The sequence below is a fragment of the Sceloporus occidentalis genome, unplaced genomic scaffold, assembly GCF_023333645.1.
Source record: "Sceloporus occidentalis isolate IW3139 unplaced genomic scaffold, rSceOcc1.0.p SCAF_8, whole genome shotgun sequence".
NCBI classification, from domain to species: Eukaryota; Metazoa; Chordata; class Lepidosauria; order Squamata; family Phrynosomatidae; genus Sceloporus; species Sceloporus occidentalis.
The window spans coordinates 32,919,562-32,983,930 of NW_028316988.1; the positions used below are offsets into that span (position 1 = coordinate 32,919,562).

The 64,369-nt window shown below is 54.3% G+C and overlaps 3 protein-coding genes across 6 annotated transcripts; all 3 read left to right on the top strand.

The window, feature by feature from the left end:
* Positions 1-754: 754 nt before the first annotated feature.
* Positions 755-18,133, top strand: LOC149308598 (glycine receptor subunit alpha-4). Of its 4 annotated transcripts, none has more exons than XM_089536088.1 (10): positions 755-813; positions 7,656-7,789; positions 8,398-8,465; positions 9,085-9,308; positions 9,607-9,689; positions 9,875-10,015; positions 10,455-10,669; positions 11,488-11,637; positions 13,781-13,891; positions 15,001-18,133. In XM_089536088.1, exons 2-10 carry the CDS (start codon positions 7,711-7,713, stop codon positions 15,301-15,303), a joined length of 1,374 nt encoding a protein of 457 aa, XP_089392214.1. In that variant the 5' UTR covers positions 755-813; positions 7,656-7,710; the 3' UTR covers positions 15,304-18,133. The 4 variants fall into 4 exon arrangements, with proteins under 4 accessions (XP_089392214.1, XP_089392216.1, XP_089392213.1 ...); XM_089536090.1 differs by lacking the exon at positions 755-813 and adding an exon at positions 3,453-3,825; XM_089536087.1 differs by lacking the exons at positions 755-813; positions 13,781-13,891 and adding an exon at positions 3,738-3,825.
* Positions 18,134-22,392: 4,259 nt separating this feature from the next.
* Positions 22,393-28,279, top strand: LOC149308599 (uncharacterized). The gene is made up of 9 exons (XM_089537122.1): positions 22,393-22,420; positions 23,338-23,583; positions 24,307-24,423; positions 24,515-24,616; positions 25,523-25,645; positions 26,997-27,089; positions 27,395-27,487; positions 27,667-27,731; positions 28,060-28,279. Exons 1-9 carry the CDS (start codon positions 22,393-22,395, stop codon positions 28,135-28,137), a joined length of 945 nt encoding a protein of 314 aa, XP_089393248.1. The 3' UTR covers positions 28,138-28,279.
* Positions 28,280-29,409: 1,130 nt separating this feature from the next.
* LOC149308600 (uncharacterized) lies at positions 29,410-37,624 on the top strand. Its single transcript, XM_089536092.1, has 3 exons — positions 29,410-29,977; positions 35,549-35,600; positions 36,298-37,624. The coding sequence occupies exons 1-3, from the start codon at positions 29,490-29,492 to the stop codon at positions 36,616-36,618; spliced, it is 861 nt and encodes a 286-aa protein (XP_089392218.1). The 5' UTR covers positions 29,410-29,489; the 3' UTR covers positions 36,619-37,624.
* Positions 37,625-64,369: the final 26,745 nt, after the last annotated feature.

Here is a 64,369-nt window from a genome sequence, read left to right on the forward strand (position 1 = left end):
GAAGGCAAATTTCCCTGTGAATCTCTCAAAGCATGTTTGCTAATGCCACTTATCCGTTGGTAAAAGGCTTTAATCAACTCCCTCCAGGGCTTTTGTGTCCCATTTACATTTGGAGATGGCAGGATCATGCAAATGGATGGCAGGCGGGCTCCTCAGGCGGCCATTGCCCCGACACATATTTGTAGCAGCCTGGCTTCCAAAGCGACACCAAAGAGCACTGCATGATGCTCTCGTGGCTGCATCCACACTGGAGAAATAACCCGGTTTGGCACCGTCTTAACTGTCCTGGCTCTAGGCTATGGAATTCTGGGAGTTGGAGTTTGTTGTGGGCCCAGAGGAAGAGCACTGGCTTTGCTCCCGCGTCGTCCTAGGCCTCAACTAGAGGAGGGCATTTCTGATTTAGAGCAAAAGGCTAAGGTTGGGGCCATTGTGCCTGGAAGCCTCAAAATGAGGACCCCTCTCCCAACTGTGGCTCTTAGGTGCCACTCATGGGCCCCCCATCAGCAAGGGCTCAGCCTCTGCAGGAAGAGGCTTTGGCTCGGATCCAGCTTCAGTGCTCTTCCTCCCTTCTTCATGTTAGGTTACCCTTCAGGGAAAGTCACAGCCTTCCTGCTCCTCATGGTAGGTCTTAGTCAAACAATTGATTCATTAAGTGCAAACATTTCTCCTGCACTTTACCCAGCGATCTTTGGGGAGGGGGGCCTTGTTCCTCAGAACTGGGAAGCCATTTCCAGCAGCAAACAGGCAGGGAGTCCATGGAAAGGCATCTTCCAGAAGGAGACAGAATCAGGCCAAGGTCTCAGCCTGCAATTGGTATGGGGGGGATTTTGATGGGGAAGGGGCTCTCCTTGGGGCGGAGAGGGTCCCTGGGTGTTGGCGACAGAGTCCAACATCTTGGATGTTGCAGGGAAGGAGGCCCCACTGGTTCCTGTATGTCCTGCTGGGCTCCAGGTGAGGTTCTCTGGGCAACACTGGTCCATACTGGGAGAGCACCCGGCCTCAGAGGGCTAGTCCATAGGAGCACTGGGCCAATGGCTCTGGCTGCCACTTTGTGAGCCCTTGGCAGCCTTGAGACACAGCAGTGGGGATGCTGGGTGCGAATGCATGCCAGGGGTTCTGGGTGACTCTGGCTGCATCCACACTGGAGAGATAACCCGGTTTGGCACTGCTTAAACTGCGATGGCCCAAGGACAGAGAGCTGTCAGATTAAGAGAGGTCCTTTGTGGCTGGAGGAAGCCCTCCTTCTCCCCTTGGTCCAGGCTCCCCAGAAGCACTCTCCCAAAGAAGGAGGGGAGCAGCCCAATCCTGGGGGGGGGTTCCCTCTGTGCTTTTGGGGGGGGGGCGAAAGGAGGGCCAAGGCCTGCCTGACTCTGGGCCTCCCTGGCCTCGGCTCTCCCTCCTTCCTTCCCATTAGAGGAGATCAGACCTTCCATCTGTTTTCTAGGGAGCGAGCGGCGTTTCTGGGCCCAATTAGCGGCCCTGGAGCTCCGCGGGGGCGAAGTCCGCAGCCCCGGCGCCGAGGGATTTGGGGAGGGAGGGGGCTTCAAAGGCGGATCCACGAGCCCCCCCCCCTCTGCCAGCCCCGTGTGCTGCAAGACCCTGAAGCGATTTCGCCGCCGGTTCCTGCAGAGAAAAAGGCTCGCCCCCAGTGTCTCCGCTGCCAAGGGCCAGCGGTGATGGGTTTTATGGGTTCTTCCAGGTGAAGAGAGACACCTGGAGACCCCCGGCCCACCCTCTTAGGGGCTCCAGGCCTTTCCTCGGTGAAACATCTGCCTCCAGCCTCCGGCGGAGAAGGATCTTGCCCCGGAGCTGTCACCGGATCGGAGTATCCATGGCAGCCTCCTTTGCTCTCCCCCGCTTTCATCCCGCATTAAATATTCACACTTTCCCCAGGAGTCAGGAAGACAGTAATGGGCAGAGCATCTCAAGACCCTCCCCAAAGCCCTAAAGACCCCTCAAGACCCTCACCAAAGCCCTAAAGCCCTAAAGCCTCCCAAGATGTTTAACTGCCTCCCTGGCTCAAGGCTATGGAATTCTGGGAGTTGGAGTATGTGGTGGGGCCTTCCTTCCTTAAGCTCTGCTCCGCTCTGGGCCCACAACAAACTCCAGCTCCCAGAATTCCATAGCCTTGAGCCAGGGAGGCAGTTAAAGCGGAACCAAACCGGGTTATTCCTCCCAACGGCGGGAGATGCCCCCCAGTCCTGAGAGAGATCCCTCGGAGATGGGGAGGCCAAGGCCCAGAGGCGCCACCTGAGTGTGTGTTGTGGGTGCCTTTCCGGCTGTGTGTCTTCCTTGCTCCGTTTCTCCGCGTGAAATGACGTGGAAGGAAGAAAGACACACAGTGATTTGGAATTGCGTTGAGCTCTGGACGGGTCTATATTTAAACCAAGCTGATAAATTTTGCATTAAATTTTGCAGTTTAAGGGGAATGAACAATTCATCTCCGGGAAAGATGGCAGCCTGAGGAGGAGGAGGAGGAGGAGGACTAGGCGGGTCTGGGGCTGTCTAAAAGTCAGAGCCCCCGTTAACGTCCAGGACCCTCCTGCCCCTTGATCCGTGTCACCAAGGTCCGTGGGAGTGGGCCTTTCCCGGGCCAGGGGCAGCCGTGGGTCGCAGCTGGGGAGTGTCACCTAAGGAGACCGAGAGAGCTGCTCTTCTCGCCCCGAGTCTCTTGGCCCCCTCTGCCTCCGGCCAATGCCCACCCCCCCGGATGACCCATGGAGCCAGTGGGAGGGCAGGCACAGAGGGCTTGCCTTCAGTCCCTGGACAGCGCCGCCCGGGAGGCCAACGCGCATGCGCAGTAGGGATTGAGCGGCAGAGGCGCGCGGTGTTCGGGGGGGGGGCTCTGGCACGAGGAGGGTCTTCTTGGTCGGACCCTTGAAAAAGGGAAGGAAAGGGTTCTGCCCTTCCCGCCCTTCAAAAGAAAGGAGGGGGGATGAGAAAAAGTCCCAAATGGGTGTGGGTGGGTGGCCATAAGCCAAGCCCTCCGCCTTGGGACCACCGCTAGGCGCCCCTCTGCCCTCCGCCCCTTGCTCTTGCTTGTCATCTTCGGGTTGGGGGGGCGTCTTTGCCCTTTGTTCCTCGCCCGGCAGTGGGGCTGCCAGGCGAGCGGGGTTTCCGCTGCTCTTTGGGGGCTGAACTTTCCCAGGAGGGCGAGGGGGGTGAGGGGAGAGACTGAGACAGAAGGGGGTCCCACTTCGGGGTCTCTTCGAGGGACAGACCCGCCCCCCACCCTCGGCGGAGGCAGTGTCCCTTCCGGCTCTGCGACCCACTCGCGAGGCCGCCCCCGAGGATCAGGCGGAGGGAAGGCGGGCGGGCGGGCGGGCGGGCGGGCGGGCGGAGGGGGCAGAGCCGTCGGGGCTTGACGTCGCCCCCTCCCCTCCCCTCCCTTCCCCTCCCTTCCTCTGCCCTCCCCTCCTCCGGTGCGCTGGAAGGCGGGCTCAAACCGGCGCCAGAAGGCGCCTCTCTCTCTGTGTGTCTCTGTCCCGGTCGGAGGGAAGGGAGGCAGGAGAGTTGCCGTGGGCTGAGCAGCGTCCAGAGGCGAGGGTCATCGGCGGGCGAGGTCTGGGCCGTGGCTGGCCGTCGGGCGGCTCCATGCGGTGGGGCTGCCGGAGGGCGAGGCGGCGAAGCAGCAGCAGCCGGAGCGGGAGCGGGACATGCCCAGGCGCCTCCCGGGGCCGGGGCTCCGACGCCTCCCGCCTCACCCCCCTCCTCCTCCTCCCGGCTCCTCTTCCTCCTCTTCCTCTTCCTCTTCCTCGCCGGCGGAGGGATGCGAGGGCCGCTCCCGCTCCTCCTGTTCCCCGTCTTTCTCGGAGCCCTTCTCAGGTGAGCCTCCGGAGGCGACAGAGATAGGGGAATGGGGCGGGGGGCATCGGCCTGGTCACGCCCCGCCCGGACAGGGGGGCAGGGGCTTCCCGGGGAGCTCTGCACGCGCTCAGAGGCACGCGGGGCGTTTGCGGGGGCGGAGGGTGGGGCGCGGGGCCGCATGTCCCCCTCCCTCCCTTCCTTCTCGCCTCTAGTGACTTGGAGGAGGCGGGTGTCCTGGGAAGGAGGGTCCTTCCAGGCCAGATGGAGAGGGGTCCTGCGGACAAAGAGGGGTGGGGATGGGGGCACTTGCTCCCAATCCTCCCAACACCCCTTTCAGCTTTTCTCTTGCCCTTTGCTCATGGCGCCTGAGATGGGGCTCTGGGCTGCCTTTGGGGGCCCCTGCCACTGGTCCTTCCCAAATGGGCTTCAGGGGTCCATCTCCAGGGCGGAGCTCTGGATCTTCTTCCCCCCTCCCCGCCGCCCCCCAACCCAAGTCCCCTTCCTTCAATGGAGCCACAGAGTCCCTTAGATGGTAAAGGCATGGAGGGACTTCGTTCCCTCTTATGAATGCCCCCCTCTCCCTCAGGGCGGCTTCCTAAGGAAGGAAGGAGGACTATTGCGCACCGGGAGCATGGAAGGAGCAGCTGATGTGGCTGATGCGTGGCAAGAGGGAGCGAGGGCCTTTGGGCAGAGGAATGGCCTCCTTCCCTTGGCAGGAGAGCCCAAGGCCAGGAGGCTGGAGCGGCGAGGCAGAGGAGGCTTTCCTCTCTATTGAGAATCGTGTCTCTGGAAGGGACCCAAGGACCATCTGGTCCAGTGCTCCAGTGGGGAGAAGGGGGCAGCCACGAGTACGGGAAGGGATTTTCTTCGTGGAAGCCTTCTTTCCACCTGCCCCATCCTTTGAGATGCTTGGTGGGCTTTTGCCTAGCTTTCCCCCTTGGTCCCCATGGATCCTGTAGCCTTCTGAGGACCTTCGAGGATGGCTGCTCCCATCCCATGCTTTGCTATGCAAATGCACAGCTGAACTCTCCAAGGTGCTGAACTCTCTGCCTGGAGTGGATTTCTCTGCCCCCAGTGCTCCCCACATACTGGACTGGAGGGAATGCCTTGCATCATATTGATGTTACGGGTGGACAGGATCACCCCAAATCTCAGGGATGGCTGGTCCAAGCCCCCTGATCAATGGGTGATGAGATGGTAACAAGTGGCTTTCCCGACTTTGTCTGGGTTTGTCTGAGCACAGGGGTGGGGTGGGGGTGGGGGCTGGAGGACAAAGTACCAGGTCTCTACAGATCCTTCCACCATCTCCATCCCTTCCTGGTCTTCTGCCTCCTTCTCACTGGTAGAAAGTGCAGAGCAAGAGTGGTCCCTTGCAGGCAGTTGAGTGGGCCTCTGCCCATCATTGCCATCCCCAGACTAGAAGGAGGTGGTGGTTTCCTGAAGACCCTATAAGAGGCTCCCCCCAAAATCCCAAAGGAACACCCAACTGTGTGCTGCAGGCAGAGTGACCTCTGAAGCCACCCATCGGCTGCCATGGCCTCTGCATCATGTGCCTTTCTCTTTGGGCTCAGCCACTTGGGTGTACAGTGCAAACCTTCAGGTTGCAGAGGATGCATTGCCCTTCTGTGAGCAAAGGGAGGTAATGATCCTGGCTATGGGGCAGTGTGGGGGGACCTCACAGCCTCTCCTTGCACAGGCACTCAAAGATCCCTTCTCTGCATTCATTCTCCACCCCACTCCTGCCGCCCACCGCCTCCTCCTCCTCCATCAGCCTCCTTTTCTAGAAGAAGCCACTTACATTCCCCTGGGATGCATTGCTATGCCAGACTGTTCATACAGCAGGAGAAATCATACTGGGCAAGAAACAACACTTTTAAGGGCTCCTTGCGTTGCCCAAACAGTGGTCAAAAGAACTGGGCAAGGCAGGCTGCAAAGTTTGGCCCCCTCTTTCCTTCCTGGTGACTTGTTGGATGGACTTGGGCAGACAGCGTCATCTGTGACCTGCACAGATCATCCTCTTTCCATCTGAGAGTTGCTCCTACAAGCAAAACCAAGGTGCATCTGGCTCATAGGAAGTTGCTCTTTGCATTTGTTCAGATGCTATGTGATCCAGACTCATCTAGACAAGGCCCCATTTTACACACTGCCATTTTTTCAAGGCTGGCAGCTAGATTGGCTTGTAAATTACACCAGGTTTTTGACGGAGGAGGAACAAGCGGCTGCAGCCCTCTGTAGAAATGGCAGGCTCCTGGAGGGCATGCTCCTCTCTGGTCCCCTGCCCAGGCAAAAGTGAGGAACACAGCAAAATTATGACCAGAGGTGGGGAGTGTAAGTGCAGATCACCTCTTGCCTTGCCTTGGCTTGTAAAGGAGCTGCTATGATTGCAAAGAGCACTTGGGCTCCTGGGATTTGCAAAAAACATCACTTCACAGGGCAAGGACCAAGATCTTGCAATGTGCTTTTCATCCAGCAGATTGCTTTCCTGCAAGGTTACTTTATTTCTGAGAGCAAGATTTTTCACTTGGGAGATCAATGATAAATCCTTTCACAGCTTTGGAGAAAAAAGAGGCATTCACAGCAAAATATGGGAACTGCGTGGCAAAATGTTGTGTGGGTGGATGGCCTGGGAGGTTGGTTTGAGTCAGTCTCCTCTGAGCTGGTTCGCCTGCATGAGGAAGAAGACACGAATAGTGGCCATTTGTAGGTCTCCAGATAGCAGTCGCACAGAGGAAAGACTCCCTTGCCTGCCCCCAGTGTCCTGGTATGGGGCAGAGGCTGGGGCTATGGAGGTGCTGCCTCTCTCAAGTGTCGCTCCATGGGGTCTACATGTGGGACCTCCACCAGGCCCAGCGCAGGATACTGAAGGCACAAAGGCTGCAGCAGCAGCCTCTTCTTGCCTGGGGAAGGGAAGAGCGGAGGCAGCAGAGAAGAGTGGAGAGGACAGGGCACGTCCCCCGGAGTTGTTCTGTAGGAAGAAAAGACTCCCTTGGGGTGCAGGAAGGCCTACTTTTGCGGTGGCAGCTTTTCCAAAGGCCTGAAGGACTGCAGGGGGAGGGAGGGGGAAGAGGAGGACAGCAGCCCCCTGAAGCTCCATGGCCAGCGGTCAAAGGAGATGGATACTTCGCCTGCCAGGCTCCTGGAGTGTGGACTTATTGCATCTGCCTATTGATGGCTTATTTGTTTGGAGCAGCTCTGCATGAACCGTGATGTACTCTGGGGAAAGTTTCCCTTTTGGGGGGCCCTGGCAGCACCAAACCCTTCCAGGTGAGGAACAAGCTAGGCCCAAACTGGCAGCAGGAGCAGAAGGGGAAAACAAAACCCTCCTGTGCCCCTGGCTCCGGGGAGGTCCAGCCTTCAGGCCCAGCATCTTCTCTCTTCTCTGCTCCTTCCTCCAACTCCTTTCCAACTGCTCCCCAGGGAAACAACTGGGTTTTTCTGGCTCATTGAGAGGTCCACTCTGGAGGAAACGTGCTGCTGCACATGGGCATCCACATTGGCAAGACTGGGCCTCCATGGGCTCTCCTCAAGTGGGAGGACAGAACAGGCCTTTCAAAGAGGGCTTTCAGCAGGGGTAAAAACCCTGGGGCCCTGGGGTCCAATACAGCCTCCCATCCATGCATCCACTTCCTATGATGGCATTGTCATCTGGAGGCCAAACACTTCAGGCTGGCAGGCACTGACAGAAAAATCCCCAAGGGATGCTCTTTCATGTAGACCGGGAGTGACAGGTCAGTTTTGTTTCCAGCAGTGAAGTGTGTGCTTGTGTGTGTACATCTGGGGAAATGTGCCCATCTGAATCTTGCTTTCCTATCTCTCTCCATCCTCACCCCTTCTCCCACATCCTCTAGACTGGTGTCAGGGAAAGGAGAAGCCAAATCCGCCCCACGGAGCGTGCCCCAGCCCATGTCTCCCTCTGATTTCCTGGACAAGCTTATGGGCCGGACCTCAGGGTATGATGCCCGCATCAGACCCAATTTCAAAGGTATTTGCACTTTGTTTTGTGTGTGTGTGGCTTTCTCAGGGGCTGCTGCCAGTTGGTGCCCATATCCCATGAGACTTCTGGAAATGGAATGGCCTGAAGTTCCCTAGAAAAGGAGGGGTTTGGGAGCACAAAAAGAAAGGCATTCTCTTGTGGGAAGGCAGGAGAACAAAGGAGAAAGCTGAACCTTGACAAAGATACTGGGGGAGGGAGGATACAGGGAGTGAGAGCCTGCCCCATGGAGGCAGAGGGACCCCTTTGCTTGCAGAAGGAGGGGGCTCAGTCCCATAGGAAGAGCCTCTGGAAACCTGCCACAGGCCAACAGCCAAAGCCTGATGGGCACTGTTGTGGAGACAACCCCCTTTCGTAGCCTTGGTTGAAATGGGAATGTTGCCCTCCAGATATTTTGCACCCACAGCTCTCATTATTCCTGCTATCTAGGATAGCCAATGGTCAGAAGTGATGGGATTTACAGTCTAAAGCTCCCAGAGTAAAAGAGTAGACTATTGATCTCATTTTGTCGGAGGAAGCTGCTTCATACTGAACGCAGGCACGCACACGCAGGCTGCCATCACTTGTCAACTCACATGCCTTTTCTCATTGACTTCCAGGCCCTCCTGTCAACGTGACATGCAACATCTTCATCAACAGTTTTGGTTCAGTCACAGAAACGACCATGGTAAGGTTCAGCAGCCCTCCCACCGTCCTCCGCTCCCTTCTCTGCTCCTGACCACAGCAGCATCTTCCTCCCAGATCTTGGAAATAACGTGTTATGGAAAAGCAGCACCGTTCCTATTACCCTTTTCTTCTCCAAGTGACAAGGGGAACCCATGTTCCTCTTTAACAGAAATTTAGTAGACCTTACCTCACAAATGTGCTCTTCCAATAAACATAACCAATTGGTCCTTGTTACTCCTAGCCTTTATCTTAGTTATGTAAGGTGGTTGTGAAGGAGGGGGGTGTTTATTTATGGGACTCACACCCTGCCTTTCTCCCAAAATGGATTCAAGGCAGCTGATGAAGAACCACTGTTTTAGGAGTTCCAGGAACACATGCAGAACTAAAACCAGCCCCACTGAGATGGACGCTGTCAGTGTCCTCCGATGGGACCCCTCCTCAACCAGCCCCAGCCCAGTATTTCCCTTTGCTGCTGCCTTTCTCCCACACACACGCCTTGCCCCTGCCATCAGGACACTGAGCCTGCTGTGCCCATGGCTGGGCACCTAGGAGGGGGTCTGTCCTGAGGGGCCACTTGTCCCTGGCCCTGCAGATGGTGGTGACTTCCTTTGGCTCCCTAGGATTACCGGGTCAATGTCTTCCTGAGGCAACAGTGGAACGACCCCCGCCTGGCCTACCGGGAATATCCAGACGACTCCCTGGACCTTGACCCCTCCATGCTGGACTCGATCTGGAAGCCAGACTTGTTCTTTGCCAACGAGAAAGGGGCCAACTTCCACGAAGTCACCACCGACAACAAGCTCCTGCGCATCTTCAAGAATGGGAACGTGCTTTACAGCATCAGGTCAGGAGAAACACATGCTAGGGGGGTCTAGACCCTAGTAAAGTTACATTGGGGGATTACAATTCCTAGAATCCCCACAGTCTGCACTGCCAGGCTGCACCATCAGTTCTGGGATTTGTCCCTCCCCCCCTTTAATGTTGCTTTTCCTTGCTTTTGGGTTGAAATGGTCCAGTGAGGAGTATTGGGCATGGTATTGCACAAGAAGGACTGAGTGTGCTTCTCAGTGCCCACATGTGCACCCCCCCACACACACCTTTCCCCTGTGATGCTGACCCATCTGCATCCCCCTTCCCCTCAGGCTGACACTCATCCTCTCCTGCCCCATGGATCTCAAGAACTTCCCCATGGATATCCAGACATGCACCATGCAGCTTGAGAGTTGTAAGTAACTATCACTGAATGTTGTGTGCCAAGTGGGTTGGCAAAATGCCAGCCTGGGGCCCCCTGTGGTCGGATTTGTGGCCGTCAGCCTGTTAGATTCCCCAGACTGGGATCTTCCCCAACATGCCTCCCTCTGCCCACCCCATTCCCTCCCTCACCCGCACATGCCTCCCTTTGCTTTGCAGTCGGCTACACTATGAACGACTTGATCTTTGAGTGGGTGAAGGGCCAGGACGCTGTGCAGGTGGCAGAGGGCCTGACGCTGCCCCAGTTCATTCTGCGGGACGAGAAGGATCTGGGGCATTGCACCAAATCCTACAACACAGGTAAGTGCCCCTTGGCCCGGATGGAGAGCAAGCTGATTTAAGGGACCCTAAGTCCCCTCCATCATGCCAGCAGAGGGAAGAAGCCGCTGGAAGGCAGGCTTGCTCCAGAAGACATGGCAGCCACCCAATTGCCACCTGCCTGGGTTGCTGTTGCTGTTGGATTACATTCCTTGCTTGCTGCTTTTCCTTTTGAAACCTTTTGAAATGGGGAAGGGTGGACTGAGGTGCACAGTGCTTGTGTGTCCTGAACACGTTGCCAGGTGGAAGTCATGGTCGCAGGTTTCAAAACCTCTGCAAATGTTTGCCTCCCTCTGTCTCTCTCTCTCTCTCTCTGTCTCTCTCTCTCGCTCCTTCCTTCCTTCCTTCCTTCCTTCCTTCCTTCCTTCCTTCCTTCCTTCATTTTCTTCTCTCTTTTTCTTTCTCTCTTTTTCCCTCCCAGGGAAGTTCACCTGCATTGAGGTGAAGTTCCACCTGGAACGGCAGATGGGATACTACCTCATCCAGATGTACATCCCCAGCTTGCTGATTGTCATCCTCTCCTGGGTCTCCTTTTGGATCAATATGGACGCTGCACCTGCCCGGGTGGGGCTGGGCATCACCACCGTCCTGACCATGACCACTCAGAGCGCTGGCTCTCGGGCATCTCTGCCAAAGGTCAGTACCAGGGGATGGGGTAGGGAGGGACAGCAGGGGTCTCTGGAGCATGAGCTACTCTGCAGCTGCCCTCTTCCGGCCCAGGGTTCAAGGGGTCCCATCTGCAAAGCCATTTGCCTTGGGAGAGAAGTCCAGGTCCCTCCCACCAACCTCTCTGCCTGGGATGCTGCTGTACCATTCCTGCTGTTGCCATAACAACCCAGGCAGCAAAGGTGCATTTCCGGGCTCAGCACGCCCCCCAACTTCAGAAAGCTTAATGGAAGGTGGAGAAGGAAGCCTCTTGGGGATCTGCAGGAAGCCTCCAGATTGGTCTGGAACAATCTGCAGGAAGGTGGGGCTGCTAAGTTGGAGGAGCTGTGATCATCATCATCATCATCATCATCATCATCATCATCATCAAGCCATTCCTAATCCGCCTTCCCTCCACAACTGCATCCCAAAACAGCTCACAAAAATTAAAATACATATAAAAACACATACAAAGATATAAGAGACAACTTAGTAAAAAGTGATGGTCTGGTGGCATTTGCATTGTTCATAGAATTAAAACCTTGCCTCAACTCCATTAAAAAGCGAGCAGATAAATGCCTGTTTTTTTTTAAAAAAACATGCACCCTTAAAAGCCCCTGCTCTCAATTCCTAACCAGATCCCCCCCCCAATCCCATGGGAAGTGAAGGGGGAGAGGAATGATGGGGCAAGCTCCTTTTGGGGGGCCTGGGAGTCCTGCAGGGTCTTGTCAGGAACGGCCCCGGAAGACCACTGCTCTTTCTCTCTCTCTATCCCACACACACATACACACCCCTGAAATCTCTTGCAGGTCTCCTATGTAAAAGCCATTGATATCTGGATGGCTGTCTGCCTCCTCTTTGTCTTCGCTGCCTTGCTGGAGTACGCTGCGGTCAACTTTGTCTCCCGCCAACACAAGGAGTTCATGCGCCTCCGTCGAAGGCAGCGGCGGCAGCGGATGGTGAGTGGACAGATCTTCACACAGATACAGACACACACACGCACCACGCTTCTTCCCCTCCTCTAGACTGGCTTCTTGTGGGGCGGGAGAGACCGAATCGCCACGGTTTAGGGGCAGGCCTTGCTCCTTATGTGGCAATGGCAGGACTGCTCTCTGTGTGGCATTACCTCCGTGAAAAGGATCAGTGCCTATTTGTATAGCCTTTTTCCTGCAAAGGAAGCCTGCCATTCCTTGGGCTTTCTAGCCTGGCCCTTTTGTCTTGTCTGTTGGGCAAGTTTCAGCTTCTGGGTGGGCAAAAGCTCTGGGAGGTAAAGAGCTGCCTCTTTGCCTATGGAAAACTTTACTTATTTGACTGAATGATAGATACCTCCACCTTGTTCCAAAGAACTAAAGCAAAACAGCTCAACAATGAAAGTAATAAAAATGCTAGAAAATTAAATCACAATGCAAACACCAGTCAAAACAAAATGCAGCTGGTCCTGCCCAAGTGGAAAGGGCCATTTCCTGCAGGCAGAAATAGCAGAGAGGACATGGAGCCAGTGCGAAGGCTAATCCTGGAGGTCTTTCTGCATCACATTTTGTGCAGGCTTCAGTTTTGCTAAGCCTAAGCCCCACTGGGTCTCTGCAGCAGAGTCAGGTTTCAAATCTAGCTAGTAAGAGAGGACAGAACTCTTGCAGAGGGCATTGCAAAGGCAAGGCAGGCTGTGTGTGTATGATTCTGAGGTTTTGCCTTAGGCCCCAGAGCAGGAGAGGGTCGCAGCCCCATAGGGCTCAGCTGCAGAGTCCTGGGCAGAGCAAGATGTGTGTGCAAGACTTGGCTCAGAAGCCAAGGCTCCCTGGCTGCTTGCCCCAGGCTCTGGCCAGAGCCTACATGCCAGACTCAGTGGGAGAAGCATCTGCCCACTTCCCGGCCTGGCTGGCCAAGACATGGGGCCAACCCACAGACTACCTCCCCATGACCAGCCTCATCCTGTCCAGCAAGGATGGGCTGCATTGGGAGTCCTTTGGGAGCCCTCTGGCTGCAGACACAGAGTGATCAGATCTCATAAATTGCAAAGGAGGACAAGGCACCACAAAATGTAGGAGGTGTGCAGAGTGGCCTATTTGGCTGTAGTGAAGCCCTGCCAGTCTAGAATTGAGGGGGAAATGGGGAACACTTCCTGGTCCTGGCTGTTACTCAACCCTGCAGGATAAGTTGGGGGGATATGCTGCTGGTCCTTCATCCTCCATGCCCTCCATGCCCCCCATCACCTCCTCCTGCTTGTGGGAGCCCTAGTCCTGCCTTCCCCCGCAGTCACTTCCTCCTCCTACATTCTCCCACTGTTTCCACCTCATCGGTAGAGCAACCCTAAGGTGAACCCATCACAGGGCTTTCTTGGCAAGGTTTGTTCAGAGGGGATTTGCCTTTGCCTTCCTCTGAGGCTTAGAGAGGGACTTGTCTAGGTGGCTTTTCCTGGCGAAGTGGGGATCTGAGCCCTGTTCTCCAGAACTGTAGTCCAGCCCTCAAACAACTGCACCTCACTGGTTCTACACAGTTGCAACATTTTGATCCCATGTTAACTGCTGTGGCTATGTCCTATGGAGTCTTGTCATCTGTAGTTTGGAGAGACACTAGAGCTGTCTGGCCGGGAATTGTATGTCCTTCCATCAAACCACAAATCCCAGGATTCCTCAGGATAAAGCCACAGCAGTTAAAGTGGGATCAAAGGGCTATAATCACGTTGTGTGAATGAGACCACTGTTTCAGAAACCTCTGGTGGGGGTCTGTTTCTCCACTGAAGAGCTTCCACCATCAGGGAACTCTTCCTTTTCTTGTCCTGTGCACCCCATTGATCCATGCCATTGCTCCCTCCTTCCCTCCCATTTCATGCTGCCTGCAGTGTGTGTGTGTGTGTGTGTGTGTGTGTGTGTGTGTGTGTGTAGGGGTGCTGCAGATCCAGGATCCCTATGCAGGGGGGAGGGTGGTCCTCTTAGTGCAGGCCTCCTGTCGAGGGCCCAGTACCCCAAAGCGCCTTGCCCCACAACTGCGGCGTTTAGCCCAGAGCTGCCACTGCTGCTCTTGCGCCGGCCGAGCCAAGCCAAGCCCCATGGTCACCCGGTCTCCTGTTTCTGTTTGATCCACACTCCCTGCTGGACACCAAAGGGTCTGGCCAGCCGGACGCCCAGCCTGGAGTCCCTGCAGCAGCTGGAGGACCTGCCCAGCAGCGAGTCCACCTACGAGACCCTCTCTCAGTTCAGCAGCACCGACTCCAGGGTAAAAAGACAAAAGCAATACGCTGACCCACCACCACCCCTTCCTCACCCCCCACCCACCCCCACGTTCCCCACCCCCCACGCTTCCTCCATGGGTCATGCCATTCCCAGCCTGTTCTGCGTGTGGACCCTTCCCACCCCAAATCTCTCACAGCTCCCCCCCCCCGTGCACCCCTGTCTCCCCATTCATGTGTGAGGAGCCTGCCCTGCAAAGCAGCCCACAAGGGCACCATTCTGGGGGGAGGGACAGGTAGGATGGGTGGGGTCCTCCAGCAAAGGGCCATCAAAAGCCACATGGGTGCGGGGCAGAGGGATGGGGCAACGGGAAGTCAGCTGGACCAAGACTGTTGTACATACTGAGAATTAACTTAGTTTGAACCCACACTCTCTGCTATTGCTGCATCCTGCAGAACCCTGGGATTTGTGGTTTAGGGAGACCATTAGGTTCCTCTGCTCAGGAACTGTAGACCACTCCCCTGAGCTACTCTGGCAGTGGATTCTAAGTCCCATTCCAAACTCCAAACCCAGGATTTCTTAGGATGGAGCCACAGCAGTTTAAGTGTAATCAGACTCGGGACTTTGCAGTGCAGATGCATTGCAGAACAGAGCTGATAGGCAGGAAGAGAGAAAGAGAGTGGGAAGAGGGCAAATGGCAGCTTTTGCTGGCCAAACAAACAGGCTGCTGACACAAGAATGGGAATGTCCTGGAGGTTCAGAAATAAGCGCTCAGGCCTCAAGGCTAAGCAGCCGCTGGTGATGGTGGATTGCTGCTGCCACCGTCTTTTCCCCACTTGACCAGTAGCCCCACTGAAAGGACAAGACGGAGCTGCTGGGCGGCGGTAGCACCCCACCTTCACCATTGGCAGCTGATGGATGGCAGAGTGGGATGGCCAGGGGGTCTTGGGATGGACAGGAGCAAGCGTCCCACCAGGTGTTCACCCTCCAAAATGTCCCCTGGTGCGCTCCGCATCTCCTGCACTCCAGTGGTGACACTCCTGGGGAATGGGTCTGTTGCTTTGGATGTAGGGCCCAGGTGCTCCATTCCTGCTGCCCCTTCCCAGGGAATGGCCACCTGAGCTACTTCCCTGCTGCTGTCCCCTTTCGCTCCAGGAGGAGGAGATCATCCGTGAGAGTCGCTTCTACTTCAGGGGCTACGGCCTGGGCCACTGTTTGCAGCACATGAAGGATGGTGGAGGGGGTCCCGCAGAGAGCCCCCACCTCTACAGCCCGCCTCCCCCGACCTCGCTCCTGCGGGAAGGAGAGCTCCTCCGACGGCGCTATCTGGACAGGGCCAAACGGATCGACACCATTTCCCGGGCCGTCTTCCCCTTCACCTTCCTGGTTTTCAATATCTTCTACTGGCTGGTCTACAAAGTCCTGCGCTCTGAGGATGTCCACCCGGCGGCACCCTGAGGGTAAAGAGCGACCGGGGACCAAGCCGACTGGGCAGGGCTGCTTGTGACCTTCCTCCTGGCATTTGCACGATGAAACACTGGGACTGTGTTTCCTCACCCCATCACCCCCTTTTTGTACTGAGAGTCCCTGGGGCCTCTGCATGGTGGCAGAAGAAGGCCCTGCCCTGGCTGCCTATGCCTGCTTCTGGTGGCACCGGCAGTGACTGTCCATCTCCAGGTGCTCCTACCTGAGCCAAGAGGACTTGGCCTCTCTGACTTGGCCTCTCTGCCCTGGGCCTGTCCTTAGCCCCAGCCAGGAGTCTGGAGTAAGCCAGGCCCTCCGAAATCCAGACCCAGTGCATCAGCCTCAGTGTAGCATAGTGTGCAGCTGCCCTCCAGCCCAGAAGCCACAACAGTCAGCATGACAACGAAGAGGCTGTTGGCACAGAGGGACGCAGCATGGTGGGCTCTTTCCCAGCAGCCCAGCCTAGTGCTAGAGGTTCCACTTGCGCATGTGTCTTGCATTTGTAGTTTGGGGGGCGGCCCAGAAACTGTCTCACCCCACCCCAGAAGCCCCCCCTGCATCCCAGGAACCCAGGAAGAGCAAGCGTAGTGGAGGCACCAACCATGGGTGTCTTGGTGTTGCATCTCCCTGATGCTAAGCATCCTTAATGAAAAGATGCATTTTTGTCAGGGACCACTGATCTGGAATAGCAACCCAGACAGTAATGGGGGACAACTGGCCCACAAGGGATGCAATTCCACCCCATAGGATGGGGAAGGGGCTGGATACATAAGTGGCTGATGGTGGGCAACCAGGGAAAGGATCGTGGCAGGGTTCAGTTCTACGATACTAAACATAAATTCAGGCTGGGCATTTGAGAAGCCGGCAGTCTTGCACTTTGAGTCCCATGGGTTTGCCTTGAGATGTGTACTGCAGGGGAGAGAGGCCAGGGTTAGGGTGCCCACCGCAAGCAGAGACGTGGCAGCTGGCTTTGGATAAACCCAAGAGTAATTGGGGTTGCTGGGTGCTGCTACCTCTTTCTGAGTCCTTTGGGTGGGCTTCTCCTTGTCCTGGGGAGAATCACCCTTGGTGCTTTCATGCACCATTTTACTGCAGGCACCAAACCTTCTCCTCAGTGCATTTCTTTGCAAAGCTATACCCCAATTTCTTAGAGCTGGGGTTCAGTGAAGGAAGGAGAGCAGGAATATGACCCTCTGTTCTGAGAAGGGCTTGTGCGCCACCCAAGCAAACCCCATTTCAGGAGCATCACATAGCGTCAGCTTAGCTCCCATGCTCTTGCCTGCTTCTGGATTTGCCCCTTGGGACACACTCTTCTGCTGGTCACTGGAAGCAGGACTCAAACCGAGTCCACACATTGCCCTCCTTTCCCCCTCAGCATGCCCTCCTCTGTGGGCCAGATGCTCCCGTGTGGGGACTCTCAGCGGTCCCTTTGGCAAGTAGCTTGCCTTTGTTGCCATGGCCATCACATTCCGTTTTAATTTTTATGATTGCAGTGGTAAGATTGCACTAAGGAACATCCCTTCTGGCGGCAAAAGGGAGAGTGCCATAACAATGCCAGCCTCACTTTCCTCAGGGAACCGGAACTGACTGAGGGCCTGCAGAGGCCTGAGCTTCGGCTGAACAGGGAGAAACTCAGGGGTTGCTTTGCAAAGAAAGTACTCAGGACAAAACTCCTCCATTGAGGCTGGAAGAACTCTGGCATACTTCAGGAGCCCTTTGCTTCTCTGAATCAGTCCGCTGTGTAGTTGCATTTTTGTGGGGGAAATTGCCATTATTTAGGTCTGAAAAAGGCAATACGGAAAAACACCAGGATGTTGTAATATGGCAACATCATTGGTCATATTAGGAACATGGAGTCCCTGGTCTCTCTCTCAAGCAGGATTTTCTCTCAGCCCTGACTGGAGATGCTGCTGGGGTTGAACCTGGGGCCTTCTGCGCAGAGAGGGGAGGAAGGGAGCCAGCCTGGTTCTGAGGCCTTTCAGGAGGTCCATCCAGCCCAGTATTGTCAGCTCAGCAACCCTGGCTCTTCTCAGGGATTACAGGTGGGATTCCTTGCTGGCCCCTACTTGGGGGCCCTGCAATTCCCTGGTGGCTTCACATCTGAGAAGTAGCCCAGCCCAACTCAGCTCACCTTCCAAAATCAGGCGAGGCTAGCCCCAGGCTTCTCCGTAAGAGCTCTGAAGAGGAGCATAAGCCCCACTGTGAAGTCTGAAGCTTCAGACACAAGGAGTCACAAAAGGGCCACCTCATCCAACAATGCAGGAAGACACAACTGAAGTTTTGTTCAAAGGAGTTGAACAGGTGGAAGCTAGATGCCCCGGCTGCGCCAAACAGCATTGGAAGCAGCCAAAACAAATGAGCCACTGTCTTTAGTCCTCGCTAGTTTGCCAAATGCCAACCAAATGGATCCAGCCCAGGTCTGCCTGCCCCCATTCCTGCTCTCTGTGGGTGGTGGCTAACCTTTTCCCCGTCAGGGATGGCAGAGGTGCCTCTGTGCCACCAAGGAAGGGTGTCCATGTGAGGGCATCCCTTGGTGGGCCTCTTCCTGGCTCCTCTGCAGTTTGGTCTGCCTTCCACTGGGCTCTTTTGGGCTGATACTTCCTGCTTGCAATGCCTGACTTTCCCAGGGGAGTCCAGAAAGGGCAGAGGGGTCCCTGCCTTCTGCCTCCCCAGCATCCTCCGGAGGTAGGGAAGGCTCCATCTGTGTGCCCACCGCATGCCCCAGCCAAGAAGATGCAAACCTGTATTTGGAGGGACTGGAGGAGTTTTGGAAACAATGCATTTTAAAACGAATTCTGATCTTCCTACACTAATAAAAATGTTGGAGGGGTTTTCATTCATGTGCCTGGTGTTTTTCCCAGGGTTGTCTAGAAGAGGATAAGAAGATTTCAAGCCAGGGGTTACACAAAGCCATTCTCAAGGGGAGGAGAGAAGCAGGGCTGTGCCTGTGGCTGGTCCACCTCCAGCCATTGGAGATCCCTGCCTTTTGAGATGCACCCTGTCTCCCCATTCGGGTGTGAGGAGCCTGCCCTGCAGAGAGGCCCACTCCTTGCCCATCAACCTCTCCCCTTGGCCCTGGCCCTGCGGTGGTTCAACAGAGCCACTCTGTGAGGGTTGGTGGGTGGGAGCCCACTGGGAGGACTGTGCCTTGCTTCAACAGCTGCAATGCTCGCCTGGCAGCGGTGCCAGCCTTCAGCAGATGCGCTGGTCCGCCTTGGTACAGTGCGGCTGACTCTCCTGGACTAAGGCACCAAAGACAGTTGGCCTTTCTCTGAAGCTGGCGGTTGACCAGCAAAAGAAGGAGGGAGGGAGCACCCACCGCAGTCCCCAGGCATGATGGACAATGATAGAGAGGCCAAAGGGAGCCACTGGGCAGCATGTGCCAGCCCTTCTGTCCAGCCCCTCTTGCCAAGGTAGACACTGGCTGTTCCCCACAGTGCTGGGTCCAAAGTCCTCTTGGCCTGAAGGGTCAGGAGTCCTGGACCCAGCAATGAAGTAGCCCTCCTTGCACAGCCATCCCAATAGTTGGCATCTCTGTTTTGAGATCTGGCTGACAGATCCAAGAGCTGACCAGAGCAGAGGGCCAAGGAGCAGTGGCTGCCCAGCCCCATAGGAAACCCATAACTCTTGGGAGTGGGCACTACTGTCCCAGCGCATCTGCTTTGGCATGATTGGGGAATCAGGCTTATTCCTGAACAAATGGGCACCACCTCCACCCTGAAACAAAACAGGATTGCCAAATGACTTGTTTCTGTGCCTTAAACAACTTGGTGGAGATAGGTAAAGCTTTCCACTCCATAGAGAATGAGACAGAGAAAGAGAGAGAGAGAAGGGGTTCTATGCAGACACAAAAAGAAGAACCGTCCAAGCACTACCCAGGGCTGACCCTACTTAGCTTCCAAGGTCAGTCTGGTGCCTTTAGGGCATTTGGGCCACATGCCAGCTCCTTCTTCTGCCCAGATTGCTCAGTGGAACACGATCCTGTCTCCTCCTTCCATTTCTTTGACCAGAGAGTCTGAAAGCACTGAAAGGCGTCTCTGAAAGGAAATCTAGGAAATATGAGAGAAACTGAGATGGAAGGAGGGAGAGAAAGCGCATCCCCATGAATTAAAGAGTTCTCCATTTAATCACATTTTGTGGAGGGTGGGGGGCCAGAGCAGGACTTTCAAATTCGTACTTTGACCTATTTGCTGGAACAATTACAGTCTGGAGCTGAGCAGCGACTGTGATCTCATCAGGTCTCTGGGCTCAGATGAGGCTTGTTTGAAACTGTGTTTCAGCAGAGATGCACTGATAAGGAAAGCTCCTCTTTTCAGCCTGGTCTCTCTCAGCCGTGCAACACCAAAAACCCCAAAGCATGTGTTGGGGGGAAACAGTGGTCAGAAGCAACGATGACCCAACCAGTCTGAAATGCTTGGCGTTCCAGTCCAGGGTCATCTCAGGCCCTGAGGTTTCCAGGCCAAAACCTGAGGCCGAGGGACAATGGCTCTGGTCAGGTCATGCAATATGCAGTATGAAACACCCTGAAAGTATCAGATCCCCTCTGATCTTGGAAGCTAAGCAGGGTCAGCCCTGGTTAGTACTTGGATAGGAGACTGCCAACAAATATCAGGAGCTGTAGGTGAGATTTCAGAGGCAGGAACTGGCAAAAGCACCTCTGAGGAGTCTAAGAAAACCCTATGAAAAATTTATGGGGTTGCCATAAGTCCATAGACAATTTGAAAGCACATACACACAGAGAGAGCTGCTCACAGCTTGTCATCCAAATATGCACAGAACACATTTTCATACCTGGAAATGAAGGCAGATGTCTTAGTTGAAGGGGCTGTTTCCAGATCAAAGTGAAGTGAAATGCGTATTCCTTCTGGCTTACTTAGGGAGATGGGATAAGGGACATTTACTCTAACCTGCTTGCTTCTAACAAGAAAGCGAATGCAGAGCAACTGAGAGGAGAGGAGGAGGAGGTTAACCAAATAAATACACAGACCCACATGGAGAGTCTTTGCAAGTTGCAGCAACAAAGCAACTAAGCCTTGCAAACTGCAGCTTGCTTCAGACTAGAATGCATCCCTTTGCTCTTACCCAGAGCTGAGCTGACCCAAACCAGAGAATTTACATCCCCCCCTCCCACCTAGAGAGGACCCACATTGGCTGGAAATCCAAGGCCAGGCCCTATGATCTGGAACCATGAATATGGGGGGAGGGAGGTTTTATGGCTCCTGGTTGCCCCTTGCTTGGCCCTGTTTCAAAGCCAATGCTGTGAATGCCCAGGGCAATGTTTGGCAGGGTGGGACCCTGTGTGTTGACTTTGGGGCTGGGAGCATCATATCCTGCCATGCTTCAGGCAGAGAAATCTCTTGGGCTAGCCTTGGGCTAGTCTCCCCAGTCTGGGAACCAGAGGGAGCCAATCCGGCGCCCATCGGAAGCGCTGCGTCTCCATGAAAGCGTCCCTAAAGTGGCATTAGGCAGGCTTTTAGTCTGGAGGGTGTCACTTGAGGATGTTCATAAGGAACCAGCAGGAGCTGTGGTCTCTCTTTCTCTGTGTATTTAAGCAGAATGCACATTTAATCTGTTTATTGTTTCTGCTGGATATACAGGAAATGCAAAAACAAACCCACGGAAGAATCTTAAAACGCCAGGCAAGGAAAGTCTTTGCTTCCAGCCTCAGCAAGAGGTCAGCCCAGGAAGGCAAGGGAGACCACAGCAGCTGGGATGGGAGGCTTCTCCTCTTCCTGCGGCTGCTGGGATTTCTCATAAGAACCACCAAAACCTAAACCATTCTTTTCCAGGATGCTGCTCTGTTCTCACCTCACCAGCTGCCTTTTCTATCTTCTCTGGGGAAGAAGCTGAGCCCTCCGCTGCTGCGTTCCCAGAAAAGGGGCTCTGCCACACTTTGTGCTGGGCTCTCTCCTGTCCAGTGCCAGGCTTCAGGCTTCACCTTGACCTTGCCCTGCTCCCCAAAGTCTCACCTGCTTCTGGGACACACAAGAGGTTAGTGCTAACACTTGGGAGAGGGTCTGCTTTGCAGCTGCTGGAGGTGGTCTACTGTCCCAGAGACAAGGCCTCCTCTGTCTCTTCCTCCCTCCTCTCACCCTGCCCCTGCCCCAATGAAAACAGGGATCCCCTGGGATGGGTTGTGTGTGTGGCTGGCAGGACTCCTTGGCAGGCTGGGGCCACCAGATGCTTTCACCGGATATGTCCAGGGCCTGGACCATCCTCCTGGCCACTGGCTAATTTCAGCATCCCTGGCAAACTAGCAACCTGCCTGGAGGCCAGGAACCACTGAGAAGTAACTCTAAATACTGGAAGCATGTTTTTGAGCCACACAGAGTTCTTTGATGGCCACAGGTGTTCAGAGGAAAACTTTTTCCTCTAAAAAACCCATCAGAGGCACATGGTGCCAATTCACCCAGAGAATGAGCTCAGTGCAAGAAAGAAGCAGAAGAGAAAATGGGCTTCAATGGAGGAGGGAACTGGGCTGGCCTTCAGGGAGAAGGCAAGAGGGCAGCTGGGGCACAGTCCAGGTGGGTCCCCCGGCTGGAGGCCAGGCAGGCACTTTCGGGGGGGGGGGGCTGTTGGTGTGGATAGGCTTCTGCTGTGCAGGGTCTGTCCCCGGCCCCCCACCCCATTGCCCACACCCCACTCTCCACCCCACTCATGCCTATGTGCCTGCCTTGGAGGGACAGCCTCTGCCGCTCCTCTCTGGAGACCATGCAGCCATTCCTCCTGCAAAGAGAATTCTGCCAATGGGCCAAAACCATCCCGAGGCCGGCTCCACAGGACCTGACCTGCCTTGGTCCACTCCTACAGGGTCCCTGGCCAGGCGCCAATGGCTCAAGCAATGCTTCGCAAGCTGTCTGGCAGTTTCTTCCCAGAATGCCAGGGAATATTAGTGGCATGTTTTTATTGTATTTGCATAGCTTCCTGGGAACTCAGGTGATGGCTTCTGGGCAGGCGCAGGTCCACAGGCCACCACTTTGAGGAACTCTGGGCTGAAGCCCACCTCCACGCTCCCCAATCCTCCCTTCATTGCAGCTGCTTCTCCTCCTCTTCCTCCTCCGCAGGGGCTTCTTCCTCATGAAGATGGCTGAGAACACTTTCCTGGCTCCAGGTAACCATTGCTCCCTCTCTTGCCAATGCCCAGCCCCATAGAAACCTGGATGGAGGTGGCGGCAATGCGGACTCTGCCCTGTGTACATTCCCACTGCCTCTGTGTACATTTCAGAGGCCAGCTTTCCGCTCTTGGTGGTGGGCAGATGTTTTGGAGACAAGGCAGATGGAAAAGCCCAAGAGCATCTGCATCTTGGCTGGCGAAACAGGGCCAAGTGGAAATCCACTGCCTCCCCCACATCCATCCATCCAACCCCCCAATTTGCGGCAGTTCCTCAGACAGTTAAAGTCAACTCAAGGCGGATGTTCCCTAAGCAGCCCTTTCTTAAGTGTTTCCCCCCCTTTGCGGTTGGGGAACATTTTTTACAAATGCACTTCCCTTTCTGCTGGACTTGTTTCCAGTGATACTTTCAAACCATTTCTTTTTAAAAGCAAAAACAACGCTTGCAGAAAAAGCAGCACATGAGTGTTCAGCTTCATGTTTCCCCCCAAAGCCTAAGAAAGGTGGCATCCTTGTCTGCCTTACTCTGGCTCCTTGGACCAAAGGGCACTGGGCCTAGAGAGCCCTGGGCGCAGGGGGCAACTGGGGGCAGAGGATGTGGGGCTGGTTTCTCTTTGAGGCGGTTTTCCCAGTGTCTTCAAAGGCAAGGGCTGCCAAACAGTTGCCCCCCCCCCGAGCTTTTGGGTTCACCTGGGAAGGGGCCTTTGTGGCCCCTGGTTGTCCTGAATGATCCCTCTTCATCTAAAGAGGGCAGATATTGTGTGGGGGTTTCTCCACACCCCTCATCTTGCCAGCATGACCAGAATCCCACCCGAGCTCCCAAGGAAGACCCATCCCCAATAAGGGGAATATATGTGGAGGGGGTGTCGGGGGTTTCCCTTCCCTCGACGGCTCCTCTCTGCCCCATTCTCCCCTAGTGCTGCTGTGGCTGATGGTAGTGATAGTCCCGGGAGCCGAAGGAGCAGAGCGACCCCCGGAGGCTCCCCCCGCGGACCCTCGGGCTCTGCTGCTGCTGCTGCCGGTTCCGAGGAAGAGGCCAGAAGGGCCCCGGGGGTCTCCCACGCAGCAAGGGGGCTTCCAAGCCATGGAGCAGGAGGAGGAGAAGGCCTTGGAGACCCTCTGGGAGCGACCCTCGGAGCCGGGACCCCTGGGGGGAGCCCGAGGTAAGTGGCCTAGGCGCCCACCCCCCTCCAGCCATTGAAGGGGTGGGGGCTCCTTTGGAGGAGATCGGGAGGTCCAGACCCTGACTGCGTGTGTCTTGGGGGAAAGGGGTCCGCTTGCATCCGGGGGGGCGAAGGTGTGGGGGGGACCTTTCTCTGCAGATCCACCTGCCCTCGCCCTCCCTCCACCTACACAGAGAACTAGCTTTTCCCGCCTGCAAGGAATCCCCAGCAGAACTCTGTGAAGATCTTCTCCCAATCCAAACCCCCACCCAGCTCCAAATGGGCTGGAGGGGGCCCCCAAAAGGCCTTTTCCTTAGCGCCCCCCCCGGCCCAGTTTTTCTGGAAGGCGCTGCTGGAGCCTGGAGTCCCAGCGCCCCCTGCTGGCCATGAGTAGAGACACTGCTGCTGCGCCCGAGGATGCCCAGCAGAGAGCAGGAGAAAGGGTTGCTCTTTGGCTCTTCCATCCAGACCCCTCTGACCACCCCCAGGAAAGTGCCTTCTCCCATGCTCTGGGCCAGGAGTCTGCATTCATTGCTCCTGCAATGCCAGGTCCTGCCTCATGTGCACAATGGCCCCGATCCTTAGAAATCCAGGCCTGCTTCCAAATCCAGTGCTCTCCCTGCTGGCCCTGCTTTATGGAAACATGGAAGAGTTGGGGAAACAGCTGGGCTCGGTTCCCTGGAAGGCTCAGCCTCCCCTTCCTCTCTGGGCTTCTCTCCCCAGGCATTTCGGGGGTCCTGGAGAAGTCTTTCCAGATCTCTGCCTCTGCGCTGGTGTTTGCTGCCTTCTGCGGATGGGGGGTGATGATGCCTTTCTGCCAGCCACAGAAACTTCAGATCAGTGAGCATTCCTCTTCCTCAGGTCTGGTCATCCACTGTGGTCCCTGGAAAGAATGACTCTCCCTCCAATCTGGTTTTTGGTTTTCTGCTAGGAGGGAAGGCATGGAAGTGGCTCAGCCTCTACGCAAATGGATTGGCATGCTTGGCTTCTGCTCTGGCTCTGGTGGCCCTTGCCCTTTGGAGCTATGATCAAGGTGAGAGCAGCTTCTTAGTCTGGCAGGTGGACTACGGATCCCAAATGGGCTGCCGGAGCTGAATGGGGAGAGGGGAGACACCAGGGTGCCCTGGGCCCAGGCCTCTGCTTGCCCTGGCCTTGTGCCCACAGGCATTTCAGGGAATGTGCCTCTATGGAAACTGTTTCAAGCTCTGCAGCAACATGCCAGTGGGTTCAAAAAGAGAGAATCGTTTCCACTGAACTGTATCTTGAAAGAGGACAATTTCCTCCTCTTCCTCCTCCTCTTCTGAGGACACGGTGCCAAGCAGCATTAAAACACCAGGTGCAGCTAGTGTTTTGGGCCCTTTCATGTCTGCTGTCCAGTTATGTTTCCCAAAAACATAATGAACAGCTTGGAGAGCCTCATTTTGGGGGGATCACAACTCCCAGACTATCCCTGCCAGACCTATGGGAAGAAGGTTCAGGGAGGGGCCTACAGCCCCCCCCCCCACTTCTTCTATAGCAACTGGGCTTTTTGCTGTCAAAATAGTGGCCTAGATCCTGTGGACGTCTCACAAGTGCCAAAGTCTCCCCACAGAAGCATTTAGGCATTTGTACCCAGTGCGCATTGCCTGCATTCAGTGCAAGATTGTGGAGGAAGTGCTGCCACCATCTGGACATGAAGATGCAAATTGCACACTGAAGTTCAAAGTGCTTGCACATCAATGTGCCTTGTGCATTTGGTTATGCAGTGGGTTGCTCGATTGGTACCTTAGGCCAGTTGCACAACAGTCTCATTTAGCATAAGGGATGGGTAGCACAATTAATGTGTAACTATGGCATGCAGATTCACAGCCACGTGGAGATTCACATGTAGTAAAAACTGTAAAGGGTCTCATGCCACTTTACATACTAACAAGCACTTGCTTCCTCTTCCTCTTGCTAGGATTCCCAGCCATCTTCATCTTCCCCACCATCCTCCTCCTCCATGTGATCCTGGTCACGGCGCTGGTGGTAGTGACCATCATCTTCCGGCTGGACGTGCTTCATCAGGTCACTGACCGGGCAGGTCAGTCCGTTCGTCCCCTTGGCAGCCCCTTCTGAGATTCTGGGAGTGAGCGGTCTGTTGACCAAAGTGGGCCGTGGCCTCAATGGTGGTGGCTTTGCCATCCTCCAAGAGCCCTGGGCCTACAACAGAGCCTTTTATTTCAAGGAGGTTTGCCCTTGCCTTTCTATAAGGCTGAGAGAATGGCGTGTTGATGACTACCAGAGGCTTTCCAGGTCTGAGCAGGGATTTGAACCCAGAGTCCTAGCCAACAACATCACAGCTACGAGGCAGCAGCTCTGAAGGAGGGCAATTGGGGTGGGGGTCATGGGGAATCCCAGTTTCTTCCCTCTGCCTCATGAGATCGCCTGCCATGCATCATGCCAGCCCTGAATCTAAGGGTCTTTTCACACCACACTGTTATAGCACTACGATTCCCCTTCAGGGCTCTGTCTATGAAATTCTGAGATTTGCAGTTTAGGGAGTTTAGTGTTGGCATTTCGGGTTCCTGGTCAGAGAGCTCTAGTGCCTCACCAAACTGCAGATCCCAAGATTCCATAGGACATTGCCATGTCATAGAATCATAGAGTTGAAAGAGACCGCAAGGGCCATCTAGTCCAACCCACTGCCATGCAGGAACTCTCAATCAAAGCATCCCCATTGACAGATGGCCATCCAGCCTCTGCTTAAAGACCTCCAAGGAAGGAGACTCCACTACACTCTGAGGAAGGAGTGGGTTCCACTGTCGAACAGCCCTTACTCTCAGGAAGTTCTTCCTAATGTTGAGGTGGAATCTCTTTTCCTGGAGCTTGCATCCATTGCTCCAGGCCCTAGTCTCTGGAGCAGCTGAAAACAAGCTTGCTCCCACCTCAATATGGCATCCCTTCAAGTATTTAAACAGGACTATCATATCACCCCTTAACCTTCTTTTCTCCAGGCTAAACATCCCCAGCTCCGTTTCCAGACCCTTCACCATTTTGACACATGGCTCCAGTTTTTCAATGTCCTTTTTGAATTGTGGTGCCCAGAACTGGACACAATATTCCAGTTGGGGCCTAACCAAAGCAAAATAGAGTGGCACTATGACTTCCCTTGATCTAGATACTATACTTTTACTGATGCAGCCTAAAATTGCATTGGCCTTGTTAGCTGCCGCATCGCACTGTTGACTCATGTTCAACTTGTCAGTTAAAGTGGAATCACATTGCTATAACTGTGTATTACGAAAGGGTCCTACTCTGCCCCAGCATCTCGTAAGAAGAGGGGCCGGGGGAAGGGCTGGGGAAGTGGCCCAGCCAGCCGCTATCTAGCCATCCTCCCCAGGGCTTCTGTGTCCTCAGGCAGCTTCTTGCTCGTTCTCTCTTTGATATCCCAGCGCAGCGCATGTTGGACCTCACCACCCCTGGAGGGGCGATTGTTGTTGCTGTGATATCTAGCCTCCTCATCAAGTGCATTAGACGGCTGCAAGGTGAGAGCAGCCCTCCCTCCTGCCTTCCCTTGATGCTGATGGCCAGAAGATGCACACTTCTCTTGAAGGAATTGGCAGTAAAACAAGGGGCAGGAATCATGGCCCTCCAAATAACTGCCAGCATTCTTCACCCCAGAGATGCTGGCAAGGGTGCTGGGGAGGCAGTGCAGGAACATCTGGAGGGCTGGCATTTGTTCATCCCTGCTGTTGAGTCTTTCAAATAGTACTGGTGTTTCCAGTGGGTTTTTTAAAACAAGTCTGGAAAACCTTCCAATTTTGTCTCTCTTTTAAAAAACAAACCAAAGAGGAAGAACATGCTGAACCTGTTGACTTAACAGCTGTTGTTGCTGGAGCAGCCGCAATGTGCCTCCTCCCAGCAGTCATCATTGTCGTGGTCCGTAAGTAGCCCAGTTTCTCATTCCCAGTGGCCCAATGGTGGCTGGGGGGGCCAGGTGGGTCAAGCACTTCCTTTGCATGTTGATGATTTGGGGGCCAAAGGACCCAAGGAGGACCCTCCCTGTTGGGCGGAAGGCAATCCTAGCACCCAGGTTGTGGGTTTTGTTTCGCCATTTTGCAGACTGCATGGATATGCAGAAGCGGGCTGAAGAGGAACGGATCTCCAGAAGGAAAAAGTGGAATGAGGTATGTCCCATCTTGTGGTTGTCTTATCCCAGTGCTGGAAAGAACTGGGCCAGGGAGCCAGAAGTGGGTGGGGGGCTTGGAGCCCTGGGAAGACCCTCGCCTTGCCCTCAGCCCTCATGGCCCTATTGTGCATGCCAGGGATGCCAGGTCTTTCCTGGCCCAGAGTTCTCCTTGTCAGCCCAGTTTCATGGAGGTGGGTCAGAGCCATGCAAGGGCAGATGTGGAGGCAGCACTGTCCCCTCCTTGGCTGCTGCCAGAGCCCTTTCCAAAGCCCCAGCCGTTGGTAACTAGCTCCCTAGCAGCTCAGTGATGCCTCTTTGAATTGTAGGATATCCAGCAAGGAAGAGTTAGTCTCATGGCCCTCTCTGGCTCATCTCTGGTCCAAGGGGAGCCTGCCGGTCACTGACCACCCAGCCCAAGCCAGAAGAACGCATCCCCATCACACTGGACCTTCCGCTGCAAAGACTTTCCCCTCAAAAGCTCTTGACCCATCACTTTCGGCTGTGTGTTTGGAAACTGCACCAGAGCCAATAAAGATGGTCCCCTGTGTCTGCATCCATTTCAATGGGCTCCGCTCCTTTTCTACCATTACAGCACAGACACTTTTGACCATCATTTGGAGATCCTTTTACAGAGGAAAAGGAAACAAACGGCCAGACTCTGAAGGACTCCCAATGGGAGTCTGGGCTTTAAAAAGAAAGAAAAAGGACATGTGCCTGTGGCCTGTGCTGGATGGAGCACATGGGGCCATTCAGTAGCATGCCACTGGCCATCATCTGCCCACGCAGGAAGGACGATGCACGGCCCAAGACCTCCCCCCAAACCATGTCCAGGCAGAGGGCCAGCAGGAGGACCAGGGCCTCCTCCAGGGCTGGCCTTTGGGAAGGAGGGGACCCTGGGAGGGGGGTTGGGGCCGGCCCCTCCCCGAATGGCCAGGGAAGGGGCCACGGGGGACGGAGGGAGAGAGGAGCAGTAGGAGGAGGAAGAGAGACATCCAAATGGAGCAGAAGGGAAGAGGAGCCCTTCAGGCCTAGCTTCTTGTGCCATTGGCGGTGTCTCTGCCGCCGGGGCCAAGAGCGAGGGATCTCCGCTCCCAAACAGTGCCTGGGACGGGCCCCGAGAGCCAGGAGGGCGAGGAGGAGGAGGAGGAGGAGGCCCTGCGGCTGGAGCCACTCTCTCGCGGGGGCTGCCCTGGGAGCCTCTCCAGCAGGGGGCGCTCGCCCTCCGTCGCCCGCGCTCTTCTGGGGACGACTCAGGGGTCCAGGCCGGGATTGGGGAGGGGGCCCCTGATGGTCGGAGAGTCCCGGCGGAGGGCGGCGGCCTTGGGACCGGGCTCTTCTTGGTCCCGCCGCTACCCTCCAGGCAGAAAGGCAGGCGGCCAGGCAGAGGCCCGCCAGGTGCAGCTCCCAGCAGAGGAGGGAGGGAGGGAGAGCCCTTCGGGAGGTGGTCCTTCTTCGCTCTCCTTCCTCCGGTGCCACCCCCCGTGCCCACAGACCCACCCACGCACCCACTCTGCCTCCTTTGGCTCCGTGGGGAGCCCTCGCTCGGGGCGGACCGAGAGAGAAGGGGGCGGGACGGGGAGGGAGGCAGGGAAGGCGGGCAGGAGGAGGAGGAGGAGGAGGAAGGCGCAGGTGGAGCAGGAGGAGGAAGCGCAGAGGAAGGAGGCGGCCGGCGGGGAAAGGCCTCCTGGAAGCAGCGGCCTCTCTCCAGAGCGGAGCCCGGGTCCAGCCAGGGAAGGAGGGCCGGGTCGGGTCCGGGATGATGGCCTCGCGTTCTTCCTCTTCCTCGCCTTCCTCCTGTTCCTCGTCGGAAGAGGAGGAGGAGGCAGGAGCCTGGGGCCCGGGGCCCCGTTCCCCGGTGGGTCTGGAGGGCTGCGGCTGCTGCCTGGCGCTGGCCCACCGCCAAGGCCTGGAGGCAGAGGCCGAGCGGCGGAGGCTCTGGGGCCAGGAGCAGCAGCAGCAGCAGCCGCAGCCTCCCCGGCGCCGGTGGGTCCAGGGCCAGCAAGGCAGCCCCCCCGGGACGCCGCCTGCCTCCCCTGCCCCTTCGGGGGGCAGCCCCTTCCCTCTGCGGCTGCGGGACCAGCGCTTCTGCCGGCGGAACCTGAACGCGGCCCGGCTGCGGCGGATGCTCTCGGGCGGCGGCTGGCTGGAGCCCGTCCTGCGCGACCCCTGCTACCTCCGCGACCACGGCCTCTGCAACCGCAACGTCGACCAGACCCTCCTCTCCATCCTCCTCTTCTTCCACAGGTGAGGGTCCCGGAATCCCCTGGGCTTTGCGCCCGCCTCCCTTGGCACCGCCACCTGGGCTGCTTTGCCTCCAACGGAGATCCCGCCCGGCCAGCAGCGCCATTCCCTGGTCTTCCTCTCCTTGCCCGGGCCTCCGGACCCCCAGCCGGCCCTCTGCCTTGCCCAGGGGACTCCCGGGCGACCCTGGGCCAGAGGGGTACATGGAGTGGGGCAGAAGAAAGGAAGCCCCCGGATGGTGTGTTTTCAGGGGGCACAAAGGAAGGCAGGTGCCGCTGGGCTCTTCCTTGCCAGGAGAGGAGGCCCTTCTCTTGGTGCCACTTTGGGACTTGCAGAATTCAAAGGCATCGCCATCGTGTTCGTCTGTTAAAACAGTATACTATGGTTGTTGCAATGCACACACCTGCACACATCAAACAAGTCCCAAATCAGTATGAAAAGGGATCCTGTGACACCCCTGAGGCTCACTGAAAGAGAGAAGTTGGCAGCAGGCGCTTTCCTAGACTTAAGCCGACTGGCCAAATGCATCTGAGGAAGTAGACTGAAGTCTAGGGAAGCTCCTGCTGCCAACTTCTTCCTCTCAGTGAGGCTCAAAGGTGCTGCAAGACTATTTTCACACAGATCTGGGACTTGTCTATGTGTGCAGGTGGGGAGGGGGTGGCCCCACTGCAACAAGATGGGCCCAGGATGGCTGTGAGGAAGGGTCCCTTCGCAGGGGAGACCCCCTTTCCTCTTTTGGGGTGTAAGGCCTTTTTGCAGAGACCCGGCTGTTTCTCAAGGAAGCTGCCCAGGAGCCTGAGAAGCAGCTGCCTCCTGAGTGTGAGAGCGTCACATGTAGATGCACTAGAGGCCCATATGCTTGGCTGTGCCATTCCTCCCTCCTGACTTGCACTGGCAAAGCGCATTCCCACGCACCAGTGGCTGCTACCCACCTGGGCACATGTTTTCCAAAGCGCCAGAGACTGGCACCGTGTTGTTTTTGGGCATTCCTGCCCTCCCTTCTGCCAATGCCAGCCTCCTCCTCGTTGCTCTCCAAGCAGCTGCACGTGTCTCCCACATTCCTGGCACAGGCAGCCTCTTGGATGTTGCCTACTGGAGGGGCGGCACTGGTTGGCAGGAAGGCAGGTGAGTGGGCATCTGATGCCCTGAGAGGGGCTGTGGCCACCATCACTACTGCTGCTGCTGGGGAGGGAAGAGCTGGCCCATCCTGGCCTTACATAAGCCACCGGGAGGGGCGCCAAGGGGCATTGCAGGCCAGGCCTCTGGTTGGCTTCTTTTGGGAGAGATCAGCTGGCATGGGCCTTGACTGAGGCTCAAAAACAACACAAATGTGGGGCAGGGGGCACCCAAGAAAGCCCCCTTCCCTTTTTGTTTGGGAAACAGATTGCTACTCCCCCCTCCAGACGTGGCCTCCATACTCTGCCACACTGGTTTCTGAGGCAAGGAAATGGCAATTGTGCCCACTGCCTTCGCAGCAGGGGTCAAGTATTGCCAGCTACAGCCTGGGGCCTCTCCTTCTTCAAAGCTTGGTTTGGTTTGCTGCTTCTCAGGGGCACCATACCCCAGTGGCACACCAAAGCCCCCCTGTGCTCATTCTTCAAAGGTGTATGCTGACACCTGGCCCTTTTGTGGGGAGGAGGCTTTGGGTAGTCCCTGCAACCCCTGGAGGGTCCCACAGAGTCACAGGTGGGTCCCAGACACTCCTTGACTCCCCACTTGTCCAGTCAACTTTGGCCAAAGAGATGCAAGCCCTGTGTGTTCCCATAAGGCACTCAGAGAAAGAGAGAGAGGGAGAGGGATGGGCCTCTTGGTGGTGGCTCCTGGATGCCCCAACCCCAATGGCTCCCTGCGCTGGAGCCAGTCTGGCCATCTAGCACTCTCGTCACCCCTCACTTCTTCTCCAGGGCTGGGAGCCAAGGCAGCTTAGAAGATGACAAACTGCAGGTGAAATAAGAGCAAGAAAAAGCCACCATGGAGGCATGGAGGTTGGCATTTTGGGGGAGAAGACACCCCCATTTCCCACCCCAGTCTCCCAGTCCTTGCAGAGAGGGAAGCCAGGCCAGCAGCTGCCCGGTCGCTCCCTCAGGGTGACTCAAAGGAGCTGGCCATTGCTCTGGCCGCTCAGGGCCTCGTGACTCTCCCGGCGCAGAGGCCAGGAGCCCAGCTGTGGAAAATGTGCAGCTCCTCCTCCTTCCTCTGGGACTCTTCAGGGCAGGACAGGGTTTAGGGGAGGCTTGATGCTTTGGGGCAGGATCAGACCCACAAGGAAACCTGAACTGCTTTGCAAGCTGAAAACCTGAGGCAGTTCTGGGTTGCCATTCCTAAAATTGCTCAGGTACAAAATGCTGCCCTCAACCCATCCCAGCGTTTCCAAGTGTTTCCCCTGGCATCCGGATCCTTGTCAGACTCCCATGTTCCCCATCTCTCCAGAAGTGCTTCTGCCCCCAGTGTCACCAAAAAAAGGTGTGAGGCACCTGCTAGAGACACTCCGCGAGAGCATCAGCAGTAAAGCTTTGTGTCTTCAATGTGCTGCTTTTTAAAGTTCCACACAAGACACCTGTGCTTCCAAAGCCAAAATGAGCAGAGAGGAATGAGCTCCTCGGCAAGGCTTTTTGTATATATGGCCCTAAAAGAAATAAAGACAAGTTAGAGTTCATGCTCAACCAATTGCAAGTCTCCCTCTCCCCCCCCCCCCCCCACCTTCCACTCTGAGGATAAAAAGCTTGATTCGTTTTTTATTTTTAGGAAGAGAAAATGAAAAAAGAAATGAGATTCTCAGGGCACCGAAGGCGTTCCCAGCCCAATACCAGTCTCCTTGCGGGAGCATTTTGTGTGGCCTTCACCTTCCTGTGGTCAAGTGAACCAAAGCAGTGGAGGTGTGTGGCTTGGGACCAAGGTCCAGCGATAGCAGTGCCTGCAAAAAAGGGAACCTCCTCCAAGCATTGGCTTGGCAGCCAGCCAGACTTGGCAGACAGGAGGTGCTTCCAAAATGCCTCCGTCGGACCATGGCTGCCTCGCCCTCCAGAGACACAGAAGGGCCTCTCCTACTGCTCCCTACGTGAGGAGGAAGCTTCCCAGCCATATAAGCTTCAGCAGGAGGAGATAATGCCCCCCACTTTCCCTCTGGGCCCCCAAGGACTCTGCTTTGGGGTCCTTCCCTTCCAGGGAAACCTTGTTAAGGAGGCAGCAGCCATGCAAGGCCTGGCCTCAGCAGGAGGGAAGAAGAGAGAGGAAGGAAGGAAGGACGGAAGGAAGGGTCCAATCCTAGAGTGCCTCACCCTTGCAGTCTCTTCCAACTCTATAAATCTATGGAATTCTGGGAGTTGGAGTATGTTGTGGGCCCAGAGCTCCGCTCTGGACCCCACAACATACTCCAGCTCCCAGAATTCCATAGCCTTCAGCCAAGGCAATCAAAGCAGTGCCAAACCAGGTTATTTCTCCAGTCTGGATGCAGCCCTAGAGATAAAAACAGCTGCTCTCTTGCAGCCATTGCCTCTATATCTGGAAGCAGAGAGGCCTGGGAATACAATGCGAGTTGGGGGACAGCTAGGCAAGAGAGAAGTCTCTGCACTGGCTGCAAGGCAGGGAAGTGCAGCACTCCAGGAAGCTGGTTTTCTGGACTGCATCTCCCAGAATCCCTCAACTAGGATGCCAAGGGCCTGGCTAGATGAAACGTGGGCATTGATGGGACTTACCAACATGATCACTGTTGTTATTTATATGCCACCTTCCTCCCAGTAATGGGTCTCCAGGAGGTAAACCACATGCTTTAAAACAAGACACAATAAAAGGCCTAAGTAAAAAAGTCAATTTAAAAGCTATTCAACAATTGATTAAAAATCATTAAAAGACAACGCAAAGTGTAAAAACAAGACAGCGGGTCATTAAAAGCCCGTCCCATTCAGTGGCACAAGGACCTTGGCCACATCCCTCCGCCTCGGAGGAAGACCAGGGCAAGCCTCCTCTGAGGAATATATGTGGCCAAAAAAGACCCTTGGAAGGGGTTCCCATAACTCCTAGTCACCCTGAAGGCACACAGGAACAACAAGAGGACATTATGAACCCTCAGGGCCAGGAGATGCCCCAGAACCAGTTCCTTGGGCAGAACTGGTGCCCAGCAGTTGCAATGAGCCACCTTCCCCAACAGTGGCGCCCCTGGGGCTGGAGTCAGCCAGTGGGTCACTCATGGGGTCACCCCCCTTGACCTCCCCCTCCCCTCCCCTCCCACCCCATCCGGGATCTTTAGCAACGTTTTTGGTACTGATGTTACTCGTATGTAAGTCATCATTCCCTTCTATCACTGACTGTAAGGGTAGGAGTTGGGACATCAACAGTTGGCAAAACTAGAATCATAGAATCCTAGAGTCGGAAGAGACCCCAGGAAGGGCCCCGATCCAGCCCAACCTCTTCTTCTTCTGCCCTGCAGGACCTCTCCATCAAAGCACCCCCATTTTGACAGAGGGCCATCCAGCCTCTGTTTCAAAGCCTCCAAAGAGGGAGACTCCGCCACTCTCCGAAATCATAGGCTTTAAACTGCAATATCATACCCGCAGCCTAAAGGCATGCACACGTTACATCGCTTGGTCAGATGGGATGTTTTTAAAGAGGGCCTCCATTTGGAGGGAGGGAGGGGGACATAGCTCTCCAAAGGCGGGCAAGGAAGGGGCTCCGACCGGCCGCTGCGGGGCGCCCTCGGCCCGAAAGAGAGAGAGAGAGGAAGCCAGTACTCGGGCGGGGTTAGTGCCGGAGGGCCCCGTCCCAATCACAACATGTTTTGGTGGCAGCGGCGGCGGAGGCTCCTTATGTAACGCCGAGGACGGAGCTCCCTGGCCTTCTCTGGCCCCGATCCCATAGAAAAGGCCAAGGGGGGCTTTTGAGAGGAGACCCTTTTCAAAGCAGGGCATTGCGGGCTTGGAGCCCCGCTGGGCCCGGGCGGGGAGGGCTGGCTGGGGGCAGTTACCTTTGTTTTGGACTGCGACGGGATGCTGGGAGTTGTAGTCCCCAAAGGCGACCCTCCCCAAACCCTGCCTCCTGCGAGCCCTCTCCTTTAAGGCCCCATCGCTGCCTCTGGGCTTCCTCCCCTTTGGGGGCGTGGCCTCATTTGCATGCCAGACTGAGACCATGTGACGTGTCCGGCGCCGCCCCTATATAAAGCCTGCGGAGCAGAAATAGGCTCAGTGGCAGTTTTCCCTCTGGTCCGTCTTTGCCCCGTCCTGCTCGCCCACCTCCAGCCAGAGCCCCGGCCGGCCTTTCTGTGGTGCCCCTCGTGCCTGCCCTCCTCGCCTGCCGCCATGAGCACCGGCGTGTACCAGTCCCCGATGGAGGTGGCCGTCTACCAGCTCCACAACTTCTCCATCTCCTTCTTCTCCTCTCTGCTGGGCGGAGACGTCGTCTCGGTCAAGCTGGACAACAGGTAGCCCAGGACCAGGAGGAGGAGGAGGAGGAGGGGAGCCCAATGGGGGGAATGATCTCTGGGGCTGGAGGGGGAAGAGCGAGTGGGGCTGCGGGAGGGACCCTTTTGAGCCCCGCTCGGAGCCTCCTTCTCACCGACCCTTCCCTTCTCCCTCTCTGCAGCGCCTCGGGGTCCAGCGTGGTCGCCATCGACAACAAGATCGAGCAGGCCATGGTGAGTCTCTGCCTCCTCTCTCTCTCTCTCTCTCTCTTTCTGGGTCCTTTGTTCGCCCCCTGCGGCAAGGCAGCCCCTCGCCACCCTCCCCCTGCCTTCGGGGCCCCTTTGCGGTGGAGAGGCTCCCATGGAGAACCCCCTACACCCCCCGTAGACTTATGGGCACCTCTGGTAAATTGGTGGGTCATTGCTTTCCTGGGCGACCCTCACCCCACGAGCCTTAAAAGACCTGCCTTGGCCTTTCAAGGGCAGCGTGTCTTGCTCTGTGTGTGTTGGTGTGTCATCCCAACTGGTTGCGTCAAACGGTGGGTCCTCCAACACTAAAACCATAAGCCGCGGCCTCTGTCTCTCCCCCCCCCCCAATAGTCTATATTGAATTTATCTGGGGGAAAGGAAGAGCCTCCCCAGCCAGCCCCAAGGGGTGCCATGAGTCCTCTTTTGTCTCAACCTCTGACCATTTGTGGTTTGGGTCTGGCAGCCTTGCCTCCTGCCCACTGGGTCCCTTTGGCCCTGGGCTCCCCTGCCCTTGAAGCCCCTGTCCTGGGCAGTGTCTCTGTGGATGATGGTGGAGGCGTCTGTGCAGCAGAGGCGGTGGGTGGGGTTCCTCACTATGCAAGGGAGCCTGCCTTTCTTCTTCCTTTCCTTGCTTCCTCACCTGACTGCCTTTGCTCCTCCTCCTCCTCCCCTCCATTTGCAGGACCTGGTGAAGAACCACCTGATGTACGCCGTCAGAGAAGAGGTGGAGGTCCTGAAGGAGCAGATCAAGGAGCTGGCGGAGAAGAACTCCCAGCTGGAGCGGGAGAACAGCCTCCTCAAGACCCTGGCCAGCCCTGAGCAGCTCCAGAAGTTCCAGTCCTGTTTGCCGCTGGAGGGCCAGCCACCCGCCCCAAACCCACTGTTGCTGCCGCCGTCCGGGGCCCCTTCCTCCCCGTTGGCATTGGCAGCTGCGGAGAAGCAGAGCCCCGCGGGGCCAGCGGCCTCCCTGGCGGCCCAGCACTTGGCGGGCTCTCCAGTGTAAGGTGGCTCTGTCCAAGGGGTGGGCAGAGCCACAGAACTCTTTCTACTCAACCTCCTTGAAAGTGGTTTCCTCCTCTCCTCTGGAGGACTCCAAGTCTGGGCTTGAGGCCATGCTGAATCCTTACGTGGGTTGGCCAGAGACTTGTCTCCTGCAGAAAGAAGGGCCGGCAAGGACACATGTGGCCGTCCGCGTGCGTGTGCATATGCGTGGACACGTGCCCATGCCTGGACCGCCTGCTCTTGAAGGAGTCTCAGGATTGCCCTCCACTCGTGTTCCTGCAGAAGAGAACCATGCGCAGGACAGAGGGAGGGGCCTCTATTCTTCAGGAAAAAGACTGTTGGACCTGGAAGAAGCAGCACTTGGGGTGGCTAATTTCACAAGGCCTTCTGCCCCTTCCCCTTTTCTGGGATGGGGAGGCGCCTGCTGCTTGCGGGGGTCTTGAGGGGCAGACTGCCCTGTCCAACGCTTGGTGCCAAACGTCTTTCCAGCAACCCATTTGGGAGTGTGAGCAGAGCTGCCTCGCATTGTTCTGGACTATGATGCGCTCCCCCTCCCAGGATTTGAGGGCAGCTCAGGGGGCCTTGTAAGGACTGGGACTGGAAAAGAAGCATTTGTGCCAACAAACGGTGGTGGTGGTGGGGGCTTTGTCTGACATGATTCGTCTTACTTAATCTTGTCTCACGAATGTTGTACACAGGCAACCCCCCCAACCCACCTGGGGATGGGGGAGCTCAGCCCCTCTCTGCCTTTCTCAAGCCCTGGGTGGATCTTGACCCAAGGCCAGGGCTGGCGGAAGAGACTGTGGGCAAGAGGGGCCCATGGGGTGGGCATTGCACAGATGGAGGGGCACAGGAGGAGCATGTGGGGTGGAGGGCTGGCTTGTGGAACAGCCCCCCTCTTCCTATTGCAATGGAGGGCTTTGCCTCTTTTGACACACACACACATACACTCTTTGATGGTGTAATATGTTGAGAAACTGCAATAAAAGCCTACGTTTTATATATAATCCTGCTGGAGAGCAGCTGTTTCCTTGCTTGCTGGGGGGGGGGGCAGGAAGAAAGGGTCCATGGGAGACCATGAGGAATGAAGGACCAAGCCCAGTTTGGGGCAGTTTGTTTACTCACTTGATTTAGAATCATAGAGTTGGAAGAGACTGCAAGGGCCATCCATTCCAATCCCAATCTGCCATACAGGAACTTTCAATCAAAGCAAACCCGACAGATGGCCATCCAGCCTCTGTTTAAAGACTTCCAAGGAGGGATTTGTATCTGCCTTTCTCCCAAAGTGCTTTACAGCGTGTAGGTTAAACAAGGAGATCGTTGTGCAAACATCCAAGACTTGCCAACCAGCTCTTTCCAAAGGAAAAACAGCCTTTTCTGGATTGCAACACTTAGCCTCTGGCTGGCTAGGGGATTCTGGGAGTTGTGGTCTCAAAATACCTTCTCCAGGCTCTCCTTTCCTTTGGCCTGGGGAGCCAGCTTTTCATCTGCCCACTCTCCCCATGGCAGCTGCCTCTGCAGTGGGGAGGGCAGAAAAAGAGGGCACAGCTCTTGCAGGTGCAGCCATAGCTTTGCACACAAGAAAAGGCCTATGCTCAGTCCTTATGGCACAGAGCCTGGCCCTGGTTTGGAAGGCAGATCCTAATGTTTTTAATCTCTGGCATGAGAAAAGGGAGCCTGGCTCTGTTCGGTGGCACAGAACTTCTGATCAGCTGGCCAGGCCCAGGATTTACCTCCTCCCTGTTCACAAGACTCAGGAGGCCAGAGAGATAACCAGGCACTTGCAGCTGGCGATGGGAGCCAGTGGAGATAACAGAAGCTTCCTTCCTCCTCTCTCTCTGCAGAGGCTGAAGTGTCTTCCCTGCAACCCAGCAGGCTTAATCTGGGAAGGATGGGAAAGTGTCGCCCTCCAGCCATCACTGGACTGCAGCTCCCAGCACTCCTCACACCTGGGTATGGGACTGATGGGAGTTGCAGCAGGTGAAGATCTGGAAGGCTGCGCTTGCCCTGGCCTTGTCAAGGCATAGACAAACTTGTCTTTTGGAACTGGCCAAGGGGAGGGAGGACTTTGGGAGGTCGATTTGGGGACAGAAGTGGAAAACCTTCTCCCTTGCCAATGCCTATGTGGGAATTGGACTGCAGCTCCCAGCATGCCTCGTCCTTGGCTATTGCAGGAGCTGCAGTGGGATGACACTTGGAGGGCAGATTCACATCCCAACCTAGAAAGGCCCCCCTGAATCTCTGGGGCCCTCCTTGCAGGGGACCTCAAGGGCCAAGGGAGGACCCAGGGCCCTTTTGCAGGGGAGGCACTTCAGCTGATCCTGGGTTCACCTGGCAACAATTCCTGTTAGGATGACCTAAACGGCCTGAAATTGCAGGTGGGTGGACTTGCAGGTATGTACCTATCAATTCCTTGGGACTCTTCCCAAGAGTACAGGCCCTGTGTTGCCTCTCTGCTGAAAAGGAATCCAAATGTGGGGTGAAACCCAGAAGGCCTGCTGGCAGGCTCCTCTCCCCAGCGTCCTTGTGTCCCTGAGGAGAGACCCCCTCTGCAATGCCACCCAGCCCATGGCCTGATCTGCCTCCACCTTGGCATTGGAGTCACTTGGCATGCTCCCACTGAGACTCTGCCCCCTTTCCACAGTTTAATAACAATGCAAGTTGTCCTCTGCATTTCAAAGAAAACAAACAAGCCACTGCCAAAAAAACTGGAGCTGATAAACACAATGTTTTTGGCTCCATGTATTTTGGCCATAGCAGCCCAACATGTGGTCGCTTGCCTTCAAAACCGAAGCCCCCCCCCCAGCGCACCCCCCCTGCAGTACATCCACCTGGGCAAGCCCTTCCTTCCCAACTCATTGGAGACTTTGGGTCTCTGCTTCCCCTGCTAAGTCTCCTAATCAACCCTTCCCCATCCTGGGTCCTTACCAGGGATTTCCAGTTTGCCTGAGGAAGTGCTGTTTTCTGGTGGGAAGGCAGGGAGTGGCTGCTGGGTCCCAGAGAACCACCAGGGTCTGTTCTGGTGTGACCAAATCTGTGTGGGAAAAGCATGCATCATCTGGGTACATATGAAGGGCTGCACAGGGTATTGTGTGGGGATCTTGGAAGTGGGGCTTTCCCACTGGATACAAGTGGCTGAGTGTCTGTCTTTGGTGCCAGGGTGAGTTTTGGGGTGTCAAAGAAGCCACCAGATGCAGTCTGACCAGTGTGACTCTCAAGATGCTCACATATGTGTACAGTTTGCAGATCAGGACTCTCCCAGGACCTGCAATTTCAGGGCTGAAGCCTGAGACCCAGGGCTGACCGACTTGTTGTGCCACAGCAGGTGGGCAGTGGTGGGGCCATTAAGCATCCTCCACAGCTGTACAAAGTATACCATTCAATTAAAAAAAACCACGCCAGGTCTAACAAATGAAGGAAACAAATATATACACATATCTTTTTTGTCCAGTGCACTTTTGCATAAGAGGCTGCCCACCGAGAAAAGGAGAAGGGGGTCCAAGTCCTGAAACACCAAGCCAGTCCTTGAGATTTGGCCACCATAAGACAGTGAATAATGATACCCCAGGCTCATCCTGGTTGAGAGAAGGAGATTAATGGCATAATCCTATGCTGCTCTATTTGGAAGTAAATCTGGGTGCATTCGTTGGGACTTACCCCTAGGTTTGTTCCATAGCCTTCCAGCCTTGCTGTGACTTTCAAGCACCAGCAGGGATGGGGGCCTGTTTCCCTCCCTCCTCCTCTGTCCCGGCACCTTTGCCAGCTTCGAGTCTCCCTTTGCCAGGGAAATTTCCAGTGGCGTTTGGCCCCTGGAGTCCCTGCCCCGCAATCTCCGCCAGCCTTGGCATGTTCCCTGAGGGCTTCTGGGGAGCAGGTCACTCATTAACAAGGGTTGTTACCTAAGGAGGCAGTGGACAAGGCAATCTGCGGAGGGGAAATGTTCCCAGCCTCTGCACACAGAGCAGCCCTTGACTCCATCCCTGGCACCGTCCCCAGAGGGCTTTATGGCCCTTTCTTTCCCTGGAGAATGAGGGGAGAAAGTGCTTCCGGCCACCCATCCACCCCCAGCGTCTAGGCAGCACTTTCCCGCGAGGTGTTTTCAGGCCTGAGAGCATTGTGTCCAGGGGTTACGGGAATTTGGGACAGTAGGACCATACAGCTTGTTTCAGTCCCAGCTGGTGCCCCTACCTCTGTGCCCCAGTTCGCACAGCCGTGTCTGCATGCACACAGCTTCCTCTTAGGATAATAGGAGAGCCAGAATCATAATCCCCTTTGAAACAGCCCTCTTAGTTTCCTTGGAGTGCCTTCCAAAGCAAGACTCTTTGGAGTCAGCCTGCCAGGAACTCCCAGCCGCGCTTGGCCTGGGCTGAGCTTCCAGAGCCTTCCTATGGTTCCCGGGCAGGACCTTCTCTGCTCTTTTGCCCACTCTAGAACTGGGTACCACCTGGCAGACTGTGAACATGGCAAGCCTTGGACGTGCATTCTTCCCCTCCAAATGCAAAAGCAGGGCTCAAGAATGAGGCGATCTGGGTGCCATAGACCCTTCTTCCCCAAAGTGACTTTTCTCAGTTCAAGGAAAGGGAGGCTACTGTGTTCACAGTTACTGATTTGGGGCCGCCAGCATTCTAACAGTCTGACACCACTTTAACGCCATGGGTCCATCATCCCGAGGATCTTGGGCTTTGTGGTTAAGTGATGCACATATGGCTAAAGAGCTCTAGTGCTGTGGGTCAGGGGAAGGCACTAGAAGATTTTCAGTACCTCTTCCACCAAATGCTACAGTTCTCAAGATTCCACAGAATTGGGACATGCCCATTAAGGCAGTATCAAATTGCTGTAACTGTTGAGTTTGGGTGCAATCTTGCATTTACAGCTTGGAAACCTCCCCACTGTCCCATCCCTGAGGCCCATGTGAGTGAGCAAGGACCATCAGTCCTGGTCCTGGTCCTGCTATTGGAACCCATGTGTGGTGGCCATGATGTGGGAGCCCCTGGCCACCAGATGGTCAGTCCTAACAGACCTATTGCTGTTTCCCTATCCCTTTGCCATGCGTGCCATGCTATCAGGTGAAGGGCCAGGGTTGCCAGGCAACAATAACTCACCTGGTGCAATCTTCTAGGACTAAGGGAAAGAAGCTTCCCAGCAAATGGCATTGCTGGCATTCCTGCAAAGGGTGGGGTGGTTCTGCCCCATGCCCTCTGTACTTCAGCACAGATCTGTGGCCATATAGGGTTGCCCCTGGGCCAGGGAAAGGCGCCTGTTGACCACTGCCCACCCAGGAGTTTTATCACCTCACTCCCAACTCCCATTGAATGCTCCCCACCCTCAACATAACTAGTTTCGCTTCCAGCCACTGTTCCCTGGGCACCAAATGTGGAAGGGAAAGGCTCCTTGAACTCTGAAAACCTCCCAGTTGGGATGGGTGGGTTCAGGTGCAGATGGGGGGACTTGCCTAGTGTTGTGAGGGATGGTTCCAGCATACATAGGAGGGAGCATGACATGGCTGGGAGTCTCAGTGAAACAAAGCCGACCCCTGGTTGCTGCCTGGTCTTATGGCTGGAGGGGCAAGCGTTAACAAGGCCCCCTGACCTTCTCTACCTCCTCATCCGACTCACTCCAGGTGACTTTCTGAGGCCACATTAGCCTCTTGAAAGTTCTGAGCTGTGGGATGGCAGAGAGCAGGGCCCTGTGGGGCAGGATAAGGATTTGGGGCAAACGACATGCACAGCCTGGCCCTGCCAGGAGAGCAGATCTGTCCTGGTGCCAGTTCCCAATTTTTGGCCTCTGGAATGTACCCTTTGGCTGCTCAGCTGCCATGACCTTTGGGTCTGAATGGCATGGAGCTGAAATGAGGACTCTCAACCATCCAGGCAAGGCAGCTGGAAAGTGGGGGGAAGAGATTTCCATTCCCCTTTTCAGTGGCTCCAAAAGAGTTCCAGGCAGAAGCAATCTGGGATGGGTGCGTCTCTGCAGGCAGATAAGGAAGAAAGGAGCACATCTTCAGGGAAGATGCTTTGAGGGTGGCCAGGTCAGGAGAATCCCAGGCCCTGAGGTATCAGGGTTTGAACCCATGACCCACCACTTTTGCCCTTTGACCAATGAATGCAAACACAAATGAGAAAAAGATTTTTCTGGTTGGAAAGTAAAGCTTTCTAAACTCCCCACTGAACAGAAAAAAACAGACTTTCCTCAGCTCTGTTTTTAACTCCTTTGTAAGTCTGGCTCTTAAAGACACATAGGAATTGCAGTCCAACCAAATAACGTTTTCCAAGTTCTGCTTTGAACACAAAACTCTTAACAGCAGCTGCAGGGTCTACTCTGGTTAGGCCTTACTGACAGAATTCTGGCCAAAGAGACTATGCCTATTTTCAAAGCAATGTTTTCACCCTACGATTGTTCCCTTTTGCCCCAAGAAGAAGCCCAGGACCTGAGATCTGGCAACCCACTTGCATTATTTGCAAGAATCCATGTTTTGGTTGGGGTGGATTTGCCCCCCTCCCTTTGCATGATCTCTGGTTGCAGCCCTTGGTTGGGCATCAATGCAAAGGCTGCACAAATGCAGCTGGTTGTGGAAGCAAGGGCACAACACTGGCTGAAGTCTTTCTTGGGCTGCTCTGTGTGAGCCCCATGGACCCATGGAATTGGCCATGTGCTAGAGAGATGCACACTGGCCCCTGCCTCTTGGGAGAAGGGTGCTCAGCTCTGGTTGGGGGGAGAAGAAGCAATACACAAAAGTTGAGTAGCTGGTGCCTGCAGGTTGTAACGGATGCCAGCTGGGACACAGTCTGGTTCTGGGGATTACAGAGGGTACTGAGGCCATGAGGAGAACATCTCTGGCTTCACAGTAAATATTAGCTCAGACCCACCCCGTGACGCAAGCCCTGACCCTGGTGGGCAAGGACCCACTGCTCCTCTGTGCCATGGGAAAGGCTTCTTTGGGTGCCCAGGCAAACAGGAGAGGGGCGTGTGTTTGGGGCGGAGAGTGCAGGTGATGGGGACAATGGTTGACACGATCAATATGGCAGCAGGGTGGCAGCCAGGGCAGGGAATAGCTTGGCAAGGGGCTGAAGCCCTTTGACGCATGCAACGTATTAGTGGGGAACCTGGCTGCTGCTCACATCTGGATTTGGGTTAGGGATGGGGAGGGGGCTAATGGAGCCGTGGGGGTTCATAAGGACTCTGTTTGGGCTAAATATGTTTTCTCAGTAGCTGAAGAGTGACTCAAAACAGGCAGATAGCTGGGCAGGAGGGCGGGAAAAGTTGCCGGTAGTTGTCTTCTCCAGTGTGTGTGTATCTGTGTGTCCTGCTCATTCCAGTTGCACAATGACTCCTTAACTTGTCTTCCCGCTCTGCCATTACCAGCCTGCCTGCTTGCCCACCCTCTTTCTTTGCTTCATCCTGTTTTGGCCAAAGTGGTCAAGCAGCCCACCAAGAGGGCACTGGATGCCATTGGGCAGAGTGGGAGGGGCTGCTCAGTTGCCCTGCCAACAGCTCCTTGCCAGGAATTTAGGAATTTGAAGGATGCCCCCTCTGACCCCCCTCCCGGCCTGTCCTTCTCTGGCTCCTTAGTTCCAGTTCATCCACAAAAGGAGCCCCCAGGATTTGCAGTCACCTTCTGCAAAGAGAGCACTTCCAATTAGAGCGATTTCTTCTGCCCTCGCAGACGGCAGGCAGCTCTTGGCAGCTGGCTTTCCTCCGCCACTCTGGCCACCCCAGATCCTTTCTGGAACCTTGGGGCATTCTGCCCAAACGCACCCCAATCCCTTCCACCTTTATGTAATGCCTTGGCCTCAGTTGCTCCCAGGTGGCCCTTGAGGGTTGCTATGGCCAGGGACAGATCCCAATGTGGGCCAGAGTGCCCAGTACACCGCCCCCGCTCCCCGTGTTGTAGCATGATTGAGACACAAAGAGGTTTCATTCAATGGATGGTGCCAGACTGCTGTGCCTAGAAGCCATGGCTGTGGATCAGCATGGCATTTCAAAGCCACTCTGAGGGGGTGTTCCCACTTGGCAGATAAAACGGATTATATTGGTGCGATTCTGATTCGGATTATGTTCCGGGAATAATTCAATTTTTTTCCATCATTTCCATTACGAAAAGGGGCAAATTACCCCGATTCATTTAGACCCTTTTTTCGTTCCCATTTATTTTAAATCGCTTTATTTTAAAGCGGATTAACTTGCTCCCTGTTCCCATTTGTGTCCGCAAGCTGTCAATCAAGCGCCTAGGCTTCAGACGTCACAAGTCTTGCGGAGGGGAGGTTTGGGGCAGCCAATGGAAATCGGCTGCATCCGAGGCTCCTCTGTTGTGTCTCCCCAGACTAGAAGGAGGCTCTATTCGTCCTACACCCCTTGCTCTTCTGTGTCACCCCATATTAACTGCCATAACTCAGTGCTAGGGAATCCTTTGAATGGTAGTTTATTATGGCACCAGCACTCTCTGGCAGAGGAGGATAAATGTCTCACAAACACAACAGTTCCCATAATTCCTTAGTACTGAGCCAGGGCAGGTCAAGGGGTCTCAAACTGTATTATTTCTACAGTGGGTTTGGAACTACAGATGAGGGTTTTTTCGTAAATTAAAAAAGTTGGTACTTTGTAATTTACTTTAGATATATATATATATATATATATACACACACACACTCACACACAAATATATATTTATATGTGTATATATACGTGCATTCACACACACACAAACAAAAATATGTATGTGTGTATATACCTATATGTTTGTGTGTTTATATATGTATGTATGTGTGTGTGTGTGTATAAACATATCTATCTATCTATCTATCTATCTATCTATCTATCTATCTATCTATCTATCTATCATCTATCTATCTAGTGTGTGTGCGTGTGTGTTTGCCAAATCAGATCAAGGAGGAGAAGGCAGTGGGGTTTAGTGGGTAGAGACTATGCCTCCAAAGCTCAGGCTTGGCAAATCGGATCAAGGAGGAGAAGGCAGTGGGGTTTAGTGGGTAGAGACTATGCATCCAAAGTTCAGGCTTGGCAAATCGGATCAAGGAGGAGAAGGCAGCGGGGTTCAGTGGGGAGAGACTTTTTGGGGAAGAGAGAAGAGAAAGCTTGATCTCCTTCAGATCCCTGGGCGTCCAGGCTCTCCTGTGTCTTCCCATAGTTCCTCTGGAAGGAGCCTCCATTCCCCCAAATCCCTTTGCCTGCCCCATTGCTCCCTGGGCTGTCTGGGGGGCCATCAAGCAGGGATGTACTGCAAAGCCCATCTGCTGCTCAGGCACTCAGGCAGAGGTGAAAAAAGAAAAAAGAATAGTTAAAAATGGTGTTCAATGGCTCTCCTCACACATTGGTCTATGATTGAGGAGCAGAGGGGAGGGTGCAATCCACCGGGGGAAAGGCTATGCGAATGGAAGAAAGAAAATGGCGCTGGCGATGCAGAAAGAGAACAAAGAGGGTGACACCCCCAGGCCAGCCCCTTGAGCGCTGCTCCTCCCATCTCCAGACTCCCGAATCAGACACCCTTGTCGTTCCCATTCGGATACCGCGAATCGGACCCCGGGAGCAAAAATAATTTGCTTTACAACCTACTGTTTTTTTAAACTGGTTTATAGGCATATACAGTCGGCCCTTCTTATACACGGATTTTTTATACACGGATTTAAGCATACACAGTTTGAAAATGTTACAAAAAAGTATAAATTTACCTTGATTTCCCATTTTTTATAAGGGACACCATTTTGCTATGTCATTATATGCAATGGGACTTGAGCATACACGGATTTTGTTATACACGGGAGATCTTGGAACCAAACCCCAGCGTATAACAAGGGTCCACTGTAATTCGAATTATTCAAGATAATCCGATGCAGATTCAAATCTCTATGAGAATGATTCTGGGGCAATGCAGATCCAATTCGGACTTGAGTGGAAATGATACCCCCTAAATTCGCATCATGATCCGCTTTATAGGCGAATGGTAACACCCCTTGATATCAAGCCTGTGCTGTCCACTGTGGGCACAAGTGGCAAAGGTAGTCTGTTGGGAGGACAAGAAGTGGAGGCACAGCAAAGAGAGCCAAGTTAAGAATATCCAGGCGCCTGGGAGCATTGCTGGGGAGACCCAAGGCCAGGGCTTGCCTGGGATGGGCCCAGTAAGGCTGCATCCACACTGGAGAAATAACCCAGTTTGGCACCGCTTTAACTCTATTCTGGCTCAAGGCTATGGGAGCTCTGCTCTGCTCTGGGCCCACAACAAACTCCCACTCCCAGAATCCCATAGCTTTGAATCAGGGCAATTAAAGCGACGCCAAACCGGGTTATTTCTCCAGTGTGGATGCAGCCTTAGAGAGCAGCTTTGGGGAAAGGGTCAGGCTTAGTGCCCACGGGCAGACATGCACCACACACATAAATGCCCCAGAGCTGGAGAGATGCCTGCTTTGCAGTTGTCTTTAGCAGATGCCATCCAGAGAGAGCGCAGGAGCAAAGAGCTTTGGGGCCAGTCTCTCTCGAGGCTTATCTCCCATCTGTCTGGGGTATTTATGATCTGCCATTCACAGCATTTTCAGAACACCCCCCCCCTCCATCAGTTAAGCTGACAAACAGCAGCCGCCCACCAGCACACTTGACCGGCCACCAGAACTGGCCAGCGCTGGCTGAAGCCAGATGAGACTGGGGAGCCCTGGCTCTGGCCGATTATGAGTCCATCATGCCAGGGAGAGCGACAGGCTGCCTGGGCTTTGGCCGAATCTCGGGGGCAGGTCACTCTTCTGGGCTATGCCAAAGGTGCCATTGAGACCAGCTGCCTTTGGTCACTTGTGATCCTCAGAGGCTTTCGCGTTGTGTGTCTTTCATGGGATGCAAAGTGGCAAGTTCATCCTTTGGCATCTCCGGAGGACTGACGTGGTTTCTGCTTCTCTTCGCAAATTTGGCAAGGAATCATTTTACCATTTTTTCCCCATTTGTGGAAAGTCCATGAAAATTGCACAGTTTTCAAGAACTATTCACAGTTTACGATTTAGGAACTCTATGCGAGATTTTTGCACAGAAAATAATTTCTGTGCAAAAATGGTGTTTTATGTGAAGGAAATCTGCTTTTTGCACAGAAAATGCTACTTTCTGCCCCCTCCAAAAACAAACAAACAAACAAACAAACAAACACCCCAACTAAGCATTTCTTTCCCCTGACAAAACAAGCCTCCCAACATGGGTCCAGGATAGTCCTTCCCAGGGTTTCTTGACCCCTTTGCCCACCGTTTCCCTATGTTTTTTTAAACAAAAACAGCACATTTGGACCAGAATGGCAGGATTGGGGATCAAGGCTTTTTCAGGCTGGTGCTCCTCTTGGGCTCCAAGTGCGGAGGGCCCTGTTTTCTCTCCCTTTCTCACATACGCACAGCTACACACAATGCACACCTTGGACTTGGTTATCTGCTCTTAAGACCTCACTGCCTTAAAATATTTCTCTTTCAGGATTGTCTTGATTTGTTTAGCTGCCATATTAATTGGTTTTTATGTTTACCTTCCATTCTGAACCACCTGGGAATTTTCTTTTCTTTCCCCTGAAGGGTAGTGCAGATCTTTCTGTAAGAAACAAAGAAACTAGGTGAAGGGGACAAAGAACCCACTTGCACCTGTGAATGAATTGGGTTGCGGTCCTTAAAAAACTCTGGACCTTTCTGGATCTGACCGGGCAAATCCTGCTTTTGGCTTAGCTCCATTGCGGAGAGGAGGCCTATCTCTCCTGAAACTGTTTGTTTCCACTTTTACTGTCTGTCTGGTTAAAACATGGATAAACAGGGGCAAGGCATCAATTTCCAGGTGCAAAGGTCCAAAAGGCCTCCTCTGGCCTTATGCTGCACCTGTCCTCCCAGCGGAGAGAGATCCAGGATGCCGTTTTCTACACCTTGGCTCTCCTTTCGGACCAGCCCCGCTGCACATCTCCGACGACAACAACATCCTTCGTGCCGAAAGCACTTGCCTAATTCCCCCCAAGGAGGCCTGCAAGGCTGCTCTTAAGTGACAAAAGCTTTCATTAGAGAGACCATGCTGTTATTAGTCACAAACCAAGCATGATGCACGGCTGAACTTCAAAGGTGCTCAAGCCGGTCCAGGCCTGGAAACACACAGGTAGGCATCCCTCTCCCCCCAGACAGGACCCATGGGGATGCCAGGTGTGCCAGTGTGGTTGTTATGGTGGCGTCTCCCTTGGGCCCAGGTGACTGGAGTCTGGACCATCTGCCTCCTCTTTTGTGATGCTGGGTACAAAATACATAAAGACTGCCCTCTCCACCCCAAAAATGTGCCATAGGGAGGAGAGAAGTACTCAGAAGGGGCAGCCAGGCAAAGAGGCTGTTTGCACCCTGATCCTAAGAAGTCTGATGGACAGGTAGAGAAACAGGACTGCGGCAAGGTGTGGAGGGTGAAGCTGCGGCATCTCCCAGGCCTCTTTCCATGGTGAGATGTGTAAGAATGGAAGGCTCCCCTTGTGTGCCTCTTTGATGTTTAGCAAGTGACCCAAAAGTTCTGACCCAAAAGTATCTGGTGGGGGGCTAGTGCAGCAAAGCCCTGTCCTGTCACCACTGACCCCCAGGATCTCTAGGAAGATGCATGGAGAGAAGGACCCCTTTCTCAGTCTCAGGGGGCCTGTCCAGGTTCATCTGGGCAAAGGGAGTCCTTGGTGCACCGGTCTCTTTGTCCTGAACCAGGCAGGGTTATATAAATCCAAACCAGGACTTTGCACTGGGCTCCGAACCCAACTAGCAGCCAGTGCCAGCAGGCCAGAACCAGAGTGACCTGTCCAGAAGGACGCCTTTGTTTTAGTGCCTGACCCCTCTTGTTCCTAGTAATCTGTCCCAAATAGTGTGGCTATTTATTTACTGCCAAAAATTAGCAGAGAGTAGCAGAATGTGCTGGGTTGGGAACTGGGTTATAACTGGAGGCAAGGGTCCAAATCCCCTTTGCTCACCCATGGAAACCCACCTTGGACAAGTCATAACCTCTCAGCCTCAGAGGAAAGCAAAGGCAAATCCCCTCCTGCCAAGAAATCCCTGTGACAGGTTTTCTTCAAGATGGCCATAAATTGGAAATGCCTTGAAGGCACCCAACAACAACAAAGAGAAAGCGATTGAGAGATAGAAACCGTTCCCAGAACAAAAGAGCAGAGATTTCTGTATAGATGTAGATGCAAGTTTAGACTTGTGGTTGTTTGCTGTCAAGACAGCTTTGACTTCTGGTGTCCTTATAAACAAGAGGCTTTCTTACTACTTTACTCAGGTCTTGCAAACTCAGACTTGGGTTTGGCTTCCTTGCTTCAGTCAATCCGCCTGTTTTGCTTTTCCTCCTTGCCTGTTACCTTCCACTTCTCCAGCATCTTTGTGTAATCCAGTGAGTCACGTTGTCTCATGATATGTCCAAAGCACAAAAGCCTTTAGGGAGAGTTTAGGCTTGATTTGCTGTTAGATCCACTCATTTGTGCTTTTTGGCAGTCTGTGATACCCACAAATCGAAATGAGTTCTCTTTCTGTCATCTTTCTTTACTGTCCGGCTTTCAAAGCCATACACAGAAATGAGATATAGATGCAAATTCTAGATAGATAGATAGATAGATAGATAGATAGATAGATAGATAGATAGATAGATAGATAGGCAATTTTAAATTACCAGTAGTTGGTGTAACTGAACTAGCAATGTATTGCCTGCCACCATGGCGAGGAAGACTGTGGGGAAGTAACCCGTGAGAGGGGTGCTTACACTTTTGCATCCATTTTTGCCATCGCTGAGCAGAGAGACTGAACTCCTGACAAGCAGAATTGGTTAAGAATGACTTGTGGCTTTTCAATGTTGGGACACTCCAAGGAAGGTCAAGCTTTGCTACTCGCTTATTTGCTTATTTATAAGCGCCCTTTTGTATTCCACCTGATCATGGATATTCTCTGAGCAGTGAACAATAGCATTCGAAAACAAGACAAATATTAAACAGAACCGAAAGCACATGCGCAACCAAAAGTGAAAATAAAGCAAACAGCAGCAAAGCATTCAGGCACCAGAGGTATTATGCTCAAAATGGCTGAAGAAACAGAGCAGCACCTGCTCTTCCCCGGGTGCTTTTGGGACCTGGCAAAGGGACCAGTGGTTTCTTTCAAAGTTGGTTTCTTTCCATGGCTCATGGGTGCAATTCCTGCTATTCCTGCAGCCCCCGTCTCCTGGCTCCGAGCATTTTGTGACCATGTTTGGGTGCTTTTGCCATGCTCCATGAGTCAACTGCTCTGTGCTGAACACTGGGATCTGTTTACATTGATGTGGCAGGAGCAAACGCCAGGCTCTGCACGTGCGTCTTTCTGTGACGGAAAGAGAAGAACAGCGTGGAAGAGGGATGGCGCATGTGGTGCAAGGACGGAGCAGGTGGAGGCAAAGGGCCACATCCTGCTGCTCACTTGGCATTTCCCCATATGCCAAGCCCATTCTCCAAAAATTGTACTTGCTAGAGGGGAAGGGTGCTTCTCAGCCCCTTGAAGCCTTCATTGTGAAAACAATTGCCACATGGATCTTGCTCCCATTAGGACCATTTGGGGTGTAGCTACTGTGGGTCTTTGCTGTGGTACCCCAGCTGTGGATGAGGTGCCCCTTGGAGGCATGTTTAGTGCCAACACTCGTTTGTTGGGCTTAGCAGTAGAGCTCTGACAGAGCATATGATGTGTGCCTTCCTTTAAATGGCTTCACATTATTTGTTGGCTTGCTTTCTGAGCCCCACCCTGAGATCTTCTGGTATCAGATGGGATGGAAGTGCTTTAGTAAATAGGAACTAATTGCCCCAAGGTTTGCTGGAAGCAGCCAGTGCCCAACACTGCAGGGTTTGCCTGGGACCCCCAGAGCCTTCAGCCGATGCTGAGCAAAGGGGGCTGGAGATGGGGGACTTTGCACACACAGGGAGCAGAGAAAGAAAGAGAAACCTGAATGGACCTTTGGCTTCTTCCACTCTGTCCATCCAGCAGACCTTCACCCTGGATGCCCCCCTGCCAATTTGGAAGGCAAAAAGGGAGAGGTTGCTGTGGCACCTCCCCTGCCCACTCCCCATCTGCCCTGGCCCCCTGCCCTTGCCCAGCCCCTGATGCTGCTCCTAATTAAGTGCCACCAGAGCAATGCCCGCTGCTGCTGCTGCTTCCTTCCTGTTGCTGGCTGGGCAAAGGAGCACTTAATCCCTGCCAAGGTACCAGCCTTGGCAGCTGGTTGCCTCTCCAGACCAGGACAAGCAGTTCAGATGCCTCTGCTCCAGGAGCTGCTGCTTAGATTTCCAAGTGGTCTGCTCTCTGGTAACAATCTGCCCCTCCAAACGTTCCTTCTGGGGACTGCAAATTCCTACAGTCCCCAGCTTCAGTTGGCCATGCTAGGCTGGGAGGGATTCTGGGAATACAGCGTTTCTGAGCCCAGGACTTGACTAGGAAGGCCCTGCTGGATAATTTGCTCTTTTTAAATGTACATCACAGACAAGTCCTTCCTGCTGCATCCACCTCACAATCTAACAAAAGGAAGTGCCAACCCAGACCAGCTAATTGCCTCTCTGGGCTTTCCTAGTGCTCAGCGCAGAGTGTGGGCACCGGCTTTATTTGGGGGCAGTAGTGAGCATGCCCCTTGACCAGTCTTGGATCCCAGCAAATCCCCATCAGAGATGGCCCTGCCAACCCTTCCTCTTACAAGCCCCACTTACCTCTGAGGAAGGTCAATGACAATGGGTTCAGGAGTGGGGTATGGGCAAGGTAGTGATAGGTCGGGAACCCCTGCAGGGACCGCAGGCCACCATTTTTGGATGGCCAGAACCAAGGCAGGGTTATCCATGGTTCAATGGAATCAATGGCCCAGTGCTGGGGAAAGGGAGCCCTTTGCTGCTGGTGCTGATGCTTCCCCAGCCACTTCCAGGATCTCTCTTTGTTTCCATTCTTGTCAAGAGTTGTGTGTTGAGTAACTCAGTAAAAGATTCCTTAGATCAAATTGTTAGTCTCACTTAAAATGCAAGATCATACCAGAAGATTTTTTAATGCTGCTGTCTAATGTTTATTTCATTCAGAATTCCTTCACTCCATGACTTAACTTTTGTCCTTAATTTCAGAACAATTTGCTTGCGGGAGGGGACTCTGGTTATGGAGCCCCTCCAGGACCCCAAACACCTCTGTCTGGCCTTGGCAGGGGCTCTGCCCAGAAGGAGGACCCTCTCTTTCCCCCAAAACGGCCATTCAGTTGGAGCTGGCACTCCAGAGGGGCAGGTGCAGAATCCTTCCTCTCCCGGCCAAGAGCACGCTCTTCCCAAACCATGCAGCTTCCATGAGGAATAGCAAGTGGGAGAAGCTGGCTGCTTTCATGTTGTTGTTGCTACTCCTGTTTGGATTGCAGCGGTGTTGGTTGGACAACTGTGTTGTCTCTTGCAACATTCTTGCAAGGGAGCAAACACCATGGGAAACAACGAATTCTACATTGTCATCAGTTTGCAAAGGATGGAGGTCAAATCCTGTGCTGGAGGTCAAGCAGGGCCCTGAGGCTGCAGCCACACTGGAGAAATGACCTGGTTTGGCACTGCTTTTCAGCATCCTGGCTCATGGCTATGGAATTCTGGAAGTTGGAATTTGTTGTGGGGTCCAGAGCGGAGCTGTGCTCCGCTCTGGGCCCACAACAAACTCCAACTCCCAGAATTCCATAGCCTTGAGCCAACGCAGTTAAAGCAGTGTCGAAAACAGGTTATTTCTCCAGTGTAGATGCAACCTGAGAAGCTGCAGCCGATGGACGGTCAAAGGAGAGACACAACTCCAGCAGCCCTTTCCCTCTCTAGGCTGAGTCTCTGAGGAATGCCAAAGGCGGTGGGAGGGGAAGAATGTTGTTGTTGCTGCTGCTCTCTCCTCCTCCTGGAGTGTTATGCAAACAGCCAGAGTCCTGGTAGAGCCCAAAGCCTGGCTGTTATGCAACCAGGGAAGGCAAAGCTCCCCAGCTGCTCTTGCAAACTGTTCCTTGCCCTGGCAGCCCAGGCCCTTTGCTGCCCTCCCTGCCTCCCTTGCCTTGGGCTGAGGCTGCTGGGATCTGCCCTCTCTCTCCTAGGAGGGAGCATGATGCTCAGTGACCCACTTTCCATGGGTTCCAGGGCAAGCCCTGGAAAACAGAGCAAAGCCCAGCTCAGGCAGCAGAACAAGGCAGGCCGCTGGCCTTGGGGAGAGGAGCCCCTGCTTCCCACCTTCCTTGCAGTTATTAATATTATATCAATCCACTTATTTATAGCCTACTTTTTTACCAGTCTGGCACTCAAGGTTGCTTACAAAAGGTAATAATAATAATAATAATAATAATAATAATAATAATAATTTATATGTCCTGCCTCTTCCAAGGATCGAAGCGGGATTACACCATTAAAATAATGCAATGCAATTGAACAGTCAGTAAAATACTAATACTGAATTATACATCCCTATTAGTTCCTTAAGATTTGCAAGATGATATACCATCACTCTCAGAGAAGGGAGTCTTAATCGCCATCTCTATGCCAAATCTGATGGGAAAGCCCACCAGAAGAGATCCGTCTTTAGTGCCTTCTTAAAGGCATCTGAGGATCTCCTCCGGCAGATTATTCCACAATTTAGGGGTTGCAGCAGTGAATGCTCTCTGGGAGGCTCATGCAAAAGTTTAAAATGTAATTAAAAAATCAGGAGAATTAGAAGTGATTAAAGCCGTGAACAGTGAAAGGAAAGAGCACTGGCCTTATGGGTGACATCCTCTGTTATTTATGATGACTAGGGTCCCTCTGAAAGAGAGGTGGTGTCGGCTAATGCTGTGCCGGTGTAAAATTGCAGGGTTTTCCTGAGAGAATGTGGGAGGGGGAGGCCAGGGGGCAGCAAGGGGTGCATGCTCCCCGGGGATCCGTCTGGGAATGCCCCCAACTATGGGGCCAAGCCAGCCCAAAGTGGCTGCTGCTGGACCAAGCCGGAAGCTGCACATGGATAAAACAATCTCACGGGTCCAACATGGTGGTCAGGTGCATGTGCTTTATTACTCTCCAAAAAGTGGGCTTGGGGAGCCCCCAGACTCTCAAGCTCCCATTCAGAGGAGCAAAAGCACAAGGGAAGGACCACCGGATCTGAGCAGGGCATCAAACGGTGGCCAGAGGGGTAGCAAGGCCTGTGCCATGTGGGGCCAGGCTAAGATGGGGAATGCCCTGCTTAGACAGCTCTGGGTTCAGCGCAAAGACAGTGAGGGCTCCTGTGTCTTTGGGGCAGAGAATCTGCTCTGGGTTTTACTAACAGCAACGGGTCCCCTTCCCCACCGCCACATCCCACAGAAAGCTTTTGTCCTGCAGCCTTTGCCCTCTCTCCAAGGTGGGCATTTCATGAGGGGTCCCCAAGACGGCCTTTCTTCTTCCGAGCCTCCATGCCCCTGGGGATCTCGCCCTCTTGTCCTCGGACAGCAGCATGTCCTGGGATGGCCCTGCCATGGTCAGCTTCCCAGCTTCCCAGCTCAAGCAGTGTGGGCTGGAGCATCACTTGAAAGACAGCATTCCTCCTCTGGAATCAAAGGCTCATGCCATGCCATGCCCCCTGGCCCAGTTACTTATTTATTTTGAAAATTGCATCTGCTGACCTTCACCAGCCAGCGTTTCAAGGGCAGATGGCACACCAGGAAACTGTAAAGAGAACAAAATAAGAAACTATAAAACCATTGCCTACTATGCAATAAAGCAACCACCGTTGAGCTCTCTGCTGTGGGTTCTCGCCTTGACCCATCCCAGCAGTAGCAGATTCTCCTCCTCTCCAAAGAGACTCTATTTGTCTCTTTCAGCAGCAAACTTCCCCCTATGCCTATGGCATTCTGGGGCAGCCACAGTCCCATGGCCAAAGCACCAAATTGTAGTCCAGAGGCAGTGAGCGGAGTCCAAAAACACCTGGCACAGCGCTGGCCAGGCACAAAGCAGGTCTGTAGCAGAGACCAACAGGTTCAAGCGCAAGAGACCTCAGGTGACTCTGGGGATGAATGCTGCTGTAGAAAACGTGCCTAAAAGGCCCTTTAAAAACATCCTGGAGGAGAAGGAGGAGGATGCGGTGGAAGCGGGGGCTGGTGGAAATATGTCTGAAGAGCCAGGACCAAAGGTGGAGGGCAGGGGAAGAGCCGGGGATGAAAGGCTTACTGTCTGCCACAGGCTGCCCCTTGCGCCTGGCAAGAAGGAAGGATGCCCTCGGCCATGCCTGGCCCTGATGCCTGGCCCTGAAGCATCGCAACTGGCAGCTGAGGCTGCAGTGATCTGGGAGAGTACATTGAGAGTGGAAGGGCACTTTGCACATGCCCCGTCTCGCGTGCTTCAGACTCCGCTCTCTTGCTAAGCACTGAACCCTGCTCTCAGGCCCTGGAAAGAGAGTCCCCAGCCTCTAGGAAAAGCAAGGAGGCCTCTGCTGGGAGCAGTTGCTCCCTGCCTCCATCTCTGCCTCCAGCAAGCATCCCTCTCCAAAATTGGTATTAAGTGTCCCAGCGGCATGTCTCCTCCCAGCCTCTCCGAGGAACATCACACCACCATCGGACTGGAATTCCACCCGCGTCTCTCCTCCTCCGGGACACAGCGGTGAATGCTCGTTCTGTCCTTGTGCCCCAGAAAGCACAGCCATTTCTCCTTTCTTGACCGACACGTAGGCAGAAGGGACTCTGGTCAGTACAGCCTGCCCAGGATGGGGAGAAGTACCAGGGAACCCATTATCCTGAGTGGTCCAGGTGGCATTGGCTGCTCAGGGGCCCCATTCTGCCACCTGCTGTAAGAGGACATGGCAACCCATCCGCTAAAGGGTCAAGAGGGTTCAGGTTGACTAGATGTCCTCCTTTTCTATGCCCTGTCCTCCTTTATGGTTAGGACTAGCTCTGGTTATCTTGGGAGGGTTTCCTCCACCGTAAACCCCCTAGCACTGATCCTGCATTCATTGGCCATCAATCATGCTTCTCCTGTAGCATGGCCTGTGCCAGTTTTCAGTACCAATGCAGTCTGAGGGAGACCTGAAAGACCCACAGCCGGGTCCAGCTCAGATCAGGGATATGGGGGGCCCTTGGGGCCACTGGATCAGGCCTGCCCCTGTGTTTCTGGGCCTCAGCTGGCCTCATGTGCCCTTTGGCTGTGCCCCCAGGAGGGCTCCCAGCCCTGTCAAATGGTGTGGGGCTAGGGTTGCCATATCCCGCCTGGGGGTGGGACTTTCCCGGTTTGGGGCGGGTCCGCATGGTCCCGCCCCAGTTTGCCCCCGCCCCCGGGATTGCCCCCGCCCCCGGGCGGGATATGGCAAGCTGAGGGAGGCTTTCCCTCGCCGCTTGGGCTCTGCTCCCCATGAGGCCCAGGGCCCAGGAGGCGAGGGAAAGCCTCCCTGAGAGGAGGATTCCCTAGCCACTTGGGCTCCGCTCCCCGCTGCGATCGTGGCGAGGCCCGGGGCCCAGGCGGCGAGGGAAAGCCTCCCTCAGCGAGGCTCCTATTCAAATGTAGGACACACAAAAAATGTATCCTACATTTGAAAATTTTGTCCTACATTTTTCCCGGTTTGGAGGTCCGGACGTATGGCAACCCTATGTGGGGCCCACTCTTAGCGGCATGGCAGCTCTACTTGTGCATTTCTGTTTCTGGACAGAGAGCTTGCAGCTTTGGCTGGGGGTCCTTGGCCCGTGTCCCTGCCAGAGAAAGGGTCATGCCCACTGCCCTCCTTTGCCAGCAGATGCCCATTCCCTTCCCCTGCCCTGCCCGCCCTGGTACTAATTTTGTCAGGAAAGAAACAGACAAATCTGTGCCCAAACACCCGTCTGCCTCCCCTCGGAGATTATTTTAATCACAACTGAAAGTGGGAATGTGTTGTTCTTGGACGGTGTTAACTGACTTTGGCACAAATCCAGGCTTAAGAAGGGAAAGGCTCTTGCTCTTGTCAGGCCCCAGGCAATATGGGGAGAAGGAAGGAAGGAAGGGGGAATTAGCTTTCTCTTCTCTGTTTTTTGTACTAATTGCTGCAGTTTGGAAGGAGAGCACTGGGGCAGAAGTAGAGAGTTGGGATTCTGCCCAGGCAAGGGCAGGACAAGCGTGTGTCTTTGGGCTCTTGGCATCCTTTCCCCCAAATCTCCTACTCTTCCACTTCAGCAGGTGAGTTCCTGCAATAGGAGAGGGACTTGCCCCCACACCAGGGCCGTTCTGTACCCCTCTTCTGCCCCTTAGCATTGCACTCATCTTTTCCTGAAGCTAGAAGATTAACAAAACCCTTTCTTTGGGAAGCAGAGGTTGGAATGGGGGAACAAAGCACCAAGAGATCCAGATTCAAATTGCCAGTGACTTTGGGTCAGTCATTCTCTCTGTCAGCCTGATCTAGGACACAGGGTTCTACACACACACACCATTATCACCATCGCCATCTCCACCAAATCATTATGGGGATCTTGGGATTTTTAATGTATTCTCTTTTAACTGTATTTTGCTTTACTGTTGTAATCCACTTGGATTCCTAGAGATTAAGCGAAATATAAATAAAAATTATTATTATTATTATTATTATTATTATTATTATTATTATTATATCTAGAAGGGGGGAGGCATTTGTCACCCCTCCGCTGTGCTCCAGGCCAAGGCAAATGGTGGTCAGCTTCATGCTTGCTGCTTTGGGTGCTCCAGTCCAGCAAGGAGCTGGTTCTCTAGGATGAAGCTATGGAGAGAAGTGTTTTCTGTCACTGCTATGAAACCTATCTGGGGGTAGCCATGTTAGCCATACAGTAAAGTACAATAAGATCCAAACCCCACAAAACAGTGATACTGCCTAGCGATTGCTCCCCATGTGCTACTGCTTGGTGGAGGCTAAGGTGGGCATGGGAGGGAGTCCAGGGGTTGGACTTATGGGTCTTATTTAGCCCCCACCCCCTGCTGCCACCTTCTCCAAAAATATGAAGAAGGATCTGTGCAAAGGGATGCCAGGGGTCCACAGTGGGCACAAGGAAAGGAAGAGCAAAAAGTCTCCACTGTTCACTCCTCTGCCTTTCTGGCTGGGTCCCTTCCGAATTCAGAGCCATGCTCTCCTCATGCCACCTGAGGCCAGGTAGGGCCACAATGGACACATGTATCTCCAGGCGCAGCTTTTGCCCCATGGCACTGCCAGGTCCAAGGCCAGGAGTGGGTTCCTGGTGGCAGATCCTGGCCAGGAGGGGAGCAGTGTGCTTCGAAGGACACAAGCCCCCTTGGTGCCTCTTCAGCCCAATGGCAGCCTCTCCTGCCTCTGGAATGGATTGAATGTTTGTTTGTTCCTCTTTTGGATCAGATTATTACAGGATTAGAAGCAGGCAATATGATTGTAGGGAAAGTTGGAAATGTTATATCAGTCTCTTGGCCTGGAGCATATAGGCTTGGCCTGCCAGTTAAACAAATTCCACCATTGCCTATACGGAGAGAAAGCAAGCGGCTCTGTTGCAATCTGCCCTCGTTCTTGGGCAATCTCTTTGTGCTGCCCTGTTTGATTGCTGACTGCCTTAAATTGTTTCAATGATAAGGCAAGATATCAGCGCTTAAAATAGACCAGGGAACAGGCACGGCTTGTGTGGGACTGCAGCACTGCCCCGTCCGTCCAAGGGCTAAAGCAGAGTCTGGGAGCCTCCTGCCAGCAAAGTACTTGACCTCCATGTCTTGAGAGGCAGACAGGCCTCTGCCCCAAGGAAGGCGCAGAGCCGGGAAATACTTCTGGAGAATGGCTTCCCAAGAGGAGTTGCTCTTCCCTCCCTGCAAGGTGGATCCCCTCTGTTCCCCGTTCGGTTCAGGTGAGGCATCTGTCGCTTGGTGGCACCTGCTCCATGCCCTGCATTCCTCTCCCCACAGACACTGCCTCTGGCTCCGACTGCAGCGGCACAGTTATGTAAGCAGAGATTAGGGCTGCATTCTGTGTTCTCCTCCTGTGTAAACACAGCTGACTCAGATCTGCTCAAACATGCATCGTTCCACGTCATCCGCCCGCCCTTCCAACCCATGAGCCTGGCTATGGGAAGCCTCCATGCCGGTCCAAGGCATCCGAGGCCAGCAAAGGCCCTTCCCTCCGCTGGGCCTGCATAAGAGCCCCTCCTGGCCGCCGGGCAGATGCCTCTTGGCCTGCAGGGGGAGGCCTTCCCGGTTGCCCCACTCCGCGGCCTTTGCGGCCTGGCCCTCTCCCCTGCCTTGCTTCTCATGGCCTGGCCTTTCAGGACCAAATCTGAGGCCATGGGAACAGCCCCTTCTGATGATGCAAGAAGTGAGCCCTTGGGGTCACCAAGCATGGGCCTTAAGCGGTAGTGGCACAGAATCGGCCATTCACAATTTTTAACAGTCTAAGGAAGAGGATGTACATGCACTCCTCAATGTGAACTTCTTATCCTCACAGCCTTTCCACGGGGACCTGAAATCCAGATGGCATCGCAAGGGGACCAAGCACATGGTCTCACATTGTGTGCCCAGGCCAGTGTGATGGTGTTTGCAAGGGACCATCTCCTTGCTCCCCCAGCCTCAAAAACAAAATGCCATCAGGAATAAACTGGAAGGGGGCACCCAATCTGGCCATAAGGGTTTCCCAAAAGGACGGGAGTGGAGACGGGTGCCTTCCCTGACTCAGTGGACAGGGAGCTTCCCCCATTTGCTATGATGGCCTGGCACAAATTCTCCTAATGATTTGTAACTAATCTGTTCATGGGACTCTCCTTGTTTTCTGCCGGCTGCCCTCCCTGACATCTTTCTTTCCAGGAAGGGATGGCTAAAAGAATTATCAGCCCAGACTCATTGCACAAGATGGCATTTGAGGCTCTCACTTCTCAAATCAGGGAGGGGGGCATCCTTTTGTTGAGAGAGCTCCGTGATTTCACAACCATCTGTTTATTTACAGACAGGCGGCCTGGGAAGCTCCAGGAGCCAAAGTGGGAGCCAGCAGGCAAGATGGCAGTGCTGGCCCCAGAGCAACACCAGCGCCTTTTGTTCGGCCAATTCGGGGTGCCTCACCCCTATATCCCAGGAGTGCCCAGCTGGACACATTTGTGGCATGTCTTTCCTCTCTCTTCCAGGGCTTAAAGGGCAGGTGCCATGGCACACCAGCCTGTCAAGGTCTGTGACTGTGCCCTGGCCCAGAATGGTCTCTGGTGTGAGTGTACACAGCTTGTATCATGAAGTCTATGGCACTTCTGCCACCCGCAGTGAGGAGCCATGTGTTTATGGCCATCTTCAGCTAGTATTTGCCCACCTCCAGTGCCTTGCCTTCACATCAGCACCTGAGATACCTGAAGGGGAGGCCCCTGAGAAATTCCCCCCAGGACCTTTGCAGCCTCCTCCCGCCATCCCTGAGTTTGGCCCTAAGCAAAGAAAGTGAAGTGTTAGGTAGCCTCACTTGTTCCTAACTGGATTATTGGTGCATTTACACAGCAGGCTCAGAGCCCCCACTGGCATGGAAGCTGCATCTGCCAAGGGTCAGTCCTGGGACCTGGCAAAGAAGGAGTCCTTTTGTGGGAAACCTGTAAGAGCCAACTTTCCCCTGGTCCCAGGCCCTGGCTGGAGACCCCAGGCACCCCCTGCTACTAGTAGAAGTCCATCTGGGAAGCACCAGGACCGGCAGACTGGGGGCCATTTGCTCCCATGGGCCCTGGGTGGCCCCACTCTCCTGTGACGGTGGCATTTCAGTGTCCATGTGGCCAGGGCAGCGTTGGCTTGACTGCCGGACTGGAGAAGATCATGTTTTCCTTCCCTCCTTCTGATGTTTGTGTTTGCTGCTTTGCTTGTTTGATTTCTGCCATTTCTTGGACAGCATTGCCCCTGTTAAATTGAAAAGGGATGCTTTTAATGAATGAGATTCTGTCCAGAGCATGGAAAGCATGGGACTCTTTGGATGGAGGACTGAGCAGACAGTCATGGGAAGGTCACCTGCTCCCAGTTCTGAAATGAGTGAGGCTTTTATGCCCATTGCAGCCATACAGCCATAAAGTCTGTAGTGTGTGCATGTGTATATCACTATGAATGGTGTGTTTAATGCGTTGCTTTGTGCTTTTCCTGTGTGAGAATCACTCTGTCCAGGTAACTGGAAGTCGGAGGGCCTACTACAAATGCAGGGCAATACTAGAATTTGAACCCAGGCCATGGCCACCTTTCCATTGGGGGCCATGCCAGCTGATAGCCACTGGGTGCCTATGGATGGAGGGGGTGGGATCCGGGCCTCTGGGTCTGTGCTGAGCCAGCTTTCTGGCCCTGCCATCTGCCAGCTCTGACGCAGAGGCGGCCAGCGGCGCTGCGCTCTCCTCCTGCGGCAACGGACATCTGGAAAGAATCAGGCCGGGTCGGCCGCCCGAGGGGGCAGGAAACACTATTTATAGATCAAAGATGGAAAACAACAACAACAACCCGGCAAGAGGAGCCAAAGTTCCCCCTGTTTTTCCGAAACTTGTTTTCAATGTTTCCTCACCTCTGGGATGTTCTGAGCCCTGTCCCGATTTTCCACTGGGCCCATCCCAGGAACGCAGCTCTTGGAAACTCTGAGGCAGCAGAAGGCCCCAGCGCAGGCTGCAAGAAGAGGCTTTCTGCTGAGGCAGCAGCAACAGCAGCAGCAGCTCCTGGCTGCATCTGGAGCAATGGCAGCCCAGCCGAGAGCAGACTGTGTCCAGTTGGTCAACAAGGAGGCCTGGGAGAGTGGAGGGAGAGCCAGGGGTCAGGCAGAGACAAGGGCTGCCAGGTGGCCTCAGGCTAATCTCCAGTCCTGGGGGGGGGGATCTCAGGGCCGGTGGGTGGTCTTGAAAGGTGTGTGTGACACACACACACACACACACACACACACACACACACCCCTGCTGACTTTTTCGACTGGGTGTTTTTTATCTGGATGGGCCACTCTGTGCATCTGTGGGTGATGCTTCATGTTTCCTGCAAGGGCTGCCCCTTCTGGCATCACAAAGTGTCAGCCCTGGGCCTCAGGAGACTGGGACACAGAGCAATGGGTTCAAGATACAGAAGAAGAGAGTCCGCCGAAATATTAGGAAGATCCTCCTGAGGGTTGACAGTGATATGCTGCTCCCTTGGAGTGTCATGGAGTCTCCTTCTTTAGAGGTTTTTAAACAGAGGCTGGATTGCCATCTGTCACAGGGAAGAGGGCTTGGATGTTGCCTTCTTGCATGGCAGAACGGGGTTGGCTTGGATGGACCATTGTGGTCACTTCTGTGATTCTATGAGAATATATATGTCCTGGTTGGAAATTAAGTATATTTGCATATTGCAACACATGAGAGGTATAGGGCTGTGTGTCTGGTTAGTGGTTGCATGCAGCGTTGTCTCTCATTTGACCCTGACCCCATGAAAACTGGAGACCCCCTCTTATTATCCAGAGGCCACCAACCAAAACTAATCTGGCAACCCTGGACCTGGAAGCCCTGCAGCCTCCTCAGCATGGCAAACCGTGGATTTGTGGAAGGAAGCCTCTTTCCAGCTGCCTCCAAAGGCAGACGCTTTTGGAGAGGGAGGACCACCACCAAAAGGCTTTTTTGTCTTTCTCTGGTCTCCAGTTTTTGCTCACTGTCAATGATGTTTTTGTGGCTTCCGAGTGCATGACACACGTTTGGGAAGTGGCCTCGTAAATCCAATTAGCAGAGCGGCTGACTCACTTGCTTCTCACAGCCGCCTCCACTGTCCTTTTGCTTTTAATTTCTGCTTTGCGCCTCGGGGTGCTGAGCATTGTTGGGAATCTCCCAGCAAAGTGGTGCTTTCGCCCAGCCGTTCAGCGCAATAACAACAACATTGCAGCCACGCACATACACAACATGCACACATATCCGCAAGGAGACACAAAGGCTGCATGTTCCCAGGATCCTCAGCACACAAGAAGGCATCTTGGGCTGCATCCACACTGGAGACATCTCGGTTTGGCACCGCTTTTCAGCATCCTGGCTCAAGGCTTTGGAATTCTGGGAGTTGGAATATGTTGTGGGGTCCAGAGCAGAGCTCTGCTCCGCTCTGGGCCCACAACAAACTCCAACTCCCAGAATTCCATAGCCTTGAGCCAGGGCAGTTAAAGCCATGCCAAAGCCAGTCAGGTGACTAAAGCGCGCCCTGGTGCCATAGACACCTCTCTGTATGGACAGCACTTCATGATGTCTCCATCACACCATCCTTCCCACAGCTTCCTGGTGCCAAGCTGGGAATTAGGTGTTGCTCATAGGGCAGGTGTCAACACAGACTCAGGTGTAGCCTCCCAAGCTCCGCTCTGAAGCCTGGCTGGGGCTGGTCATGCCCAAGACAAAACACCTGGGAGCTTCTGGCGTGTGCAAAAACATTGCAGCATCAACACAATGGCACCTTGCCAACAGGGGGGCCGGATCTGGGGCAGGAAGAACCAGGGCAATGAGGCAACATGGCCTTCTGCACACATGTATATGGTAGGCCTTTTCCATCTGAGGTGATTCAGTTCTGGACAAAATACATATGGATGCTGAAGCCCCACATTTTTTAGTGGTGGTGACAGCTGCACATCTGCATCAGCGCATCTGTGTGCATGCAGTGCCATTGAATAATAGGAGGTTTGGGGACCTGCAGGTGGTCAGATCTGCAGATCATCAGCCCACTATTATGGAGGGTCCACTAGAGATATGAAAGAACCATCTCAAGATACTGCGGGTCGCTTCTTGTTATTCATTTTTAAAAACCCAGCTGTCCACATTTTGGCTGCTAATATTCCAAGGCCTTCTTCAGTGGCGCAAAGAAGAAAGTGGAGAAATTCCTGACAAAGAAGTTTCTGTTGGAACTCTCTGACCGCCTGAAATGCATTGGT

Coding starts and splice junctions, on each gene's coding strand:
- LOC149308598 (XM_089536090.1), top strand. CDS start 3,770: ATGCGAGGGCCGCTCCCGCTCCTCCTGTTCCCCGTCTTTCTCGGAGCC. Junction 9,690..9,874: donor CACCATGCAGCTTGAGAGTT/GTAAGTAACTAT, acceptor TTTGCTTTGCAG/TCGGCTACACTATGAACGAC. Junction 10,016..10,454: donor CACCAAATCCTACAACACAG/GTAAGTGCCCCT, acceptor TTTCCCTCCCAG/GGAAGTTCACCTGCATTGAG.
- LOC149308599 (XM_089537122.1), top strand. CDS start 22,393: ATGGCTGAGAACACTTTCCTGGCTCCAG. Junction 22,421..23,337: donor GAACACTTTCCTGGCTCCAG/GTAACCATTGCT, acceptor ATTCTCCCCTAG/TGCTGCTGTGGCTGATGGTA. Junction 27,488..27,666: donor AGTCATCATTGTCGTGGTCC/GTAAGTAGCCCA, acceptor GCCATTTTGCAG/ACTGCATGGATATGCAGAAG.
- LOC149308600 (XM_089536092.1), top strand. CDS start 29,490: ATGATGGCCTCGCGTTCTTCCTCTTCCTCGCCTTCCTCCTGTTCCTCG. Junction 29,978..35,548: donor ATCCTCCTCTTCTTCCACAG/GTGAGGGTCCCG, acceptor CCCTCTCTGCAG/CGCCTCGGGGTCCAGCGTGG. Junction 35,601..36,297: donor ACAAGATCGAGCAGGCCATG/GTGAGTCTCTGC, acceptor CTCCATTTGCAG/GACCTGGTGAAGAACCACCT.